General features: G+C 37.7%; 3 protein-coding genes across 3 annotated transcripts; 1 reads left to right on the forward strand and 2 right to left on the reverse strand.

Moving 5' to 3' along the window:
• Positions 1-8677: 8677 nt before the first annotated feature.
• On the reverse strand, positions 8678-14194 carry LOC135157358 (uncharacterized). The gene has a single exon (XM_064112599.1). It carries the CDS (start codon positions 14192-14194, stop codon positions 8678-8680), a length of 5517 nt encoding a protein of 1838 aa, XP_063968669.1.
• Positions 14195-14557: 363 nt separating this feature from the next.
• LOC129279875 (1-acyl-sn-glycerol-3-phosphate acyltransferase epsilon-like) lies at positions 14558-24417 on the forward strand. Its single transcript, XM_064112600.1, has 7 exons — positions 14558-14587; positions 16572-16766; positions 17814-17918; positions 18875-18965; positions 20592-20762; positions 20886-21009; positions 21803-24417. Exons 1-7 carry the CDS (start codon positions 14558-14560, stop codon positions 22023-22025), a joined length of 939 nt encoding a protein of 312 aa, XP_063968670.1. The 3' UTR covers positions 22026-24417.
• A 2080-nt stretch (positions 24418-26497) lies between these two features.
• Positions 26498-48861, reverse strand: LOC129280613 (trifunctional enzyme subunit alpha, mitochondrial-like). Its single transcript, XM_054916620.2, has 19 exons — positions 48798-48861; positions 48216-48286; positions 47283-47416; positions 45240-45270; positions 44360-44467; positions 42947-43169; positions 42450-42519; positions 40971-41023; positions 39126-39244; positions 38433-38552; positions 36514-36695; positions 35839-35874; positions 35182-35317; positions 34176-34262; positions 32071-32280; positions 31332-31527; positions 30113-30312; positions 28589-28643; positions 26498-27962 (listed from the first exon to the last, which is right to left on the reverse strand). The coding sequence occupies exons 1-19, from the start codon at positions 48838-48840 to the stop codon at positions 27814-27816; spliced, it is 2223 nt and encodes a 740-aa protein (XP_054772595.2). The 5' UTR covers positions 48841-48861; the 3' UTR covers positions 26498-27813.
• Positions 48862-53523: the final 4662 nt, after the last annotated feature.

Genomic DNA, 53523 nt, shown 5'->3' on the forward strand with positions numbered 1-53523 from the left:
ATAAGAAAAATGTAAAGACAAATACATATAGAAAATCAATGAAGGCCAATGACAACCAATATGCACTGAATGTAGATAATTGACATAAATTATCATAATTATGCCAAAGGCCTTTGGAGGCCGATCCCGTATTAATTTAGTTTAACGTTAACGCATCAATAAATTGGTTCAAAACAAAACAAAAATAAATAACAGTGATTAAACAATTAATGCAAAAAAAAACACATACAAAATGATACAATAAAACACGAAAAGTCAAGTATATAATTTTGTAATGTTTTATTGTATAAATTTTTATGCTTTTGTTTTTGCAGTAACTGTTTAATCATGCACTGTTATTTCATACTCGTGTAAAAAAAGAATCACGTGAACACGTTGTTTTGTTCAGTGATATATTGGTGTACATTCTTTGGTATATGTTTTATGATTTATATTGTTCATTCAATACTGACATATAGGCCTATAGATGTTTCACATGTTTTTCATAAGTGTACTTTATTATCAATTACTTAAAATAAATCATATCAATCAATCAATCAATCAATCAATCAACCAATCAACCAATCAACCAACCAACCAATCAACCAACCAACCAACAATCAATCAATCAATCAATCTATCATCCCACAGAAGAGAAATTTCGTGAATTATCATGACGCCGAAGACGACAAAATATTATGTAAATGTACGTAATTGTACAATTTTTAAAAATAGAGCTTCACTGAAAGCAGTGTTATTTTTTCAAACCCATATATCGTTTACATTGTTGGTTGGAAACATAAGATTTCGTGTAAATTTTAGCTTGCGCTTCGCGCTCGCATCATTTCTTTTAGTGAGATATCATCAACTCTGCTTTTTTGCTACATGAATATTTTTTGCAATACTTAAAGTATACAGTGTCCTCTTCCTGGCCAATTCAGCTCGCGCTTTGCGCTAGCATGAAATGATAGTACCAACCCTGTTTACAATTAGTGCTTAATTCGAATTGGCCACCTTTCAGATAAAAATACCAAAAAGAAAGTCACCCACTTCGCGCTCTCATAATCTTTTATTTATGAAATATGTATGCTCGATCTTGATCTTCGTGAGTCACTAAATCAATCAATCAATCAATCAACCTATACAGAAGAGTAATTTCGTCAATTATCAAGACGACACAATATCCGAATGTAAATGTAGCTATAGCATATGTTTAAATATATAGAGTTTCACTAAAAGCAGTGTTATTTTTTTCAAACCCATATATCGTGTACATTGTTAATTGGAAACACAGGATTTTGTGTAAAATTTTTAGCTTGCGCTTCGCATCATTTCTTTTAGTGAGCCATATATCCACTCTGCTTTTTTGCTACATGAATATTTTAGAGTGTCCTCTTCCTGGCCAATATATATTTCAGCTCGCGCTTTGCGCTAGGATGAAATGATTGACTGATACCAATCCTGTTTACAATTAGTGCTTCGAATAGCCACTTTTCAGATCAAAATACCAAAAAAGAAAGTGAAAAAAGTCATCGCACTCTCATAATCTTTCATTTCACTAAATAAATATAAGGGCACTTTCCAGGGAAGCTTTTAAAAGAATCAGCTCGCACTTCGTGATTGTTGCATTAACAATAATTGATAAGATAATACGATGTTCAAGATTACTCAGAATGTTCAATTTTCAGGTCGTTATGAAAATTCAAAACATTTGAGCATGCTTCGCGCTCGATCGTATCAGGCCTCAGTCATGAGATACCTTACATGAAGTTAAGATATCAGTGGCACGTGGGGGGGGGGGCATTGGGGATGCTTGACCCCCAACCCAAAATTTTCACGTCCAAGAAAAAAAAAGGAAAGAAAGCAGGGTCAAATGTGATATAATTTTTTGAATATTATGTAAAAAAATTATCTCAAAATCAATTTGATTTTTGAATTTTTTTTTGCTTGCTCGCATTCAACTTTTTATATATTTTGTGTGATACGCCATATAGGCCTATCAAAATTAATGGCTAATTACACCACTGGCTAAGTCTTAAAGTTAGGATAACCCCTCCATAAAAAAAAAAAAAATCAGCTTTTATAGCGGCCGATCGGGGTAAATTAAAATACCCCCCCCCCCCATTGGCGAAAGCCATGGACATGCCCTTGCAATTCCCAGTGAAAGCATAGCTTTTAATGAAGGTTCCATTGAATAAATCAATAAGCGAAATAAGCTTTGAGTGTTTATGAGAAAATAAATCTTAAAAGTGCATTTTTTTTCTCAAAGAATATATAGGATTCTTCGTTATAAAATTGTTATTACCTTTCCGTAAAGTATTTGCCTACTATCAGCAACCGTATATACGATTTTAGGAAAGAAATAGTCTGCTTAGCCAATTTGCACGTGCACTTTGTACCAGACTACCAGTGCACTTTGTTGATATGGACAAAAACACGGTTTTGGCATCAAATGTTTTTGGTGCAATTAATTGTTGAAAAAAAAAACACAGCACATTGTAGGTGACGGTAAGAACTGTTAAACAGGAAATTACCTTCCTGTTCTCCATCGTGGCGGTATTAATGTTAATGAAGACTTAGGCAAATTCGAGAGCTCGAGAGCGAAATCATGTTCACTGCGATTTTACACCTCAACTCTTTGCGGTACCTTGTTCCAGCCGGGATGATGATGGGCTGCGCCCCCGTGTATCTTCGGGCTTACCTCGGCTGTCATGCGCTGAACTACGTGCTGCCAGTGCGTTGGTACCAAGCGATTGAAGACACTGTTTGGGCCACTTATCAAAGAGTGATAGAATTCTTCTTTGAGCATTATACAGGCGTAGAGGTATGTCATGTATGTTTTTGTCAGTACGACTAAATAAGTCATAACCTTACTATTAGGCCTAGGCCTACTACTTTACTACTAGGCCTACTAGTACTAGAACTAGAAGTAGGCCTAGACTAGAAGTAGAATCAGTTGAGCATGTTGAGAATTTATTGGCATATGACCGTGATTTATGAAATGCAAAAACATGACGAACATGGTTGACCATAAAAATGTTATTCATTCAAGTTTTAATAACAATATTTTGTACATTTAGTCTGTCATTAAAGAAAATAGAAACATCTCGAGAGTGATTGCTTCCATGAGGCATGATCGAACAAACATGGCCCACACCATCCGCTTATAATTAGGACATTTTCAATGTCTGATGACCAATATGTTTCTTGTATTGTAAAAATAAAATATCCACTTTTTGGTTCTTGACCCACTGAAAGATTTGACCTCTTTTTTCTTTATTTCTTAACCCTCTCACATTTAAACTTAGAATGTGACAATTTGACATGAAGTTGAAATGATTGGGGGAAAAAGTAATTTAACAAAAAAAGAAAAAAAAAACCAAAACGAAGTGTTTATCGTTCTTCGCTTTATTTCTTCTTTGGAAGTATCTGGAGAGATTTTTGTTTTCTCTTCTGCTTGACAATTGTCCTCTTTGTCTTCGTTGTATGCTTCGGTAATTCGGAAGATTTGGCAGATAACTCTGACAACTCATGAACAGTGATGTCATCCTCGCTCAGCGTAACATCACTGGAACTTTCATCCGTTGCCATGGTTGAATGTGAACGGAAGACTCCACGTGTATCATGATCAGGTGCATCAGAAGCATCTGCTGAAAGAACTGCGGCATTTGATCTGTGTGTAGTCGGCGTCACTGTAGTGGCTGGAACGCTCACTGCTGTACTGCGATCGCGATCTCCTGTGAAGTATTGTGTGATCTTCGCTTGGGATGGCGTTTGGTTGTCATGTTGCAGCGAACTCGCTTGGCGTTTCGAAGCTAGAAGCTGGTCAATGGCTTGTCCCGCTGGGCTGGCTGTGGCTGCCGTAAGATCTTCGGCGTGGCTATCAAAGGTATTGCTCTGCGAGGTGGGCGTGGCATCAAAAGAGCACTGCATTTGAAGATGGCCTGGTTGTTTACATCGACGACAGGATTGCTACACAGTGAGCGGTGATGACCTTCACTCAGACATCTTGAACACACCACAGTAGATCTAGGGGTAGATGGGATCTGGCCAAAGTGAAATATCTTCCCTTTGAATTGAAGGGGCCAAAGTTCATGAATCTGGGCAAGGGTTTGGGGGGCGGCTGTATGTACACAACTCTGTCACCAGTGAAGCAGTCCGTCAATTGACCATCCACCCTTAGCCTCTGGTAGATTATAGGACCAAGTATCTTACAGTTCAATTTATCAAGTCCATCAGCTCTCAAAGTATGATGTGCAGACCCGGGGGGGGGGCACTCGACCAAAAAAGTGGTAGGGGTGTGCCGCGGGCGAGGCAAAAAACGGGGGCCTTGGAGCGGGCTTATTGTAAAAAGGAGGGTCCTAGGAACGGGCTCGGAACTACAAATGTTTGTGAAAACGGGGATCCTCGGAACGGATCTCCGTATCTCTGTGAGTGCGTATGCATCCCTATGGAACGGGCAATCGTGCATGACGCAGCTAGCGCGGCCTCCGCCGGGTGCGCTCGCGCTTAGGCGATGGTCGAAAAGCGCTCTACGGCCGCTTTTCACCAAAATTGTAGCAGATCAATGCGACCGGAACGGCGTAACGAAAAATATGCGAAGTTTTGGAGCGGATTTCTTTCTTCTTTTTTCTCGATAAGAAGGAAATGCTATGCCTCGGAGCGGCTTTCTTTGTTCTTTTTCTCAATAAGACAAAAATGCTATGCCTTGGAACGGAAATTTGAGTGTAAAAATGGGGGTCCCCTCCGCGGCACATACCCACTATGCATTATATACTGAGTGCCCCCCCCCCGGGTGTGCAGATAGGGGGATATCTCTAATCACTAGGCGTAGGCTATTTTCTTTCCCATCGGAAAGAAAAGGGTTTGTGTCATACACTGTTATGTTTGCATTTCTCATATTTTATTCCATTTGTAATGAGTTTCATTCTAGAGTTTTGACTCTCGATATAGAGTCTCCAAAGGCCTCAAATTTTCTGCACTCCCTTTATTTCACGTCCTTGTACGCTACTCAGTATACATTTGTATACTTCCTGGTTTGTTAGCGAATTTTCATTTACTGATGGTATGTCCTTATGTTTAAAGGTCAAGTCCACCCGAGGAATATGCTGACTTGAATAAATAGAGAAAAATCAAACTAGCATAGTGCTGAAAATTTCATCAAAATCGGATCTAAAATAAGAAAGTTATGACATTTTAAAGTTTCGCTTATTTTTCACAAAACAGTGATATGCACAACTAGGTGAGTCAGTCGATGATGTCCATCACTCACTATTTCTTTTGTTTTTTATTGTTTGAATTATACAATATTTCATTTTTTACATATTTGGCAATAAGGACCAACTTGACTGAACCATATAGTATTCAACAATGCTAATTCCACATGTTCAGGGAGGAATTAATCGTTGTATCACTTAACAATGAGGAGAAAATTAGAATATTTCATATTTCATGTAATAAAATACAAAAGAAATAGTGAGTGGATGACGTCATCAGTCTCCTCATTTGCATACCGACCAGTATGTGCATATAACTGTTTTGTGAAATTAAGCGAAACTTAAAAATGTCATAACTTTTTTATTTTACATCCGATTTTGATGAAATTTTCAATGTTATGCTCGTTGGATTTTTCTCTTTTTATTCAAATAAACTTTTTGTTGGGGTGGACTTGTCCTTTAATGAAGATAGGCTTACCTCCGATTGGTTGTGAAGACGGGAGATCACTGCTCGCTTTCCTAGCGTATGACGTGTCAGTACGTGCCGCCATATTCAAAATTCCAAATTCGGCTGAGACTCGTAAATTGAAATCCGTATTTGCAGGGTCACAAAAAAGTCATCCAAAGTCAATTTCTAGATAGAAAGTTTAAATGGGTTCTCCGATGCAACGTTAAGTAAATATTTCTAATCCAAATGAATTCAAAGCGTTCAAAATGAGGAAATTTCACTGCAGTGAGAAAAGTCGTAACCAAATCAAATGATGGTGAAGGGCGCCCTCTTATGAAATGATATTATAAACATCACCACCAGAGTCCAGACCACACACTGAGCTGAGCTACGCTGCAGCACCAGAAAAAAAATCAAAGATTTTTGGAATAATGATGTGATGGAACTTTTCAAGGCCAGGGAACTAAATTATTGTTTTTGCTCCTTTCATTCACTTTTATTTAGGGTCTAGACCACTCACACTCGTGCGAGGTTAGTGTTGGGGATAGACCGCGACTACATCGATGATAAATAATCAATCATATGACACAGGTTGTATTGGCCCAGTATGAGACCACGCTAACAGCACATCTGTACATATCAGCACGGTTCAATCTGTAATTGAACAAAAACAAACAAACAACCAATCAATATTGGAATACTTCAACACATATGCATATTCATACAATGTTACAATTATAATACTTGTCTGTCTAGCTGGTCTCAATTAATAAAAAATCCATATCTGAATATGAACTGACTAGTTTGAGTATTCTGTCATACATAAAGGCAACTTCTAAACTATAAATCTGAATCCAAAAGACATTACTTGAAACATGGGATTATCTTCTTCCCTATCATTAGCTGTAAATTTATATAAATCGCTTAACTCAATGCTCTCAAGCATTCGAAGCCAAGTCATAAATCTATTTTTATCTCACCCAGAATGCTTGTAAAACCAATCTTTTATCTGTTTAGCTATAGTGTCATAAATGCACTGAAATTCCTTTAAAATTACTCAACTTATTCATGTACATCACTATTCTTCATTAAGTACTTAAAAAACACATATATGTGGTCCCTGTTATCAATATTTTGAATACCATTACAACCAAACTGATCAAAAGTCTTATTACGGCTCACATGTATAAATCCAATTACCCCAAAAGAGGTAACTAATTCCGGTCACTAAATTTGCACGTGACGTACCTATGGCTATGCAATATGCTAAACCGTATTACTCGTGCAACAAAACTTCTCTCGATACATTTCTTTCTCATCAATTTTTTACCCTTTAACATCAACCTAATTAATAAATCTTATCACCTATCATCATACAACATATAATTAAGGGAATAACTTCATAATTGTCTACTTACAACGTTGGGCTCATCAAAAACAATCAATTTATCATCATAAACTCTCGGTCATCCGACCATTCCAAAACGTGGAAAATCAGTTGCATGCAAAGAAAAACGCCCTCAAACATTCATTACGAGCCATTCTCCCAAAACCTCGCCTATGACGTCATATCTCGTACTTTCATTCTACAGACTTTCTAAAGAAAACTTTCTATCATTAACATCCCGGCCCCTTAAATGTGAGCCAACAGCAAACATTTATAAAACAACATATCATAAACAAATTTTATCCCAAAAATTGATACACATCACTTTAAGCTTATAAGTCATTTATACGGAAAAAACATAACTATGTCATCAAATCATCTTTTATGTACCTTTGTTTCAACTATCTTAATAACCCTTTCTAATTAAACTACTGCCACAACTTGAATCTTATCAACATATCAAATATGAATGTGCAAAAATTCCTTCCAAAATATTCTAATACATATTCAATGATATATGTGTAAAACGAACCCACATGTTCAACTCTATGAAATATATAAAGCATGACAATTTTACAATAAACCCTGAACAGTACATTTCACTGAGTGTCTATACTTGAAATCCATTATCGACCAATTCGTTTGTTACTGTAAATGTCTCGCAAGTAGCTGTTTGATAAGATAGGCTTCCAAAATCCAAATCTTTCAAATGTAAGACTGTACTTAAAGCAATAAACATGAAGTTCTCAACACACTGTTACAATTCGAAGAACATGCATATTCATATACACATAGAGAAGAGTCTACTAGTGGAGCTCGCTGGGACTCAGAAATCTGTTTGACATTGATGGATTTTGATTTTTGAAAAAGCAATTAGCGCTGTAATAACTAGCCTGAAAAATAGCCCCAACTAGGTCACTGGACCTGATGAAGAACAACACAAGTAAACTCCACTGCAGTCTGTATCATTTCTCGTAAATGCATCTATACATACAATTACAATGTTTGCACAAAAATTACAAATGAGGAAATACCTGCAACAGGTATCTGTTTGAATACTTTGAACTCAAAGAAAAAATATCTTTGAAACCTTTAAGATATAATACTGAATTTCAATAAATATCACAAATTTGGTGAAATGTGTTCCAAAAAACATTTGAAAAAATGATTTTGTTCTCTTTTCCTTTTCCATTTTGCCAAAACAAATGAAAATTTCTTTAAGCATCATAACAAGCAAATTTGCCATCAAAATACTTCTTATAATCCACTGACAACAGGCAGACCAGAAGAGATGTGTTCTGCAATTAAAAACAAATATCTTAATAACGACATTCGTGCCATATTACACAGAATTATATGATAGAAATCTCACAAGTATGCTTAAAAAAATGTTGAAAGATCCAACGATGTTAAGCACCATCCTAAAGAGTCCATTCTCGTCGTAGAACTGAGCTTGTTATACAATGAAATACATGTAATAGTCCTTTCATAATACATTCAACAAGATTGAATATGTAATTCCAAGAGATAATGATGAGCTTTCTCTTACAAATAGTCTATCTTCCTGACTTTGTAAAATATCTCAAAGTAGTCTTTTAGCGTCCATTAAATCATGCATCATATCGCTCAAACTGTATAGCGTCCGTCTTATTTCTCTTGTTCTGTAGATTCAATTAGACATAGTTTTTGTACAGGTCTAACCAGTGTAGATGATTTGGTCTTTATTTTTGCCGTCCTTACTAAACCATCTCTACCAGAAAATGTTTCTGTTATCCTTCCCATTAACCATTGATTCCTCGGCAATCCGTCCATGATGAGCACGATGTCCCCTACAGCTATATTTCTCGATGGCGTAGACCACTTCTCTCGCTGTTGGAGGGCGGGCAGATATTCGCGAATCCACCTGCGCCAAAAGACGTCGGCTAAATATTGTATCTGCCGCCATCTTCTTTGACTATAGAGATCTCTCTTCTCACTCACGTCGAAGGGGAGGACATTACTCTGCCGCAGAAGCAAGAGATGGTTAGGTGTTAGTGGTTCTAGGTCCCTGTAATCATCAGAGACCACAGTGAGAGGACGTCCGTTGATCACTGCTTCTACCAGACACATCAGAGTACACAAGCCCTCATCAGAGAGAGCCTGCTGTTTCAGTAAAGCGTTCAACACCTTGCGTACAGTTCTGATCTGTCTCTCCCACGAGCCCCCCATGTGCGAAGCACTTGGAGGATTGAACTTCCAGTCTATACCTTTCCGCAACAGATGATCCTGGATCTTCTGTTGATTCCAAGATCGGATACCATCACGTAGTTCACGCTCGGCCCCAACAAAGTTCGTCCCATTGTCACTTCTGATAACCTCTGGTTGACCTCGACGTGCTATGAACCGTTGAAGTCCATTTATGAACGAGTCCGTTTCCAAAGAGTGCAATATTTCAATATGTACTGCACGTACTACCAAACAGGTAAAAATGCAGCCATAACGTTTGACATGAGACCTTCCTTGCTTGACCATGAACGGACCAAAACAATCAACACCAACATAGGTAAATGGTGGTTTCTCTGTTTGCACTCTGTCACTTGGTAGATCAGCCATCTTTTGTGTGGTTGGAGTGGCTGACATCCGCTTGCACACCACACAGTCTCGAAGAGCTTGTTTAACGGCTACTCTTCCACTTATTACCCAGTACTGTCTCCTGAGTAATGAGAGCACATGTTCTCGTCCTGAGTGACCCGACATCTGATGATATTGTCTTATGATCAGTCTCACAACATGGTGCATCTTGGGAAGAATGATGGGATGTTTGGTCTTATTATCGACTGATGCATGTTGAAGACGTCCACCTACATGAATAAGACCATCATCAAATACCTTTGGGTCCAGCTTGGAAAGAGAGCTAGATTTCTTTACTCTGGATACCTGTTCTTTGCTCTCTCTTTCATTTCTTACAGGTCTCTGCAGTACTTCCAGTTCTTCAGGAAAGCTCTGATGCTGGATATACTTCAGAATTGCTTGTTCTGCATCTCTCAAGTCACTCACTGTAAGAAGCTTCTCACAGTCAAATGTTTTCTTCTGTGCTTTACTCTGCAGATACTTTCCAAACTGCAAGATCCTAGCTACTGCCTTCTTCAGCTTGTACCACTCCGAAAAGTAATTTAACAGTTTGTCAGTAGCTGCCAGTGGTACTTCATCTCTAGTTTCGGCAGTGAAGGACTTAACAGTCTTTACTTCTGGATCATTGTCTGATATATCATCTGAATCTGGATCTTGGCTCCTTTCCTCTTCAGACAGCAGTATGAATTCTGGTCCATGAATCCATCTTTGGCTAGCTACCAGATCTCGTGCACTCATGCCTCTGCTTACATCATCAGCTGGATTCTCCTTACTGTTGACATGGTGCCACTGCTTTACATCACTGACAGAGTGAATCACTGACAATCTATTGGCAACAAAAGTGTGAAATCGTTTGTCCTCATTCTTGATGTATGCCAATACAATCATGCTGTCAGTCCAAAACACCGAGTCCTTCAGTGGTAGACCCAGTTCTCTCCTCACTAAGACATCAGCCTTCACCGCAACAGTAGCAGCCATCAGCTCCAGGCGAGGTATGGTAGTCCTTTTTAGAGGAGCGAGGTGAGATTTGGCAAAGACAAGGCTGCTGCAGACTTGTCCATCAGAATTCTTGGCTACCAGATAGGTGACTGCTCCATAGGCTTCTTCAGAGGCATCAGCGAAATGATGAAGCTGATACTCAATCATGGCACCATAGCTTGTGGGAATCATACATCTTGGCACCTTGAAGTGTTCTACCTCAGAAAGTTGTTTTACCCACTGTTGCCAAATCTCCTGTTCAACATCTGGAATTGGGTCATCCCATCCTAACTTCAATGTCGTCAGTCTTTGCATCAGATGCTTAGCTTTCAAGATGAAGGGACTCAAGAAGCCAAGCGGGTCATAAATGCTTGATACGATGCTAAGCAATCCCCTTCTTGTCAGAGGTTTGTCCTTTATCGATGTCTTGTACTCCAGACAGTCTTCCTGTACATCCCAGTTGATACCCAAGGCTCTCTCAACTGGAAGTGGTTCCCTGTTTAAGTCTAAGCCTTTGACTTGCTTAGCCCTCTCTTCCTCTGGGATGGATTGAAGAACTTTGGTTCGATTGCTAATCCACTTAGTAAGTCTAAAGCCTTTCTTCTGCAACAGGCTCCTCAACTCAGTAGCTATTCTAATTGCAGCATCTTCATCAGGTACAGCCACCAAGCAATCATCCACGTAGAAATTATGCTTCACAATTCTTGCGACATCAGGGCTGAATTCAGTTTCAAAGTCCTCAGCTGTCCTTCGGAGAGCATAGCTGCACACACTCGGACTCCAGGTTCCCCCGAACAAGTGAACACACATTCGGTAGGTTAGGGGGTTTTCTTTCATGTTACCTCTTGGCCACCATAGGAATCTCAGAACATCTCGGTCTGCAGCAGGCACTCGTACTTGATGAAACATGGCTTCGACATCTGCCATCAAGGCCACAGGAGCTGATCGAAACCTCAACAACACCCCGATCAGCTTGTTGGTAAGATCTGGTCCCTGGTAGACTACCTTGTTCAGCGACAAGCCTTTCCATTCAGCCGCACAATCGAAAACGATCCTTACTTTCCCAGGCTTCTGCGGATGGAATACTGCATGGTGTGGCAAGTACCATTCACATTGGTTCTTATTTTCTTCCTGTTCATTGACCTCTTCAGCATAACCTTTTTCCAAGAGATCTGTTATGCCGTCTGCATACTTCTGGAGGAGGCCATCACTTTGGTTAAGCTTTCTTCCTAGGCTTTCGAGTCTCCTCTGAGCTAACCAACGATTATTCTGGAGATTGGGAGGTCTCCTTTTGAAGGGGATAGGGAGCTGGTAGTGGCCGTCTTCTGTGCAGATGCCTTGCTCCCATTCTGCCAAAGCCTTTACATCGTTTCTGGACATTCCCCTCTCTTCCTTCAGTGGATCAGCAGTCTCCAGCTTCCAGAATTTCTCTAACTGCTTCTCGAGACACAGATCTCCTTCGATGAAGGTGCTTGTGGCATATATTTCCTTTTCCTTTTTCTCTGTGGTGTTCAGAGGACCATGGAGCGTCCATCCGAGACAGGTGCTTATTGCGTACGGTCCCTCTTTTCCCTTTCTGATCTCTAAAGGAAACAAGGCTTCAGGCACGTCTTGGCCGATTATCAGACCCACTTCTTCCTCGGTTGCCAAAGGGATGTTAATACCTTTAAGGTGGGTCAATCCTTTAATCTCTTCATACTTGGCCATGTGAATGCCCTTGACGTTGATACTGTCCTTTGTATAAACACATGGAAGCTTCACCCTTTTACTGTCGTCTCCAGTATCCACTACAAGACTTACAGCTTCAGTGTGGACAATACTTTCTTTCCTCTCGAGAGTTGTTAGCAGGAGCTTCTCCTTTACGCCTTTAACTCCTAGGCGCCTCACTAGACTCGTCAAACAGAACGTGCTTGTAGAACCGGAGTCAAGTAGTGCATATGTCTTCAGCACTTGTTTGCCGCCTTCTGCTCGTACTCTCACAGGCACTATAGGTAGCACACTCCTCCTGCCGGCCCCTGTGGAATTGCAAGACGCCTCGACTTCCACGCTGTTATTCTGTGCATCACCCTCTGAATTTTGGTCACCAGCTGGTTCCGATGTATGTAAGAGCTTATTGTGCTTTCGAGAGCAGCCTTCAACGGAGCAAGTCATCTTGCTCTTGCATGCTCCAGTCATGTGACCTGGTCTTAAGCAGTTAAAGCACAGTCCTTTCTTTCTTGCAAGCCGAAGACGATCTTTGGGCATCATGTCTTTGAACTGCTTGCAGTCCCACAGCTTGTGGTCACCTTTACACTCGAAACATCCTGGTTCCGCAGGCTTGGAACTTGATGAAGTTGAAAAGGAGCCCTTGGGTTTTCCACCACTTGTAGATTTTCGTTGATCACTCTTGGAAGACATAAGGCCACCGTAGACAGGGTCGTTGATTTCTTGTGCAGCTTCTTGCACAAAGTACATCATGTCCTCGAAGCCCGGGATCCTGTTCTGACGACGAAGCACTCCGACTCTATTAAGCCATTTTCCCTTCAGATGATAAGGCAGTCGTTCAGCAATCGGAAGAAGCACCTTTTGAGGTGAGAGTTCATGCTCAAACCCCATGGCCCGAAAAGACATCAAGCATACACTCATATCATCTGCCAGAGCTCTCAGTGCATTTCTGTCTTGAGGGCCTATGCTCTTCCCATTTGTTATCTTCTTCACCCAGGCCTCTGTTATAATGACTGGATTTCCATAGCGCTCCTGTAAAAGATGCTTCGCTGTGGAATATCCCTGCATGGTAGGCATTAACAGGCAAGGACTCAGTAATCTCTTAGGTTCTCCCTTACAGTAATGAAGCAATCTCGTCAACTTCGTCCTGTCCTCCACCAGCGTGGCATCCACACTGTCTTCGAAGCTACGCCAGAACTCCCAAAATCCCAATGGATCTCCTTCATAACAAGTCAGTTCAGCTTTAGGGAGTTGCATTGCTTCAAGGAGATGTTGTTGCTGCTTCTGACTTTGCCTCATCAGATTGATGAGATCTGAATTCTCATTCCTGGACTGATTCGCTGATATCTTATCACCTTTACCATTGTTATTCCAAGAAGAGTCACTCGCTACAACAGGCTTTGAGGTTGTAGTGTGAACAGCTGCCTCTGATGACCTAGCGACTGCTGTCTCTGAAGACCTGGGAACGGTGTTCTCTGGCGTTCTCATTGCCATATTATCTGAGGGGTATGGCAAGGTTTCATCCTCTTTCTCAGGTAAGCTGACTCCAAACTTATTGGTCTCAAAGTCCAGGTACACGCGTTCTTCTGCTTCTGCGATCCGCAGCTTGGTTTGCATAGACAGTCTCAACTTACGCTGCGTAAGTCGAAATTCTTCAAGTTCTAGATTTTGTCGTTCCTCCATAGCAGCTGCTTCAGCTGCCAATGCTGCTTTGCGGGCCATCAGTCTCAGCTTAGATGATGAAGCAGAACTTGTGTGGCTTCCACACTGACTCGCAGAGTCTCCAGGCTGAACATCCTGGTCATCTTCCTGCCTCATTTCTCTAACAGTGGATGACTCACCAGCATCTCGAGGTTGACCTGCATCACTCATCCTGATGATCGTTATTGAACTTGATGTTGGGGATAGACCGCGACTACATCGATGATAAATAATCAATCATATGACACAGGTTGTATTGGCCCAGTATGAGACCACGCTAACAGCACATCTGTACATATCAGCACGGTTCAATCTGTAATTGAACAAAAACAAACAAACAACCAATCAATATTGGAATACTTCAACACATATGCATATTCATACAATGTTACAATTATAATACTTGTCTGTCTAGCTGGTCTCAATTAATAAAAAATCCATATCTGAATATGAACTGACTAGTTTGAGTATTCTGTCATACATAAAGGCAACTTCTAAACTATAAATCTGAATCCAAAAGACATTACTTGAAACATGGGATTATCTTCTTCCCTATCATTAGCTGTAAATTTATATAAATCGCTTAACTCAATGCTCTCAAGCATTCGAAGCCAAGTCATAAATCTATTTTTATCTCACCCAGAATGCTTGTAAAACCAATCTTTTATCTGTTTAGCTATAGTGTCATAAATGCGCTGAAATTCCTTTAAAATTACTCAACTTATTCATGTACATCACTATTCTTCATTAAGTACTTAAAAAACACATATATGTGGTCCCTGTTATCAATATTTTGAATACCATTACAACCAAACTGATCAAAAGTCTTATTACGGCTCACATGTATAAATCCAATTACCCCAAAAGAGGTAACTAATTCCGGTCACTAAATTTGCACGTGACGTACCTATGGCTATGCAATATGCTAAACCGTATTACTCGTGCAACAAAACTTCTCTCGATACATTTCTTTCTCATCAATTTTTTACCCTTTAACATCAACCTAATTAATAAATCTTATCACCTATCATCATACAACATATAATTAAGGGAATAACTTCATAATTGTCTACTTACAACGTTGGGCTCATCAAAAACAATCAATTTATCATCATAAACTCTCGGTCATCCGACCATTCCAAAACGTGGAAAATCAGTTGCATGCAAAGAAAAACGCCCTCAAACATTCATTACGAGCCATTCTCCCAAAACCTCGCCTATGACGTCATATCTCGTACTTTCATTCTACAGACTTTCTAAAGAAAACTTTCTATCATTAACAGTTAGTATTAGTATACTAATATACTAATGGGTCTAGACTACATTATTTACAATATTCTGAGAAATGTATTTTTTATTACAGATGTATATTCATACATTCACTGTTTTCAGGTTTTCTTGACAATGCAGTATGCTTCTCTTTGTTTTCAAAAGACATTTTGCACATTTCCTGAAGAAAAAATTAAGACTTTGATGGATTTCCATGTACTTCAGATTGATCACATCAATCATAACTCTTTGTACATGTAAGACAGGGCCCTGGTGATCAGTTCTTTGGTTAATCATCTTTTTAATAATTTTGATTCCCATCAGCGAAATATTTTTTTTTCCAGATTTCTGTAATTCTTATGATTTTAAGTCAGAAAGTGGTAATACATGAGAAATAATGAACAAAAAATAAACTAAGTTAAAGGAGAATGAAACCCTTGAAACCAGCTGAATCCATATCAAAGAGAAAAATCAAAGAAACATATTGTTGAAAGTTTGAGGAAGATTGAATGAATAATAAGAAAGTTATGAGCATTTGAATATTGAGATCACTAATGCCATGTAGATCCTCCCATTGGCAATGCGACCAAGATCTGTGATGTCACACACGTACAACTCCCTCATTACTTTAGTACTTATTTCACTTTATATATTCTCACTTTTATAGAGTCTATCACAAGGTGATGTGTTCTCTTTATGAGAGGACAAGTACAGAGGTTTCACAACATTATATCATTGATGAATCGTTTGTCATATGATTAGCATGAGCAAAAAAAAGATGTTTGGGGTATATTTTCAGTGTCCAAAAGGGGAGAGTTGTTCATCTGTGACATCATAGATCTTGGTCGTATTGCCAATGGGAGGATCTCCATAGCATTAGTGATCTCGACATTCAAATGCTCATAACTCTTCTATTGCTAGTCCTATTTTACTCAAACTTTTGTTGAGCTTATTCTTTGTTTTTCTGCTTTCACAAAAGCTAACTTGCTCCAAGAGTTTCATTCTCCTTTAATATCTAGATCTACATGTAGATCTATGAGACGATTTCCAATTTTTGTCATCACATTCACAGCGATCACCAAAATGTGCAGTTCTATGAGATGTTAGATCTACATGTATTTTCTATATATAACTCATATTTTTCGTCCAATTTTTATGTTTTTTTCTGTGCTATCATGTATGAATTTTCTCTTAAATTCAACATTTTTGTTGGTGTGGACTTCCCTTTTTATAATGATCTCTCGCTTTCTCTCTCTTTCTTGTCGACCTTGCTATCTAGGTGATTCTATATGGCGATGCCGAGGAATGTTTATCCAAGAAGGAGAATGTGGTCTACCTCTCCAACCACCAGACGACCTTAGACTGGGTGGTGACGGACATAGTGGCATCCAGGGCGGGGTGCTTGGGAAGGGTTCGCTACGTTCTCAAAGACGGCCTCAAGTATCTTCCACTCTACGGATACGTCTTTGGTTTGGTGAGGGTTTATTTTTTCATTATACATGTATCGGATGAGTCAAGCTACTTATCAAAGAGTTGAATTAATATAAATTTACATAAGTTGAAGTAGTCTACCAAAAAAATGTGGATGTGTGATGTCATTGATTTCCTACATACTCTGTACGTACCAATCTTTTTATGTTCAATATCCAATAAGTGATTTCAAGAAAAAACAATGATTAAAGGGATGGTCCGGGCTGAAAATATTTATAGCTTAATAAATAGAGTAGAATTCACTGAGCAAAATGCCGAAAATTTCACCAAAATCGGATAACAAATAACAAAGTTATTGAATTTTAAAGTTTAGCAATATTTTGTGAAAACAGCCGTCATGAATATTCATTAGGTCGGCTGATGATGTCACATCTCCACTTGTTCTTTTGTATTTTATTATATGAAATTGGGTTTATTCAATTTTTTTCCTCCAAGAACTAGAAGAATTGGATTGACAACTGATTTAGTGCATGAGATATTTATTTCATTTATTTCATTATAAGGGAGACATATTATTCACACAAGTATGAAATAGTGACAAAATTATGATTTCATTTAATAACATAAGAAAACGGAAAGTGGGGATGTGACATCATCAGCCCACCTAATGAATATTCATGACGACTGTTTTCACAAAATATTGCTAAAATTTAAACTTCAATATTTCAAATTTTCGGTATTTTGCTTAGTGAATTCTACTCTATGTATTAAGATATAAATATTTTCAGCCCGGACCATCCCTTTAAGAGCTGTAACTTAATGTTTATGCCATGGTTGTACCCAGTTCTGTTGGATCCTCATTCCATGTACGACTTTTTCTGAACAGAACATACTTTTTTTTACAATTCTCTACTATTTTGATAGCCTTCTCAGTGTTACACTTAGTTTCTTCTCCAGTGTCTGCTACATGTATACAACCTTTCAAAATATATGATGTATAAATGGCACGGATTAACTTTGAAAAGTAGTGAATTTGGTACAATGCAATTGGAATAACATTGAAACAATTTATTGTTTTATTTCCCAAAAGCACGGCTGTATATTTGTGAACAGGGCTAAGAGTCGATTAGCTGCACCTCCAAGTTTTACCAAAGTTGTCAAAAAGTTGAAGCATCACCGTGATAATAAAATTCCAGTAAGTATGGCTTGGGTTGTTTTACATAAAGCTCCTGGTACATTGTACATGTACACCTAACTTCTTGCACAACTGGGTCCCATCTTTTAAAAAGTTGTGATTGATTCGATCACTCGCAACTATGGAAAGCCATCAACATCTAAAATACTTGTTTGTTCAAAATATATTTTCTAGCAATGATGTAGATTCATACATTCACTGTTTTCTTGACAATTCAGTATGCTTCTTTTTGTTCTCAAAAGATATTGTGCACATTTAATCAAGAAAAAATTATGACTTTGATGGATTTCCATATACTTGAGATTGATCACATCAATCATAACTCTTTGTAAGACAGGGCCCTGGTGATCAGTTCTTGGGTTAATCATCTTTTTAATCATTTTGATTCCCATCAGCTAACAATAACATTGAAACCTGATCTTGTGGACCATGATTCTTCTTGTGAAATGTTATTAGGGTTGTAGGTAATTCACTCACAACAAGAAAAGAAAAAAATAGCAGGAGGACAGGACACCGGTCATGCGTTACGTTGGATGTTACTACAAACAGCTTGTAAGAAAACCTAACCTCTTGCGTTCCCCTATAAAAACTTTCTTTCTGATTCTGAAATTTGTAAATTGGTTTTAGTGTTCAGGTTTGACAAAAGCCCATTTGATTTTCTATAAACTTTTGTGAAAAATGTTATCAGTCCCTATTCTACTGGAGCCAATTTGTTTCTTACTTTCAGTCTAGTCTCTCATTTCATCATTTCCTGAAATTGAAAAAATTTTAGTGATACTTTTGTGTACTGTATATACATGTATATATTAATAGTTTTTAAGATTTGATTGAATTCTGTTGTGTAGCAGAAGTGATTTCAGTCCAGTTTATTGTGTAGCACCAGTGCTTTCAGTCCATTTCAGTTTTATGACTTGTCAATTGCACTCAAATTTTTTGTTTGTTTCTTTTTTTTCCAGTCATGGCTAGTGGTTTTCCCGGAAGGCACCAGGTTTAGACCAGAAAAAGACGAAGCCATCAAAACCAGTCAAGCATTTGCATTTAAGCAAGGTTAGAAGCATGTCTTTAAAGAGAATTTTTAGGGACAGTGATTTTCCGTTTAAAAAAATTGCCTTTTCCGTTTCAGAAAATCTTAAATTCCGTTTCAGCGTGTCAGAAAACGGAAATTCTGTTTCCCCATGGACTTTGTGTACATAAAAAATTTACGATTCCGTTATTCAGTAGCAATAAGACAACACTCGCGCTGGTAAAAATTTGTATCTGCCACTGTACCAACAATGCAGTAGAATCCGCTCTAATCAGATCTATGCGGGTACGCAAAATATTTTGACAAACACATTTAACATGAATACATCCTCACCTTTCACATTTTTAGCATTATTTTACGGTTGAATGAAATTTTATTGATAATTGGGTTTTTTTTTGGACATCGTTTTGAGCAGTCAATGATTTTGTTCTATCTGCCATTTTGGATTTCAAGATTGTGCTGTTATATCTTCAAATGTAGAGGGCAGCAACACACAACCTGCATGTGAATGTTTTCGATAGGGCCGACCGACCGTACCCCGCCGGCGCGGCCGGGAAGGACCGGGGCAAGGGGTGCGATCGAGTGTGATGGAGTGAAGAGCAGTCACGATGTGTGGATTGTCGTGATTGTAGTGAAGTGAGATCGTGTTTTGTGAGGTTTTGTGGCCATTTAATATCTGTATTTTATTGAGATTTTGGAGTAATTTATGTTGCTGTTCTGTGTATTCTGAGGAAAAATATGTTTTCCGTGATTTTCCGCTTGAAATGCCACTTTCCGTTTTAAAATACCATTTCCGTGAATTCCATCCGTTTTCCGCGATCGTGGAAAATCACTGTCCCTGAATGTTCACCCTAATATCAAATTAGTTCTATGCAGCTTACAGTAACTCGTTGATCCAGACTTAGTCGTAAAATTTTGAGTTAATGAATGTCGCAGGGTGCGGACTATTTTTGGTGCGGGCCTGGTGCAGAGCAAAAAATCATAAGTTACTGAAAACGGTAATGATCTGTTGAACATACATGTAGTTTGATGTCAGTATAAAACATAGTGCACATGTACAAAGACCAGACAGAAGGTCACTAGGGCCCTGTTTACATAGAGGTGCGACAGGTCCAATCAACCTTTATCAACTATTTGGAAATCCACCACCATAATTTCTTCTACAGGAAATGTGAACAAAGTCCTTCCTTTGTAAACAAAGAGGGGCACATCCAAATGTCAAAGCCACGATTAATACAAGAGTATATATCTTATCTGTAAAACATTTGAACAAACATGTATAATAGATGTTGACGTTGGTTAATTGATCAATCTCAACTCTTTGTAAGACGGAGCCCAGTTGTACGTAAGATCATGGGTAATTTACAAATAGCTTCATTAAACACCACCCTTGGTTCCTTATGAAAATCAAAACTAAAAAAGACATAAAATCTTGTAATATATGTCCGTGAGTTTATCTTCTACAGTGTACAATTTGTCATACCCCATATAAATTATAAAGAACAGAGGTATTAAAGTAGAATGCTTCTGAGCATTTGTATTTGCTAAAAGATGTACACTGTTACTATCATCGATCAGGGCTTATGATCTAGCACATAAACCTATGAAACATCCGGTTGAGGATTTTTGTTATTTCTGTATACCCTTAGGTCTCCCAGTTTTACACCACGTCCTTTCACCACGGATCCGAGCCACCCATCTCTGCGTGGAGGGGTTTCGCGACTACGCAGGTGCTATCTACGATGTTACGATAGCTTACTCCAATACGGGCGAACATGGAGATGGTCCTGTTGTAAGGAAAGAAGCGCCTTCAATGCCAGGTTTGTAGCAGTTTCCTAACCACTTCAAACTCATAATTCCTCTGTCATATATTGGAGATGATAGGTGAAAAGCAGACTATGGCCCCCACCATTTTCACATATTTTTTTTCTGTCTCATATCAGATTTTCTCATGGGGAAATGTCCACAGATCCACATCCACATACGTCGCATCGCCTTGGAAACTGCCCCGTCAGACATTGTTGAATTCCACAGATGGTTACATGGGGTCTTTGAAACTAAGGATAGGTATGTATTTATTTGAGGTCTCTGGAGCTTTTCTTAAAGCCATTCGGCAAATTTCACTGACTATTTAAGCTACTAAAATCCTTGCATTCCTTGGCTGAAATTAAATTTGTCGGTGAAAATCGCAGAGTAGTCGCATCATGAATTGTTCATTTGATTTTTTTTTTGGAGAAAACATTTTATAGTGTGTATTTTTGATAATTTTCTGCTGGAGGAAATTCTGGAGGACTTCACTGTGAGTCCTTTTTAAAAGTGTGTGTAAAATGCCATTATCCATTCATCAAAGTCATATTTCATTCACTTTTTTGTTTGTGGAGCTTTCATGGTTATCACTATTGAAACATTTGGCCCACCTGTAAAAGTGTGTACAGCAGCTGCAAATTACTACAAAAGTGGGAATCAATCATATTGATCTTTCTAGGATCCTGTTTGATAAAGAGTTACTACTATTGTAACTGTGCTATTATGGCAGTTACCATGGTAACAAGGCTCAGCAGCCAATGACAATCAAGGTTTCCATGGAGGTTACAATAATGGCAAATCTAGTATAGTTGTAACTCTGTGAAACTGGCCACAGCTCAGAACTGTTTTTTCACTAATAATAATAATCCGCTTTTTTATATAGCGCTTAATACATCGGAACGACGTGTCTAAGCGCTTTACAGATATATCATTACCCCGGTCGTCGGATTCAATCAGTCATTCCCGCACACAATGTGTGCACATCCTCCACTCCCTGGGGAGTATTTTTTCACTCTATGTTATTCCTGCTTCCATTATTTCCCTGCTTCTCCAGGATGTTAGCAGACTTTTACTCGGAGGATCCGGCGAAGAGGGGTCGTCTGGAGGGCGAAGGTCGAAGGTCAAGACTGGGCCTGATGACTACACTACCGGCCATCGCCCTTACCGCGGCGTGTATGGTTCCGTTCGTCATGATCAAGGGACAGCGGAGGGCGTACTGGCAGCTCTTGGTCTACGGCAGCATCTTCACCGTTCTCTGGATGAAACTAACTGTCTGAGGACGCTTAAGAAAGTCGTTTCCACCCTAATAATAGTATCGCAACATTTGCTAATATGACAAATGCCCCTCCGCTAATTTTGTTGCACATATGAGGAGATGGTAAAGAGTTCACTGGTTTTCGGTTTCAGAATCCTGTGAAGATTTTTTAGGATGAGGTACAAGGTTTGATGCTTGGGTTTATGTTTGGCTAAATGTGTGCATTTTCCGTAAGAGCAATTGTCTAAGGAGCAAATGTTATGGAACCGGGGGAAATGTTACGCGGGGGCTCGCTGCTGAACGCAGGCCCAAACCACAAAGGTGTGAGCCAGGCTTTATGAAAAGCTTTTTGAAATGATGCGGCATACATTTTGGAAGGCCCTTTCATAAAACCAATGGTGAGTTTTTAAGTGACTATTTGTTACAGGCTATTGAAACCTTGCATATGATTTGCTCGGAGCAAAATCATCGATTACATTTTTCATGAAATGCACCCCACATTCCAGGGGGGGTGTTTCACAAAGATTTAAGTGTGACTTAACAAGGAATCCACGTACATTCTTTGTGCATTTTATTATAAATTCCCATTTATAGAAGTCATTACCACATTGGTCGAATCATGCCAAGAGGACGTGTGTGACTGCGTATTAATCAATAAGATTGCGTGTTGTATACCATGTGTGCGTGAGCATTCAAGCATGGCGAAGTCACAGTAAATTATTTTGTGAAACAACCCCCATGAGTGCTGTAGTTCATAAAATACAAGTACTTATGAATTCAAAGTACAGAAATATTTGTCAATTTGTAATGTTGCCATTCATGGATTTTAGAGACATTTTTTATTTTCGGTTCTTTTCAACAATACTTAACAATGAAATATCATTTGTGTTGCAATATTCTATATTTAAGCTTACTTGGTTGTAGGGCCTTGTTGGACAGACGCTCCATTTATCTTGGTCCCAACAGCTATTGGAAAATCAATGATTCCATTCTTACCAATGGAACATGAAAGATAGCATCTTATTATTAAAAAAAAGAGGAAATTCGTAAGATTATTTATTGCAAAGGAATTGATCCTTGTATTCATTGTATCTCGTGTGAGTTTTGGGCAATGGCTGTTTTTTAGCGAGAGTCAATTTGTAATATATTTCCACAAGATTAAGCTGTTTGAAGAGGGATCGTGTGACATATCGTTAAGTACAAGCACTTGAAGCAAATAATGATTCAAATCAATGTAAAATGGCACCATATCATCGTAGGATGTAGATCTTAATGGGCCATTCTTGGTCACATGTGTGACCAAAATTATGACAGATCATTTTTTAAATTAGTTGTAAATTAAAAAAAAAATGTTGAGATTGCGTGTCTCCAATATGCGGGTTCAAGGTCAGAGGTCAGAAGAAGTGGGTCACGTGTGTGACCTCACACAGGAGCATGATTTTGAAAGTTTAATTTCATTTTGAAATTCCTGTGCATATCAAAATGAAATTAAACTTTCAAAATCATCAGTCATGATTAGTTATAAATCTCTAAAGCTTAGATTTATAATTTATTAATGTCAAGATTTGTCATAATTTCTGTCACACACACACACTGGCGTTAATCCTTGTGTCACACCTATTGTTCAGGGGATGGAACAATAGACCATTCCCCCCCCCCAGACTTACGCCAGTGCACACACATGACCAACAATGGCCCTAATTCATTTAATATATAAACATGACTCTATCAAATCATGCAATCTGAGCTGTAAAAAAAAAAAAAGATCACACTGAAGATCCCCAACACTGATACATGTATGTACTTCTTAGACAGTGTATCATTATTGCTTCAACAAAAGACAAGACACTCAGTTTGAATGCCATGCTTATTTTGTAAATTTCTCGGCAGTTATACTTTTTCTACCACAACCATTTTGGATATTAAAAAAAAAAATCTTTTCACTTGGATGGTCATAATATTGGTTTCGCTTTGAACTACGTTTCTTTTAGTGACCTTCCAGCAAAATATATATTTTTTTGTAATGAATATATGTTCCCCTTTGTAAAAGGGGGAATCACATTTAAATATACAAATTCTCCTATCTGTCTGTACATTACGGGTAGAAGTGGGAGCTGTATTTTTGAAATTCTTCATAATTTATTGATGGTGTGTAAGATATTTGATTTCATTCAATGTTTTATACCATTTCCATTGACCAGTATCTCTGAATTCCACATGTTTTACATCTTTTTCATGTGTATGAACATTTTGGAGTACAATCTACTTGTAAATTTCTAATACTTGAAATTATAGTGCATATTGCTATGCAACAGTTTTTGCCATTTTGAATGTGATCGTGCATTATCTATTTGAATTAAAAAGATGCAGTAATGCCTTTATTAGAATTGCCCAGTAGGCAGTGCATGTAAATATGAATTTGTGTTACTGTTAAAAAATATTTGATTGCGGAGCTCTTTGTGTGTGTGCGTTTGTGTGAAAGGGAAGGAGAGAGGGGGGGGGGGGGGAGAGAGGGGAGTTGAAATGTTATTCATTAAAACGATAGACCAGACAATATCTGTTATATGATATAGTCTTTGTGGATTCGCCATCGGTTATATTCACCGAGGTGACGTCAAAACCTAGTCAAATGGGATCCTCGCAGCCATGATCATGTGATGGCATATTGACCTAACACTGATTCGAATCTACATAACCTATGTAATATAAATGAATAATATGGACATTTGTAATGTGCCAGTATCCATCATAAAAATATAGGGAGAGAGAGATATGGGGTGGGAGGGAGGGGTACAGAGATAGACAGGAGGGGAGAGAGGAAGTATGAAGAAAAGAAAAATAAACGATAAAAGGGAAGGAGTTGTGGGATGTCAGACTCTGTCACTGAATAATTTGTTTTGTGTGAAATAAGCATAACTTAAAATTGCCATATGCCATGTCTATTAATGTTGGGATTAAAATTCCTTGTATTTATTCAAATCTTATTTATTCAACTTACATGTCTAGGTGGACTCCTTCATGAGCACCGTGCTCTATTATTTTGTTCACTTCTCTCTTAATCTAAGAATTTAAGGCCAATGCTTTAAGTAATCAACATTTCAGAATGCCTGACCACATTTTGTATAATTTTAATGTACTACATGAAAATGATCAAAACTCACATAACCTTTCAAACGAACTAAATACAACCCCCGCCCCAAAAGCCAACAAAACAAACCACCCCCCAAAAAAAGATATTCAAACAGAAAAAGCAGGGATAAATGATTTCAGGAAAAATCCACTCTGTACATGTAAGGGGTCAGAAGTAAGTTTGAAAAAGGTAAATTGCCAAATTTCCTCCACTGCCAACTCGTCCACTCACCACATGGTCTAGCTTCATTGGCCCGTATTCTGAACTCGGGTTTAAATTAAACCCTGGTTTAAATATGGATATAGCCAATTGGGCATAAATCTCTACGAGTACAATTTCAATTTATTTACTCGCATGGCACTCAAATCATTCATAACTGCTGGGAATGTATTTTTCTTCATTATGCAAGCATATGGAAACAAAATAGTAATCATAAGAAATATACAATGTAACCAGAATTTTTGAGTTTTTGGCTCCCCATGATTTTAGCAGAGTTAGACCAGAGTCCAAGTTAAACCAGACTTCAGAATACAGGCCATTTAGTCCAATGCCATTCCATCCAATATTTCGTCTTAAAAACAAAGGTTTGGTCCAATAACCATTTGGTCCAATCATCACTTCCTCTATGACCATGTAGTCTCATAACCATGCAGTTGGTCTAATATTAACTTCATTTTCATTAATTTTTCCCAATTAACGCTTAGTCTAATTAGACCAAATGGTATATGGACTAAATGGCTATTGGACCAACTGCTTATTAGATAAACTGGTGAGTGGACGAAATAGCAGATAGACCAGGGCTCCGTAACACAAAGGTTTGCAAATATGAAAGAACCACACTGATTGGTCCCTGGTCAGTATTTTAAACCAAATGTGCATGTAACGTTGATATTGATTGGTCAGTTCATTTAGCGATTGATCGCTAATCTTTGTGTTATGGAGCCCAGGTGGATAATGGACGAACTGATGGTAGACCAAATGATAATAGACGTGTTGGCAATTGGACGAATCGGCAAATGAAAATAAACCCGATTGAAAATGTTCTCCTGTTGACTCCATCAAAATCACCCCTCTTCCTCCCCCCCCCTTTATATTTTGATGACAAAAGCAATATTTTCAGCAATTCTACACATTCTGTAACTTCAACTTTCTAATCATCATCTCATATGCAACGCTACAGTGACACCATAACCGACTCCCAACAGACCGATGGTATCATGAAATAAAGATTTGATCAGTCTTGGGTCTGTTTCGCTGTTGTGACCGAGGCATACTGCACTAAGCTCGATTCCTCTAAGGACTTTCTTGTTGCATACCAAAAGAAAATTCATCAAACAAGTAGAAAATAAGAACAATCCACACAATTTGTTTAAATACATCTTTATTTCTTTTATTTCTTTATTGCAAGCTGAAAATAATTCACAATACTGGGCAACCATTTTCTCCATTAATCTTTGAACACATAAATGTATATATATTTTTTTTTAATCCCCTCTTCCATATTTGAATGTCACTTTTTTAAATTCTTTTCCATCAATTTCACACACATACCAATCAACTTTCAAATAGAGCGTGGCTCTCATCAAAACATGACGATTGAAATCGGGATATTGAACTAAGTATACTTTGAAAGAGCCAAACTCATCATTTTAAAGGTAGAGACAATAAAATGGAAACCAGGGGCCGTTTCACAAAGTGTATGCGTGACTTAGAGTCGCACTTAAATTCCCGGTTGCATGCGGTGTGAGACGCACCACTGCATCAGTCAAATCTTGCCAAGAGGACGCGCGCTACTGCGTACCAATCAATAAGTTCGAGTGTTATATTTCATGTGCGCGTCAGCATTTAAGCATGAAAGTCACACAAAACTCTTTGTGAAAACCCCCTCATCTCAATGAGTGAAGGCTTAGAAATTAGGATTCCTACAACACAAGCACAATAATGGTAAACAAATAGTTAACGGAAAGGGATATTCAAGGGAAATAAATAATCTGGAAAGTATGTTTGGTCATCGACTTCAATCCCATTTCACAAATGTGAGAAAGAGAATATCACAGAGATACTTGTGCTTTTCACAGACAAATTCTCTCTCAACCAATAGGATGACAGGATTTCAGTAGCTTACAACGTTTGGAAATGAACATCACCAACGATTTTCTTTGTGAAATACTCCCCATTGCTTTTAATTTAGAGGATTATTTCAGTTTATAAAACACATATTCTCTAAACAAATAATGCTACAGTTGAAGTCAACTGAAATATCCAACATTTCCACCGCTTTCACGTCATAAATTTTCTTGCAGATTTAAAATCAAGTTGTAGTTTTACTCTTTTCAAATAATTTCCAGCTCATACCTCAAAACAATTCTAGAAATAGGCATATGAGGATCTCCAGAACTTTGTTTTTAATAGCATTTTCATATGTAAGAAACATCTTCATCATCTTCAAGATGACCTAAAAATTAAAATGGCATTGCAATGCATATTCATAATAAACTCTGTACAAACTAGAACATTGCAAGAAGTGCAAAAAAAAAAAAAACATTTCCTTGGGAAACTGACGACAGTGAGTTCAATACCACGTATCTTTGTCCTCTGTGTTAGAAATTCTGACATATTAGAATTGAATTTTGACACATTACAATTGAAATGCTTGGTGAGGCTACAAATATTGAATGATTTAATTTGAATGGAATTTCTTTGATGGGTCTGCCGCGTGATCTCGCAGGAGTTGGCATGGTTCGTAGGCGGCGCCGTAGACGGCACCATACTTTTCCATCGCAGCTATGATCTTGTCGGCTCCAAAGCTGTCAACCCATCTGAATGGACCTGTATATGAATTAATTTGTATTGACTTGCCTTTTATTTCTATCATGACTTTAAGTTTTCTTTGTGTGTTGTGAGCAAAAGTTTTAACATTTTGTTCGGTTTTCATTGGCAGCCAAAAGGCAGCATGATGTACAAATTTAAATTACCCAAATCAATTACAAAGAAAGATGGTTAGAAAGGAAAATTATAAAATACAAACATAACTAGAATATTAATCAAGTGTCATTGATTTATTTGTTTACGTAAATCATATACATAATTTTCTGCCACAGTTGCAAAAACAGTGAAATACAAGAATAAATAAAAGAATAAATATTGTGGAGCAAATGTTAAATAGTACTACCAAATGATATATTATATAATATAAACTTATGAGTATCTGAACAAAATCATGCAAAGAAATTGTTTTCATTTGTGCATTTTTCTACTGCAAATGATGAATGTATTTTATAAATTACCTCTCAGTGCTAATATGCTTTGATTAAAAAGAAAGAATATATTCATATTCTGTAATCATTTGCCAATAAAATTGGATAATGGACGAGGTGCGGATTATGACTGATGATAATTTTGATGACAACATCAGCAACATCATAAAAACACAGCCAACAAAAATTACAACTTACCCCCAAGGAAGGGAGGGAAACCAAGACCAAAGACAGCACCGATATCTCCTTCAACCTGCAGAAACAAGTGAGGAAAGAAAAATAATTAAAGTTGGTGTTTAGTTTGATTGTACAAACACTATTATAGAATGGATGGGAAAATCCCTGCAATCTGATTGGTTGAGAGCTATGCAAGAATTTTTACTGGGCTGCATGAACGATATCCCGATAATCAAAACAATATCCACTATAAACAAGCTATCGTCCGAAAAGGTCATTGTGATGTCATCGCGCATGTACTGTTACGCTTGTTTACGTCAAAATTTTGAATTTTCGATCAAGGCAGAATGAATTAAATAAAGGATGCAAAATGATCTGTAAGTACAAATACGTTACCGTAATTGTCATAGGGATTAAAACTGCCTGCATACTCGTTAGTTGAGAAGTCCAGACATACGATCTAACGTTTATACATGTAGATCTACTGCCCTGGGCTGGCTGTGCACAGCCAAATCTCCACTGCGGGCCCAGGCAGCCGTAGGCACTGGCCACCGGTGCGGCACGGGCATACACACACAGCTATTGGAGGTCTGAGGCTGCCTCATAGATCTAGTCAATGCAAAGCTGTATCTGGCATTTTGGGTATAATGATGCCTTTGTGCCAACATATTATCAAGTTAGGCATACATATTTATGTTTTCCAGGGTTATCAAAGGGTCAACATTACATTTTGGAATTTTCATGCATCCGGTAAAAAATCATGCGTCCAGTAAATATTTTCATGCGTCCAGTAAATTGAATTTACTGGACGCATGAAATTATCATGCATCCGGTAAATCATTAATTTTTGTGGTTTATTCAATAAAATTTTTCCATTCTATAAAACAGATGATGCATAGGTTTCTTTCGTGGGTCAGTGGAACTGTGTGCACGCGGTAACTTTGGCATTATGGTCTAAACCCACTCCGCTGCGCTTCGTGGGTTAAACCATGCCAAAGTTACCTTGTGCACACAGTTCCTACTGACCCACTCTAACCCATGCATCATTTGTATACTAACTGAAAGAATACTATCATCAGAACTGCCGCCAACACATTTATTATCAGAATCATCATCATCATGCATTGCATCACCAACAGATTATCCCCCTCACCTATATCACTCATATCAATATTGTCATCCTCATTTTCATCAACGCAAATATCATTATAGTCATCATCATTCTCATCGTAATTATCATCACCATCACCATCGAGATCACAACCACCACCACCACTGTCATCATCATCATCACCACCACCACCACCATCAAGATCGCCACCACCACTACCAACACCACCACCAAGACCACCACCACAATCATCATCATCATCAACATAATCATCATCATCTTTATCATTATCAGCACCACCACCATCACCACAATCATCATCATCATTACTATTACCATCACCACCTTTATCTTTATCCTTATCATCATCACCATCACCATCAAGATCACCACCACCACCACCACCACCATCATCATCACCATAATGGACTTACAGGGTTCCTGAGGATGCCTTCCTGTAGGCAAAGGACTGCTTCATTGACGAACCTCGTCACCATCCTCATCTGGATATCCTCCACACTGTCTACACCTTGCCTCGGGAGGGCGTGCTTCTTGATGATGGCTTCCGCGCCCTCGTTCACCTCGCGGTTCTTGGAGCCTGAATACACAAAGCATCCCTTGCCGCTCTTACGACCTGTCAATAATCACCAAGAAGATCAAAAATATTATAAGGAGTGCATCTGAAAAAAATTCTAGACCAGGGGTGGATCAACGATTTTCAAAAAGGATGGGGGGCACATTTTCCAGAGGAAATTTGACAAGCCAAAAAAAGAAAAAAAAGGTCCTCCTTTGTTTATGAACGAAACATTCCTATTAAAAATGTATGCTGTGACTTTCAAAAGTGGGAGGGGCACACTTGTGTAAGAACAGCATATTTACACTTCCGAGTGATGATCCCTTCCCAAAGAATGGTTGTCTCCTCATCTACGCTTAAACCAGTTTAACAAGGAAAAGCGGTCTTGAAAACCACATTGCGAGGTGGTTTTCCAATCTGGTTTGTAAGACCACCTAAGATTGTTTCCAAGACCGCTTCGCATGTTCCCAGTACAAGTTAAACTGGTTTCTACTAAACTGGTTTTCACTAAACTAGTTTAGTGTAGATGAGAACAGCATCTTATACTTAAACAGAGAGAGGGAGAAAGAGGAAGAGAAAGAAAAAAAGAAAGAGAGAGAGAGAGTGTGACCAGTCAGTCTGCAAGCCCCTGTTTTAATGAGCAAATGAGCAAGATTTATCCAAGTCCTCTCGTGGCTGAATTCATATCCCTGCAAAATCTCGTGAATTGTGAGACATTCTTTCTCGTAGAATTTAACCATTTTCTCCTTGAGTAAAATTGATTATTTTTGTACCATAAGAAAGAGTGAACGTTACTCTTTTATATTGGTTATTTCTCTTGAATAAAATATTCTGATAAATAAGTGAATTTCAGGCCTGAAAAGATGCCTCAAACGGAATTGTCTTCTTCTTTACAAAGATACCAAAAGTATGAAATTTGGTCAATTATTTAGAGCAGCAATGGCTGAATAAAAAGAGGTGTTTTGGTCCGCACCAAGCTCATTAACAATGCAAAAACCCTCTAGTCATGAATATCACTTGGATAAAAGAAGCTACTTTTTGAGGGCTTGCCGACTGACTGTAACTCCTTTATAACTCACCCATATACCCTGCTTGCACCATGTCATGAAGGACCACGGGATCACCGCCAGCAAACCTCTCCCCAAACTTCTCACCCAGATCTTTGGCAATGTGTGAGGCGACGTCCAGACCGACCTCGTCGGCCAGTGTGGCTGTACCGACAGGGAACCCAAAGGCAATGCTGGCTTTGTCAAGATCCTTGGGGCTGCATCCTTCCTACAGAGCATTGAAAATACAAGACAATTCCATGAAAAAATCTTATTAATAATAATAATAGAAACAAAAAATTTATAGCGGTTAATAAGGCGCTTTAGCATTTCAATGAAGAAAATACTGCTGGGTATTCATTTACTTCACATGGATCAACTGTGGCAAATGTAAATTAATGCCTTGCTAAAGGTCGTAGGCAATGAGGCGGGGAATCATACCCTGAAGCTTGAGATTTCTAGGGATGCATCAATTAGAACAAAACATATACAATCCAATGCCCATATTAATTGCTACTTCACTTTATGAACTAGTCAAGCTATGCTAATTTGAGAGGATTACACAGGAAGGACAAAGCAGAGAAGAATTATTTCACTATTGTAAATATTTTATAGAATTGCCCAGAATGAATATGTAATTTCAGGATATAACCTTTCAGATTTTAGCTTTATTATTTAACCACAGAATATGAAGAACTTGTATTTTCCTCCTCCTGAGGGTTACGTCCTTGAAACTGATTTCATAGTCAATATTGGTCACACCAATTCATACCTGTAGAATCCTGATGGCTTCCGAGAGGAAAGGACCGAGAATCCTTGTGGTGTAGAACCCAGGTCCATCTCCTACCACGATAATCACCTTGCCTTGCCTGAGGCCTACCTCAACAGCAGAGGCTGTAGTGTCTTTGGAAGTCTTGGGTGTTGTGATGATCTCGAGGAGTTGCATTTTGTCGACGGGTGAGAAGTAGTGCATGCCGACAACCTGTGAGAGAGACACACACGTTATATACAGAGACACTGATTTCCGGCTTGAAACTTTGATCAACAAGGGGGTCTTCACACAAGACTAGTACACACAAAACTTGCCTTTTCAATTTCCGGCCTTCAGTATACAAGTCAATGTAGGCTGAGCATTCAAGCCCTCTAACCCTAATAAAAGAACAGACTACCTTCATTTTTCGGCAGCCGATTGGGTTGAGAATGTTCTTTTCTTCATAGATCCTGGTGGGTGTTTCATAAAGCTGTTTGTAAGTTAAGAGCAACTTGAAAGGACAAGTCCACCCCAACAAAAACTTGATTTGAATAAAAAGAGAAAAATCCAACAAGAGTAATGCTGAAAATTTCATCAAAAATGCATGTAAAATAAGAAAGTTATGACATATTAAAGTTTCGCTTCATTTCACAAAACAGTTATATGCACATCTCCGTCGGTATGCAAATGAGGGGACTGATGACATCACTCACTTACTATTTCTTTTGTATTTTATTATACGAAATATGAAATATTTTGATTTTCTCGTCATTGTCATGTGAAATGAAGTTTCATTCCTCCCTGAACACGTGGAATTCCATTATTTTAACATTTTGTGGTTCAGGCAAGGAGGTCCTAATTGTCAAATTCGTAAAAATTGAAATATTGTATTTTATTTCAAACAATAAAAAACAAAAGAAATAGTGAGTGAGTGACATCATCGACTCTCTCATTTGGATGTAACTGACTCGTTCATATAACTATTTTGTGAAAAAGAAGCAAAACTTTGAAATGTCATGACTTTCTTATTTTACATCCGATTTTTATGAAATTTTCAGCATTGTGCTTGTCTGATTTTTCTATATTGATTCAAATCAAAAATTTTCTGCCGGTGGACTTGACCTTTATGAACGACTGGTGAACCTTTCTTACATGCTAAATAATCACCAATGAACATTTAATGGTGACCATCATTTACCACAAGAGAGGATCACCATTTGTTCTTAAAGTCACTCTTAACTTAGGAACAGCTTTATGAAATGGCTCCCTGGTTTGAGTGAAATGGACAAAGACCAGGGTAAGTTATACTTGATCTTTCTCGTAGCATTTCTCGAACATCTATTTCATATGTATTGTATACATTAGCATCCTGGTCAGTGTATGAATATGGCATAGGCCCAAATGATCTCTATGCGCCTTGAGCATCTAATCAAGATGGAAAGTGCGCTATACAAATCTCATGTATTATTATTATTATAATCAACTGAGGGAGAAGGCACACTGCTTTTTTCTTGCCCCACATTTAGAACATTTAGGTATGTTTTATAAAAAAAAATCAAAACAATCCTCCTACACTGAAGGTAACTACCCACTTGGTCTCTGTCCATTTCATCTTCTTTCCACTGGTCTCATCTTACAAAGGGTTACAACTGATCCGATCAATCGCAACTATGGATGGCCAGCAACGTCAACATCTATTACGCATGTTTGTTCAAAATATTTTCCAGCTATGATGTACATTCATGCATTCATTGTTTTCTTGAAAATTCACTGTGCTTCTCTTTGTTTACGGAGGACATTGTGCAAATTTCCTGTATAAAAAATTATGACGCTGATGGATTTCCATAGAGTTATGATTGATTGGATCAATCGTAACTCTTTGAAAGACAGGGCCCTGGGGCCCGTAACGCAAAACTTAGCAATGATCGTAGAACATTTTTCTACGATTGATTCCATTGACTACAATGTACAATCAATCGTGAAAAACAAGCGTACGATCAATCGTTAACCTTTGTGTTACGGGACCCTGGTCTCATCAAACACACATTTTTTGTGAGGCAACCTAGTCAGAGTTAAGAGAGGGAATGAGCAAATGAGGTAACAGGGACATGACTGTTTGACCTCACCTGTTCTGGTCTCTTGCTGGCTTCAGCGATATGTGTGATTGGTAAGGCAGATGTATTGGATGCAAATATGCAGTGCTCTGGAATGACCTGCAAGTGAAAAAAAAAATCAAATACAATAATATTTTGCCACCTTTTTATTTTGTTTAGTAACATCTCAAGGAAAGTTCAATCAAATGTGTGTATGTAATTTTTGTGTATGTAAACTGCTGTGTATCAGCATTAAAAAAAAAAAAATTGACAAGATCATTAGAATTATTCATAGGGGTATAAAACTTCTTTCTCTAATACTCATTTTTCAAAACTTATTAGTACAAAGTATGAACTGTCGTAAGTGAATATTCAAAGTATAATTTATGAGAAAAGGCAAAAGACAGCAAGTGTGAAATGGCAAAAGGTTTCACATTTTATGAGACTATTATTCTGAATACACATTTAAATTATAAGAGAAAAGGCAGCAGAAATGAAGTGTGAAATGTTTAAGATATTACATTTGGTAAAGAGAGTGTTAGACACCATTCTCATTATACTTTCTAAAACTAGTGTACTGGAAACCAGTTCAGAAACCAGTTTGGAAGATTGCTTTGCTAGCCGAAAGTGGTTTTCAAAACCACTTCACATGGTCTTGTTGCTATGGAAATGCTCTCAGTGGGGTGGCATGTTTCGTGCGAAATTCGAAATAGCAGCGTAGACATTCTACACAATGCATGGAGTAGTGCGCTCAAAATGTGCGAAGATCGCTTCGTGAAGAACGGTTGTGTCCTCACTACCCTAAAACCAGTTTAACGAGGCAAAGCTATCTTGAAAACTACATTGCGAGGTGGTTTTCCGAACTGATTTGGAAGATCGCTTCTAAGACCGCTTCTACCGTACTCATTACACGTTAAAATAGTTTCCAGTAAACTAGTTTTAGGGTGGAAATGAGAACAGGGTCTTATTCTGAAAGGGACTAAGCTGTTTCATCTTGCACGAAACTTGTGTACTGGCTCTTGGGCACCACCATACTTACAGCTTCAACTTCCTTGATGACCCGATGCTTGATGGCTAAATCTTCAAAGACTGCTTCGATCACCATGTCACACTTGTCAAAGTTGGTGTAGTCGATCTGACCAGTAAGATTGGACATGATGGTGTCCCTCTCAAAACTAGGGGGAAATAAAAGCATACACGAAACCAAATCAAACAGAGCCTCGGGGAACGTTTCATCAACATTTGTAAGACCTGACAACTTTCCTTGATTTTCATTGGCTGAAAAACCTTTATTACTTTAGTAATAGTCGGACAACGTCCAACAAGTCCTTTCCCGAAACGCTCCCCAGATTACAGATAAATGCAAGTCGTGGTAACCATTCCAACATGAGTTCGCAAAGAATCCAATGAAATGACCACCCAAGTGTCTGTTTTTTTTAATAGAAATATGTGCCAAAGGATTCTCTGCATGAAATTACTGATAAATTAGCAAAATGAGCATGACATTCCAGAGATTTTTTTTTTTTAAATAAATAAATAAACATTGCTATTACACTCCTATCACATTAAATCCAACACCCCCCCCCAAAAAAAAAGGAACGAAAAAAAAATGAATGAATAAATAGATGCGATAAAAAAAAGAGATAAAAAAATCAAAATAAATAAAATTCAATAAAAGACTGAAATAAAATATTACCTTGTCAGTTTCTTCCTCTTCACCTTCTTGTCCATTCTGCAATGGAAGAGAGAATATATTATTATCATACATTATTTTCTCAACTCAGGTGTAGTTATGGAAACCTTTCATGTTATGAATGCAGTATGACTAAAGCTTGGGTTATGGACACATTTTGTAATATTCATCATATTTATTGCTATCAAGATCATCTCCAATGTCATTATCATCAACAAAGTCACAACCATCATCATCATCATCACCACCACTATGGCACCATCCTCATCATCATCATCACCACCATCCTCATCATCATCATCATTATCATCATCATCATCATCATCATCATCACTATCATCATCATCACCACCACCATCATCATCATCACCATCATCATCATCATCATCATCATCATCATCACCACCATCCTCATCATCATCATCATCATCACCATCATCATTATCACCACCATCATCACCATCACCATCACCATCACCATCACCATCACCATCACCATCACCATCACCATCACCATCATCATCATCATCCTCATCATCATCATCATCACCATTATCCTCATCATCATTATCATCATCATCATCATCCTCATCATCATCCTCATCATCATCATCATCATCAATACTAACACCACCATCATTACCCCTTATCAGAGAGAATCAAGGAATGTTCACTAACCCGCCAAAGATCTGTTGCTCTCCTCTGGCAAGGCCCTGAAGTGACATATCCTTGAGTAGGACATGCATGCCCTTATCTACGCTGACCTGGGCAACGCCCGCCCCCATCAGACCGGCACCAAGGATCGCTAGGGTCTCGACCTTTCTCTCTGGTGTACCGTAATTGTTCTTCTTACATGCCACCTGTAAACCACAATCAGGACATAAAGTGATATATGAAACAGAACGTACACAGGAGCAGCACTATAAAAATATAATAATAACAATACTTCTACTTCAAGGGCATGGATTGGCTTTAGCCTATGCCATCTCGTGTATCACGAACATAGAAGCACTTCCAAACCTCTCTATGCAGCATAGCTGTCCTTAGTTCCCTAATGCTAATAATAGGAAATAAGGATCATTTATCTAGAAATATCCTCTTCTGAGGCACACTGTAATAATTATCCCAGCTTTAGCTCAAGTAGCTGTTTTTAAGGAATTAGTCCTGCTGGGTCATCTCATCCGGGTTGGGTGAAGCACAATCTGGGTGAATTACTTGAAGGAAAACATGTCATATACTTCTAAGAAAAATCCTTCTATTTTGGTTGGTGGTGATTTTTTTACCTGATTGCTAAGAAAGCATGAATGCTCGTAAGCAAGCAACCAGAGGACCGACGGATAAAGGTCCTCTCCGAAGGACCTGGTACTGAGGATTAATGCCTTACCAGAGGGCACTAGCGCACCAAGTGGGAATCGAACCCGGGTCACCAGAATACAAATCCCCCGCTCTACCGACTGAGCTATCACGCCTCCTACTGAGCTATCACGCCTTCAATGCTCTACTTGTCCACTTATATTCATTTTCTCTTTTGTATTCTTTGTTTTAATAGAGCACTTGCAAAATCTATGGGACAGCTACCCCCCACCCCACCATCACCTCTGACCCCACTGCTGAATATCCTAGAATGCTCTGACCTGTCTCTACAGATTGTGGATTCATATCCATGTGAACACCACCATGGGAGTGTGTCATGAAAAAGAAAAAAAATACTGATTGATTTGCTCTGAGCCAATCAGATGCAAGGATTTTAGTAGCTCATAACAACATTTGTTTCATGAAATGCTACCCACATCATTCCATGTTCACACACATGGACATTTAGCATTTAAAATTGAATCAAGATTCTAAAGGTTCTAAGGCCCTCTATGTGGCATGGTGTTGATAGGTCTATACCCTTTGTTCATCTCATCCAACACAGTTTAACCCCAGTTAGTTTACTAACTATTAGGTCTAATTGCCATTTAGTCCATTATTTGGTCTAATATCCACTTGGTCTAACACCGATTTGTCTATATCGCTAGATAAATTGTTTCAGAATCAGAACTTAGACCAACTAGGTATTGGAATAAATGAGAATTAGACTATCTGAATATTAGACCAAGTATAGGTAGACCAATCGTCTAACACCAATTTGTCTATATCATTAGATAAATTGTTTCAGAACCAGATTTTAGACCAACTAGGTATTGGAATAAATGAGAATTAGACCATCTGGGTATTAGACCAAGTGGCATTTGACCAAATGAAATTTAGCCCATGTGGCATTAGACCATCTGAGAAGTAAAAGTAAAACAGCGCTTATAGACCAGTGCCGGCCGCACAGAAAGGTTGTTAGCCTAACAGAGAGTTAACAGTAAGCCCAGTCGCATCTTTCGGATTGTGAAGTCAAAACATGCATTTCAATGTGTAAGTAATGTATTGATGTAACACTAGGCATCGCTGCAATGGCCTCTGTTAACGGTAAAATTTCTGTGCGGGCAGTATAGGTGAATAAACCCTAGATATAGCCAATACAGGAATATTTCTATATTTTACTCCTGCTGAACTGGCCCTATAAAAAATCACTCTCTTCAGGGTTTGAAGAAGCAAATACTCACCTGGCCATGGAATAGTCCCATCAATGACTTTGCATGCGGTGTCATCGCCAGATTGCCAAATTCTTGAGATTCTAAGAGGTACCCCGCTTCACTTCCTTTATCGACTCCTGTCCTGACGCACTGTAAATGATAGTAATACACAAATCTACTAAATAATGTATCACATATGTCTTATAGTTTTGAGTTTATTGTAAAACAATGAACTGCAGGTTTAGTGAAAATTAGAGAGTTATCAAAAGATCATAGGCTTATTTTCATTAAGTATTTCATCTTACAAAAGTATTGAAATTTTAATCATGTGCTTATCTTATATGGAACACTCTTTCATAGTGATAATATTTTTCTCATGTTGGATATTCAGCATTACGAAGTGGGTCTCATGTCTCGTATCCATTTTAAATGTAAATGTCTAAGTCCGAAAGGGAAAGGTTTTGAGTCTTAGAGGCCAAAAGATTGACAAAACACTAAGAAATAGATTATTTTTAGCAGTTAATCTCACTGCTGTATATCAATGTAGATGCTGGGTATCTTGAGACATGTCTTGAGACAGTGATTGTGAGTCTCATGTCTCGTCTTGCTTTCGTGTGATTCTGGACAAAAGTGTCTCTGTCTAAGGGTCATTGTATAAGTCTTTCATATTGTACAGCAATTTAAACAACAATGACAGGCTGGAAACAACCCCGATATGCTTACGTCTATTATCTTGAAAGGGGCGGGGTAGAGTCCGTTTGTGTTTTTCATCACCATTCCTTTGACTTTCTTGTACATCTGATCCTGGACGAACTGGGTACCCATTATTGCGTCTTGGAGTTCTAGCATCATGAATGAGAGAGAGAGAGAGAGAGAAAGAAAAAAGAAATCATTGAAATGCACATGGTCAGGTTCCAACTCATCATCTGGACTTCCCTTGAAAAAAAATATATAAAGAGTTAAAATACGTTGCCACTCTCGACCCAGGTGCTAAATGGGTACCCGGTAGGATGTGAAAGTCATTGTAGCTTGTCCAGTACTGTGTGCGCCTTACCAGCGACTGACTGGAATACTCCCCAGGGAGTGGAGGATGTGCACACATTGTGTGCGGGAATGACTGATTCTTGAATCCGATGACCGGGGTAATAATATATCTGTAAAGCGCTTAGACACGTCGTTCAGATGTATTAAGCGCTATATAAAAAAGCGGATTATTATTATTATTAAATAAAGGAGAATCTATTTAACGAGACTCACATTCCATAAAGAATACATAGAAAATAGGTATTCCATTATTTTTAATAAACTATTTCATTGAAAAAGAGAGAGAGGCAGAGGGAAGGGGGGGGGAAGACCATAAATATACAGGTTATTTCACAGAGGAAGGAAAACTAAACCATGATCTAGGCCAGTCACACAGGCCCGTATTCTGAAGTCAGGTTTAACTTGGATGATGGTCTAACTCTGTGCTAAAATTATGGGAAGCCAAAGGTGTCAAAATTTTAATCAAGTTGAATGTTTCTAATGTTAACTCTGCTCTTTCCTGATTCATCGATGGTGAAGACAATCATCTATTTATACTTCCTAGACAATTATGAATGACTTGAGAGCCAAATGAGCTGAAATATGGTACCTCTACTATTAGTGATTTATGTAACAATTGGCTATCCATACTTAAACCACAACTTTAAACCCTAGTTTAAGTTAAACCCGACTTCAGAATACGGGCCTCAGAGTTTAGTGATTGATCGTACAGTTGATTTGCACTATTGATTGTTCATAATGAACAAAATTATCAATTGTGAAAGTCAACCCTATGATCAAGCACTAAGCTTTGTCCCCATCTTACAAAGAGTTGCGATTGGTCCGATCAACCACAACTATGGACGGCTAGCAACGTCACCACCTAAAATCCAAATTTGTTCAAAATATTTTCTAGATATGATGTATATTCATACATTCATCATTCTCTTGCAGATTCAGTATGCTTTCCTTTGTTTTTTAAAGGACATTGTGCAAATTTCCTGTCGAAAAATCATGACACTGATGGATATCCAAGGAATTACGTTAGACTGGATCAATTGTAACTCTTTGACAGATGGGTGGGTGTTTTTATAAGTCGTTTGTAAGTTACTAGTGAATCTATGATCGGATGGCTACCCCGTCCGTTCGTACTAATTCAGCACCGATGTATATCTGGTGTGTATTATTAACCACAAGAAAGGATCACCAGTCGTACGTAAAGTTGCTTGTAACTCACAAATAGCTTTATGAATCATCCACCTGGGCCCCGTCTTACAAAGAGTTACGATTGATCCATTCGATCTTAACTCCGTAACTCTATGGAAATCCATCAGTGTCATAATTTTTGTACTTTGTCCTTTGTAAACAAAGAAAAGCACAGTAAATTTTCAAGAAAACAATGAATGCATGAATATAGATCAAAGCTAGAAAATATTTCGAACATTTATAATAGATGTTGACGTTGCTGGCCGTCCATAGTTGCGATTGATCAGATCAATCGTAACTCTTTGTAAGACAGGCCCCACTGGCCAATGAAGAACTTACTCTGCATCATTGACTTGGGTTTGTCTGTCTTGATCTTCCCTGCTGCTAGGTCTCTGCATAAAAAAAAACACAAAAAACACTTGTTATCATAGCAAATGCACAGAGTGCCTTAATCAAATTTACAATCGACCTATCATATCGAATGATTTCAGTAGCTTTTAACTGTTATTGCAATTTTAAAGTTTTTATGAAATGAGCCCCTGGGAAGGGTTACAGGAAAAATTTTAAAGTAATTTCTGCGAAGAGATGCTACAAGCTACTTCAAATACTTGCATCTATTCGGCCGAGAGCAAATATTAGTTGGTGTAACGCACTGAAATATCACTAAATAAAAATGATGCATTTTATGAACAGTTTGACAGTGATTTTCACTGACATATGCTACAAGCTACTGCTAATATTTGCACCTGATTAGCCAAGAGCAAATACTAGTTAGTGAGAAATCACTGACAAACTATTTTGTGAAATGCCCCCCTTTTTCATTGATTCTTTAATACAGTCCAGAGACAAGCTGGCTGGCATAGAAAAAAAAAGTGTGGATTGGACCGTGTAGAACAGCATTTCATTGAAGGGAAAATCTATCCAAGCAAAAGTTGAATTTAATAGAATTATAAAAACAAACAAGTGGAACGCCTCTGGCAGTCTCGCCTGCATTACGCGATTCGACATAGCAGCAGTGCTGACTTTGAAAACAGCTATTGAATAATTACTCACAAAAGAAAACATTCATATGATAATAAAATACTGTCGATCGACCCAAAATGAGCTAGATCCATAAACTTTCTAAGTTATGATGCCAATTCAACAAATAACCCTTACATGGCCAAAGTTCATTGACCCTAAATGACCTATGAGCATCGTCATGTGACCTGAAACTCGCACAGGATGTTCAGTGATACTTGATTACTCTTATGTTCAAATTTTATGAACTAGCTCCATAAAAATGTAAAGTTACGAAGAAATTCAACAAATACCCCTAACATGCCCAAAGTTCATTGACCCTAAATGAACTTTGACCTTGGTCATGTGACCTGAAACTCGGACAGGATGTTTGGTAATACTTCATTACCCTTATATGTAAGTTTCATGAACTAGGTCCATAAAGTTATGATGACATTTCAAAAACTTAACCTTCGGTTAAGATTTGATATTGACGACACCTACATGTATAGGACTCTCGCTCTGCTATGTAGGCGAGATAAGAAGTAGCACTACACTGAAAATTTGCCCCCCCTCATCTTGAAATCTCTGATAAATACATATACTATCAGGTGGCAGTCTAACTCATTCATGTTAATGACATGTTTATTGAATACTGTTCATTAGCAAGAGGCTCAAAAAGCATGATTTGACGAGGAGTGGGGGCGGGGGGGGGGGGGCGTTATTTTACTCCCTGCTTGTTAAAAATTCTTGTGAAAACTCCCTCCGAAAATTATTTTCAGTCAAATTGTTTTAATTCCTTTTTTTTAAAGTTGTTACCTTGCTGTTTGAACTGCAACCTCCTCTAGGTATTCAATATTCCTCTCATCCACAGGTTTGGTACCAGGGCCTGAAACCGAAAATAAACAACAAAGAATTTGAAAAGAAATACTCAAAGTAAAGATGCACATGCAAAACAAGATTGTTGGATACATCAATTTTAGAAACTTTCTCATCATCACTACCATCATCATTGCTATCATCATCATTATTACCGACACCATTATCATCATCATCAACATCATCATTTTTGCTGACACTATCACCATTATCACTGTTATCACAATCGCAATCATCATCATCATTATTGCTGACACCATCACCATTATCACTGTAATCACAATCATCATCATCATCATCATCATCATCATCGTCGTCTCTCCCCCCTCGGTAACTCTTAACACTACCAGCCCACCCCCTCCTCTTCATTACCACCACTCTCCTCCTCCTTCTCAGTCAACATCACCGACATCACCACCATCTCCTCATCAACCCACCCAAAGGAGACACCAGCATGTCAACCAGGCCCATCTTCTTAGCCTTCTCCGCCGGTATATTCTTGCCGGTGAGCATCATATCAAGAGCGTTGGGTACACCGATCAGCTTGGGCAGTCTCTGGGTGCCTCCTCCGCCGGGGAGGAGACCGAGCATGACCTCGGGGGTGCTCAGCACCGTCTTGCGGTCCTTGGTGGCGATTCTGTAATGACAGCTCAGGGCAACCTGTGGCCCGTAACACAAAGCTTAGTGATTAATCGTACGATTGATTTTTACGATTAATTGTACAATGAAGTCAATGTGATCAATCGTAGAAAATGGTTCTACGATTGATTGCTAAGCTTTGTGTTACAGGCCCCAGAACAGAAAGCTAAGTGATTGTGGGGCTGATTTTTTTTTTACGATTGATCATACATATGGGGGTCATGTGGTCTAGTGGTTAGAGCATTGGATTCATAATTGCAAAGGTTGTGAGTTCAAATACCCGCTCTGCCATCTTCTCCACTTGTATGAAAAGACCTGAGAGCAATATCTGTCATCTATAAGGTCAACCACGATTCCTAATTAGCTTAGACGTAAAACGTTTAGATGTAATTGGTTATGTATGTACATTATACCAGCTTGGCGTTTACCAGCAAATAGCTGTCCTGTCGCGTTCCTACGGGAGTTTCACACAAACAGAAATATTCAAATTTCAATTCAGATTTGATTTTATTTCCACAGTTAAAAATATACATATACATATATACAAATCATGGACATGAAGAGATATTCTACATGTGGAGGGGTCAAAGAAAGCACAACTGCTTGTATAACTACATAATATGCAATCAAATAAAAATTAAAGTTCTACACAATAAATTGCTAAGACTTATGTTACAAGGCACTAGGGATAATTTCATGAAACAAAATAATAATTGGCAATTGGTATAAAGATAAGTTGCGAAATCTTGAAGCTCATTGACTAAGATAAAAAAAAATAAGTCAAAGAAAATATACAACTTTTTGCTTATTGGAACACCCCCCTCCCCCCCACTGACAAGGATGTGAGAGTTGTTCAGTTCAATCTTGATAATGGCATAAAATGCGAGCCAAGTAACCCAATACTTTTTTTACCCAAATCAAAATGATATTCAGCAAAGAATAATTATTCATGAGTATTGGTATATTTACATACATGTCGTCACTATAGATATTTCGGATTGAGTGAGCCATATTGTCACTGCAAACACGAAAGCAGACAAATTTGACAGACAATTTTGATAACTTTGTATTTATTTGAGCTACATGGCACTACATGAAACAAAATAATTTCATTCAGTGTAGTGTACAGATTCTTAACTGAAAATTACTAGTTTGAATTATATCGAACAAAGAAGAAAAGAAGGGTGGTCTAAAGATCATATGTTACTTACCTCAAGTCCTCCTCCCAAGCAGGTTCCATTAATGGCAGCAACCACGGGCTTATTACTCTGTTCTACTGCATCTAATAATGCATATCCATTTCTTGAAAGCTCTGTAACCTAGGGAAATATCAACAAATATATATTGTTCATTCTAAAAAAAAACACAATAGGAATCACTACTATTTGAACCCTTGACCTTGGGATCCAATGTTTAGATACTCGACTACTGATGCCGAAGGATCATACTTCGGCAATGGGAATTGAACCCCTGACCTTGGGATCCAAAGTTTCGACCACTGATTCATATAATATCGGTATCATAATGGATGTTGTCTTTATTCTTGTGTCATGCACACTGTCACATATTTCTTTGAGCTGAAAGGCAATTTTGAAAAGGACAAGCTTGATAAAAAAATATAGGTGAATATTAATAGTAAAAAATAACAATAGGATTTGTATAGCTCACGTATCCACCTTGCTGGGTGCTCAAGACGCTCCTATATTACCCAGGCTAAACTAGTCTACTGATTCTGGTGCGCATAGATTTTTGAGGAATTATTTCCTGCCAGTACCCATTTACCTCACCTGGGTCGAGTGCAGCACAGTGTGGATAAATTTCTTGCTGAAGGAAAACACGCCATGGCTAGGATTCGAACCCAAGACCCTCTGTTTTAAAGGCGAGAGTCAGAACCACTAGACCATGACGCATCCACATATAATAAAGCACAAAATTTCAAATACTGTACTGTACACTTAAATTATTCTCATAATCCAAAATTCAGTTGTTACCATTATCCTCTAGAAATACATCCTTGAAAGCTATCTTTGATTTCTAGATGCACTTTTATGTAGGCAACAATATATGAATAAAATCTGAATAAGCCCTTACCTCATCTGCTGTTTTGCATGAGCCCAGCATACTGAAAATTAAACAAGAGAAGTAAAAAATATTAAAAGACAAGTGAAAATATAAAATTGAAAATTTATAAAATATATTTAAAAAGACATATTATCATTCTTTTGTTTTTACATAGATTTTTTTGAAAGTGTAATTGTCTAATGACTGAGGCACAATAGTTCAGCCGGTACATTGGGGGTTTCGGATGCTGGTGGTGACCGAGTTTGATTCCCACTTGGTGAGCTAGTGCCCTTTGGTAGGGCATTTATCCTCATGACCAGGTCCCTCATAGAGACGACCTTAAGTTGTTGGTCTGCTTGCTCACAAGCATTCATGCTTTAATAATAGCAATCAGGTAAAAAATAACCATCATATTGAAAATTTATATGGAAAAAGAGTGATTCTATTTTTATACAATTTTTAGAAAGTGCAATTCTTTTGTGATTATAAAAGAAAACCGGAAAAAGAATATTTTTAGCTTAAATTTAGGTTCAATAATAATGTTACAATGAAGGATGTAATATATATCTCTTTTTTTATATCAAACTTTCATATCATCATACTGATTCCATGTTAAAGCTGTTCATGTATCCCAGATCAATAAAATGTTTTGAATAGATGCATGTATGAACAGATCCTATACTGAGCCTTTGCTGGTACCAGTAACATAACAGTTAATAGACTTTGAAGTTCAATGGGTGCACAAAGTCTATATAAAGCTATGGTAATATTTGAATCAAAATATACATCTGGAAAGTCAGACTTTCATTATTACTTTTTAAAGATGAAAAAAAAAGGCCACACGATGACTAATTTAACCCTAACTAGGCCGGGCTTTTTTGGCTGTTCTGTGGCCAGGGGGGGGGGGGGGAGGTTGATTCAACCCCCCCCTGAGATCTCGGCCGCTGATCGCGCTAGCACCGCAAAAATTTGCACGCTGGTAGTGTGCGATGTAATCTACAAGGCTGTATGGTAAAATTTTCAAAAATAATGAGATTTTATTTCATATTAATTAATTATGCTAATTCATGCATAAATCATACTTTTTGGTCTAATTCACTAAATAAAGCTCCAAGAATGCTAATTTTTGGTAAAAATATTCTTTGTAGCATTCTTAACAATCGCAATTGAAAAAATCTTCGGTTTGGAAATCAATTTCTCATGTATTTTATTGTTTTATGAATTTCTTATGTATTTCTTTGTTTTTCAACTTTTTGTTTTTCTTTGTTTTTTTCACCAGATTTATTGCACAATCTTTGTGAAGCATGCTCAAATCAATTGATTTCAGCTGTTTTAAGTAAAAATAATCATATCTTTATGAATAAGATGAGAAAACTCAACTTGCATTGACTTTGTACACAAAATCACGTTTTGGAACAATTTTTGGTCTGACATGCACTTACGAAATGTTGCGTAATTTCGGAACCGCGTAACCGGGCGTCGTAAATTTGGTTTCAAAAGATGCGCAAGACTTAAAAGTATAAACTCTTTGAGTGGCGCGGTCAAAAAATTTCGCGCGGCGGAATGATCGCAGAAAATGTTGAAGGGGGGTTGATTCAATCCCCCCCCCCCCCGGCCTGTTTCAGGTTAAAGTGAAATGGGAGCACAAATTCTCATACTCGTTCATAGAAATAAACAGATTAATTATTTCTGAAAAGTGCATAATACCCATTTGCAGTTTATACAGTATGAATGAACATGTCAATTCAGTCAATTTGAACGACAGAGTTGTGAAATAGTGATATTACAATAAGGCCCCCCCCCAAAAAAAAAAAATTGTTTGTGAGCATGCCCAATACCGCTCAATTGGGATGGTATCTACGCCCAGATCCGGGTCAATTCGCCCTCGAGACAGGTGGCCCTAGGACAGGTCACGTTGGTGAGGGTGACTTGACTTGTGAGACACTCTCACGCACATACGTTTTAATAGAGCAACCTGTCGTAGGGCGACCTGTCCCAATTTTCGGCGCAATTGACAGCCCCATGATCAGTCGCTAGGGTTTATGGTACGTGCCCCTCGTCAAGAAGACTTACTTTATGTCTGCTCCTGCGATAAAGTTTCCTGGCTTGGCCGACACGAGCACCACTGCTTTGACCCCATCGTTGGCCCATAGTTCATGAAAGACTTCCTCGACTTCTGCATTGAATTGTCTGTTTAATGTATTAACCTGCGAACAAGCAAAAATAATAATGAAGATTAAACAATACAACAGCACCCATGAAAAAAGGGATAAATCCTTTCGCAAGAACTGTTTAGAAGTCAACCTTCATGTACATGTATTATGATCAGAGATTTTAATGCCTTACATGTACATACCTTACCCTTTATATCCTCATTTTATTGATATATCTGTCTCCAATCTGGAACGTTAAAAGGTTGATAGCCATTTTCTTATTCATATTGAATTCTTGCGATGTATTGTATTATTTCATCATTAATAATTCATTGTTTTTTTATGGACGTTACTTCTCATTTGATATTGTGTGAGATATGAAAATAAACCCAACTGAAACTGAAATGATAGACAGTGGATCTTTTTTTTATTAATCTATGGTGGGTATGTCAAGAGAATCAAGGGCTATTCATTAAAAATCATTAATTCATTCAAAAGTTACAGCTTTCACTAGCCAGAAGTGTAAAGTAACTAAACAAAAATAAACAAGGGATTATTAAACACAATCATTAATTTTTTGCTTCAAGGAGGGCTGTCTGTAGGGATTTTACTTAATATAATTGTAACAAAGTTTTCCTATTTTGTGAATTATCTTCAACTGGTATTAATTTCACATCTCACCAATCACATTATTCCACAGTTCTCATTCCCAAATTATCAACTGACTCAAGGCCATTCTTATCATTGGTATTTTCTTTTTCTTTTTTTAGTTTACTTCTATTTCATTTAATACAGTGGAAAAAGTCAAATGGCACAGCTTGCAAAAGACCATTCTCATCAGTCCTATAATTACCTTGGCGTTGGGGTCATTCATACGAACAACAGCGACGTCTCCTTTGACTTCATAGTTTACTACTGAACGAGCTGAAAACCAGAGGAGGATAAAAGACAATTCAAGTAACATGGAAGACTTGCCATTTTCATCCTAATACCCAGGAACGGGGGAGGTGGGTAAAACTGGGTATCAGAGTAGAATATTATAATTTTTTGCAAGGTTCAGTCATTTAAAACTTTTTTATTATGATACTAGTTCTACATTTTAACAAAAAAATCTCAGACAAAGGGGGTTGGATACCATTTACTATTTCAACATCTTAACCCATTGGGATGTAATAAAAATTTTAGGTTTTTTGGCGGGGGTTTGCGTTGTAATAGAAATGTGCCTTATCTCCTTCCTGGCAAAAAAAAGAAAAGAAAAAAAAAGACTATAGACATGTATGTATGGCAAATAATGAAAAAGCTGGCTTTTGAATTTTAAAAGCCCATGCCCCCCGCCCCCCCCCCAACAAAAAAATACAATGTTTTACATGATACAAAAATACAAGAAAATGAAATTAAACTAAAAAAGAAAAGAAAACAATACTACTAAACTAACCTTGGTGTGTACCAGATGCAGAGAAATATCTTTTTGTGTTCATTCCCAGGCTTCCTGCAGTTGTAACAATAAAATTTACATCATAAAATAACTAAACATTTTAACTGAAAGGCAGATACTTGACCTAGATTTTGTTTTCTTTATATCTATAGGATCTAGTAAATTTATCAATAGTAAATACTAATTCATCTAAATCATCAGTGAAACTATGCAGTCAGGGCCCAGTCTTACAAAGAGTTGCGATTGATCCGATCAATCGCGACTAAGGACGGCCAGCAACGTCAACATCTGTTATGCATGTTCTGTTCAAAATATTTTCTAACCATGATGTAAAATAATACATTCAATGTTTTCTTGAAAACTCACTCTGCTTCTCTTTGTTTACTAAGGACATTGTGTAAATTACCTGGAGAAAAAATTATGACACTGATGGATTTTCATAGCGTTACGATTGATTGGATCAATCATAACTCTTTGTAAGACGGGGCCCAGGTCTATGTTTGTCGGTGACTTGCTTGCATACATTTCTATGCACAATTGCTTTCCATACAATGAAGACGTTAAACAATTCAGTGGTCTGAAATTTTCAGTCAGACATGTCAGATTTTGATACAGTAATCATTCCGTCAAAACATATTTAGTTTTAGTCATCAGCTATTAAAAAAATTGAAGTATTTTTTTTCCTTCAGGGCCGTGCGGAGCATCTATGTGGTCGTGGAGGTAGTAATATCAGTACATTTTAGTGAATGAATTTTGCGATCCAAATGCGTCCTTGATAGGCATGTACCCAGGGGCCCGTTTCTCAACACCGTCATAAGTCTAACTTCTTGACTAAATCGGAGATAGTGAGCTACTTGCCCGCTAACCGTTTCACAAAGCCCTCTTTACCAAGATCGGGTACAACAACCTCACTAAATATTTATGACACCTCCGAACCTGTCATAACTTCTTTCTTAATGACGTAGTGGCTTCACGTGGGTAGACTATGACAAGCAAAAGTGCCTAGATATTTGAAAATAATAATCTTACGTAATCAATCATAGAGCTTGAAATTAAATCACAAAACAAGTAGGATAATGCATTCAGTGATAATTCTAATAAAAAGAAATTATAAAAACTGTTGGTAAAACGCAACAAAACCATTCAGTTTGAAATAGTAAAATGATTTAATCGATAAAGATTCTACCACGTCAGGCCATCCATAACTGGACTCGTATTTGTCGTTTTCAAACCCCTATTAACATTTGGATAAATTCTATCTCTAATTTATGCATAGAATTTGTCAAATCGTATGTTTCAGTTTCAAAGATTTATTTTTGTTTTTGTTAAACTATATTTTGATGATGTTTGGAATCGTAGAAGGGCGTATAATTATCATCATTTTACAAAGAAAACCGTTATGGTTTACTTTCGTAAACTATTAAAATTCCATGTCCCGGGGGTCCCCATCTCAACGTCCACATTTGATTTTCTAGTCATGAAATTATTTATTCATAATTTAATTTTCTCAGCAATTGAATGCTCCAATCTTCATGGTCGAAGTACGTATGATGCATAATTTACATGTGCTATTATTTTGAAAAGATGTATTTCCCAATTCATCACAATATTTGCAATTTTGTCATAATTGTTCTTTTTGAAAAATATGCTATTTTGTGACTAAGGCTACGTCTCGTCTGCTCTTTTTACCGATAGTATCGATATCAAGGTATTCTAGTTAGGAAGCCTTTCGAGAAACAGGTTTAGTAAGATTGGAACTATCTCCGTGGTTGGTGGATAAAGATATGACTAACTTGTCCAGGTGTTGAGAAACGGGCCTCAGAATGTTGTATGTCTGGAAGGTTTGTTTGTCCGGACAAGACAGTATTTTCAGGAACTTTGTGATCTTCTTTTTCTTCTTCAAATGTGTCCTTGAAGGCTCCGTAGAGAGTAAGCACACGTTAGTATATGTTAATGATTTTTACTCTCTAACGTTAGGATTTCCTGGCCTCCTGGGGCTGGGCTGGTTACACGCACCCATTCACTTTACACATGATTCAGGGATTTTGATGAGAAAGGCTGCATTTTGAGACCATCAAGCTCAATAAATATGCAAAACATATCTAGTCATGAATATCAGTCTTGGATGAAAGAAGCCACTTTTTTGGGACCTGGGGCCTGTTTCCTGACGAGATGAGCGATATGTTGGAACGTCCTAGGACCATTCTTTCGAGATAGGAAGATTGGCGACAAATCAGCGCTTTCCGATATCACGGAGGCAATTTTGTCTATAAAGTCTGTGACATCGTTTGATATTGATAATATCTGGAAAACATTTAGTCTTTATCATCACCTGAACCTTTTATTTCGGAATGATGACTTTTCATAAAATCATCTATATTTCAATAAATAGAGATCAAATAATTTTCTATGTATAACTGATAGTAGAATTGATGCGTCACCTGACGTTGGGGAAGAACAATAGGAAACAAGATGGCGGCGTAAACATCGGGCAAGTCTCCTCCGTCTTTTCATAATATTGTTCTCATTTTCTTGATGAATTCTTGTTTAAAAATGAAATCGATAGCGTAGAAATGTCGGAAATGAAGTTGTATCTCATTTACATGATTTAGGGCTAGATCTTTTAGAAGGAAAGTAGAAATCTCCGGGGCGAAAGTTTCAGGTTTTCATGCCTTAAATTTTGTCTTCTTACGGCAGGGCCAGTTTGGCCTGGAAATACCTCATATTTTGGAGGGCACCAAGGCCAAAATCTTTTTCCAAGAAGGGCATCGAAGGCCAATCTTTTTAGGTATCCTTTTTTTTTAGATGTCAAATGTACTTACTCTTGTACAGGGTGCTACATAACTTTTTTGAAGAACTTGCCCAGTTGGGCGAGTGAATTTCAAAATAGTTGGAAAATACTTGACCGAATATAAATTTCACTTGCCCCCTAAAATTTTTCAAAACAAGATTTTACCGCTTCAAAAGAAAGTAGTGGTGTTCTATGTACATGTACCATTGCCCTTTGCCTCTTTTTAACATGAATTGATGTACCTTGTCTTTGTAAAATTGTATTTTTCATTTTAAGTGATTTTTATCTTGCCTGCCATGACTGAAATTATTGTGTTGATAGGCCATTTGAATGATTTGCTCTCTCATATATTTTCATGTACTTTTGTGACCAGATTGGCACATAATAAAAAAGACATAATAAAAAAGGGAATCACTGAAAATAATCAGAAAGAAAGAAAGATACAAGAAAGGAAAAATAGAAAGAAAAGGAAGGGAGTGTGAATGAATAGGTGAAAGAAAGAATGAAGGGGAGAAAGGAAAGAGATGAATAGAGAAGAAAGAAAAAATGAAGGGAAAAGGGAAAAAAGTTAAAAGAAAGTTGAATAACAGAAGGATGAAAGAAATAATAAACGAAAGAGAAAAAAGGTTTCCTTCATTCTTTGAAATAAATAAAGAAAGAAAAAAGGGAAGGAAAAAAAAAGGAAGGGAAGGGAAGATGAATTTGAATGAATGTTAGAAAGAAAAAAATAGAGAGAAAGAACAAAAAGGAAACAGAGTAAGACAAAAAAGGGATGAAAGAATGAATGATTTTTTTTTGTTTACTCCATTCTTTGAAAGAAAGAAGAAAAACAGGAAGGGAGGAAAAAGGGAAGGGAGGAAAAAGGGAAGGAAGGAATAGCAAAAAAGGAAAAAAATAAAATAAAGAATGAAAGGATGAAAGAGAGGGAGGAAAGAATGAAGGGAGAGAATGAAAAAAAGAAAGAAAATAATGGAAGGAGAAAGAACAAAAAGAAAAGGGAGAGGAAGAAAGAAGGAAGCAAAGAAAAAAATTAAGGAAAGAAAGAATGAAGGAAATAAATAAAGGAAATTAAAAAAAGGAAGGAAAGAAAGAAAGAGAAAGGAAGGAAAGAAAAAAAAACAACGAGGGACTTAGTTAAAGAAGGAAAGAATGAAGAAAATAAATGAACACAGAAAGGAAGGAATGCTAGGAAATGATAAGAAATAAAGATAGATGGAATGGAAACAGGAGGATAGGATGAAGGAATGGAGAAAAAGAAAGAGAAGAAGAAAAATCAGGAAGGAATGTAAGAAAGAACAATGTAAGGGGGAAAGGGAAGGAAAGAATGAAGCAAAGAGAGGATGAAAGCAAGAAAGGAACGGAAAAAGGAAAGAAGGGATGACGGAAAGAATGAAAAGAAACAGGAGAGGAAGGGAGGAAAGATTTTGAAGGAAAGAAAGATGAACAGAAATAAAGAAAAGTACAAAAAGGAAGAAAAGAAGTTCAGAAGAAAGAAAAATGAACAGAGAGGAGACTCAGGAGAGAAAGGATCAGGAAAGAAAGCTAGGAAAGACTGGAAATAAAGATAGATGGAAGTTATGGAACAAAAAAAGGCAAGAAGGAAGGATAGAAGAAAAGATGAAGAAAGAACATCAGAAAAGAAATAAAAATTAAAGGAAGAAAGAGAGAAAGATCAAACTTTAAGCAAACAAAGAAAAATTTAATCATCTAACAATAATCTTACTGATATTTGTTTTTTAAAATATATTTTAAATTGCGCAAATCGCGCAATTCGCTTGGCGACAGCACGCAAATCACACAATTTAAAAGACAATGAAATCAAGATGGCGACGTTTTTTTAATGAATTCTTGTTTAAAAATGAAATCAATATCGTAGATATGTCGAAAATGAAGACGTTGTATCCCATGTACATAAATTATTTAGGGCTAGGGCCT

Source organism: Lytechinus pictus, chromosome 17 (assembly GCF_037042905.1).
Source record: "Lytechinus pictus isolate F3 Inbred chromosome 17, Lp3.0, whole genome shotgun sequence".
Taxonomy (NCBI): domain Eukaryota; kingdom Metazoa; phylum Echinodermata; class Echinoidea; order Temnopleuroida; family Toxopneustidae; genus Lytechinus; species Lytechinus pictus.

Excerpts from the sequence above, each read along its gene's own strand:
- LOC129279875 (XM_064112600.1), top strand. The coding sequence starts at position 14,558 with ATGGGATTATCTTCTTCCCTATCATTAGCT. Across the intron at positions 16,767-17,813 it reads ACGGATACGTCTTTGGTTTG|CACGGCTGTATATTTGTGAA; the intron begins GTGAGGGTTTAT and ends ATTTCCCAAAAG. Across the intron at positions 21,010-21,802 it reads GTCTTTGAAACTAAGGATAG|GATGTTAGCAGACTTTTACT; the intron begins GTATGTATTTAT and ends CTGCTTCTCCAG.
- LOC129280613 (XM_054916620.2), bottom strand. The coding sequence starts at position 48,840 with ATGAACACAAAAAGATATTTCTCTGCATCTGGTACACACCAAG. Across the intron at positions 48,287-48,797 it reads TGCATCTGGTACACACCAAG|CTCGTTCAGTAGTAAACTAT; the intron begins GTTAGTTTAGTA and ends TCTGGTTTTCAG. Across the intron at positions 35,875-36,513 it reads GAGCAACAGATCTTTGGCGG|AATGGACAAGAAGGTGAAGA; the intron begins GTTAGTGAACAT and ends CTTCCATTGCAG.
- LOC135157358 (XM_064112599.1), bottom strand. The coding sequence starts at position 14,194 with ATGAGTGATGCAGGTCAACCTCGAGATGCTGGTGAGTCATCCACTGTT.